Consider the following 66,505-nt stretch of genomic DNA (forward strand, 5'->3'; position numbering starts at 1 on the left):
GCATGTGCACCAATGAAGCCGTGCCATTCACACGGGGGCACAGTACTGGCTCTAAGCTGCACCTTCACTTTTTAAAACAGTATCCTGGGTGCATCTGGGAGGGCCCTTCCAGACAAGATTATCATTAGAATTCGTGGACTTAGTAAAGCAGATGCCCCCCACCCCAAAGTGGGTGCACATCACCGTATCTACTGTGGACCTGAGTAAAGAGAAAGGCAGAGGCAGACGCATTTGTCCCTTCTGTCAGAGCACTTGAGCAGGGCCAGCAGTCGCCCCTGCCCTGCGCCTGAGACTCGCCCCATCGCCCCCACCCACTCCAACCTGCAGCAGATGGTGGGACTTCTCAGCTGACTGGATTCCTCGTCACAGACGTATCCATGGACCTATGCTTATCGCGTTTGGGTTCTGTTTCTCTGGACAACCCTCACTAACACAAGCTCCCAGCACGCCCTTTGCTTCTAAGCCCCGTTCCTGGGGTGGCTGGGTTGGGCACAGGGTGGCAGTCTGGCAAGTGGCAGGAAGAAGAGGGGCTGGCTCCTGGGGAGGGCGCTTCCTAGGAAAAGCCCCAGGGCCACTGCCCTGGCTGGCTCCACCCCAGACTCCCCGCCTGCCCCTGTCCCCAGTCATCTGGGTGAGCGGGGCTATTTTAGGATGTCCCCCCATTTCCTTCCTTGCCACGTCGAGCCCACTTCCTGACTGGGTGTCACTCTCTCCCGTCAGGGTGGAGCAAACCAGACCCGCACACTGGGGTGTTTTTCCACCAACCCCGGGGCCCCAGGCCCCATGCTTGGGCCTCCCTATCCTTTCCCCAAGCCAGCAGGGGCAACATAATTTGCAGATCCCAGTTCAAAATAGAAAATACAAGATCCCTTGCTCAAAAATTATTACAGATCTCAAGGTAGCAGCCACAGAGCCGTAAGTCATGGGTGGGGCCCTTCTGAGCTCGGGGCCCTGAGCTGGGGCTGCCTTCTGAGGCTGTCTCCTCTACCTGTGGGCTCACAAGCTTTTCTTTCTTTACTCTATTGTGACAAAATATGCATAACATCAAATCCACCATTTCAACCATTTCTGAGCACACAGCAGGGGGCAGGAAGCACACTCACACGTTGTGCAGCCGTCCCCACCCTCCATCTCCAGAACTTTCTATCTTCCCAAACTGAAGCTCGGCCCCCATGGAACACTCCCTCCGCAGCCCCCGGCCCCACCACCCACTTGCAGTCTCTATGAATGTGGCTTCCCTAGGGACCTCCTGGGAGCGGGATCAGACAGGGTCTGCCCTTCTGTGTCTGGCTTATGTCCCTGAGCACCGTGTCCTCGAGGCCCCTCCATGTCATAGCAGGCGTCAGGGTGTGCTTCCTCATCGAGGCTGAGTGACATCCCCATGTGTGTGGATGGACTGCGTTGATGCACCCATCGGCGCGCCCAGCCTCTGGCAACGGTGAATCCTGCTGCTGTGACCGTTCCCGTACAAGTTACCTGCCTGAGTCCCTGCTTTAGCTTCTTACGGGTACACACGAGAAGCGCAGCCGCTCGCTTTTAACAGCCAGTCTTCTTTCAGCCCTCTAGTTTTGTTTCAGTTTCTGCCTGATCATAACAGTGGGCACCCAGCAAAACCAAAAAAACTTCAGAAGCCACATCAAAGTGTGAAGAAGAGAAAAAAGTCCCCTGTAATCGCACCCTCACACCTCCCGTTCTCACTGGGGCATGTTTTTCTCAGAGGCTGTGCCATGATCGCTTTGTTTCCTAGACGCAGTTGTGGGGACCTTCTCGTTAGAATCCTCAGCTCACAGAATCTTCCCCTCAGGTCGCTGCCCCTGAGTGTGAAATGCCCCCCTGTGCTGGTGTAGTTCTGGCCACAGCCAGAAACAACCTCATGTCCATCAAGACGGGACTGCGTGGTCAGCAGTGGGCCAGCCCTGGGGTTCGGGTGAAAGGACCGCTGATGGCACAAGGCAGAGGACGTGCCCACCGGTGCAGTGTTTGTTGGGTGTTACTGGGTGCTAAAAAAAAAGGTTTTAAAGATGGAAGCATCTTTTCACACCTGTTCACAGGTGCATGGGTTTCTCAGCACAGAAGCAGGAACAACTGGGAATAGTGAGTACCTTGGGATGGGGCTGTGTTTCCTGGGGAACAGGAATGGCAGAGAGATGCATTATGCACAGCCTTTTAGACTGTTTGGATTTTGAATGGTGCAAATATAATTCCTGTGGAAACATAAATAAAAGTAAAATTAAAAAAAAAAAACTTGAAACCACCAGTAGTCTTGTACTGGTCTCTGTGGATAAAATGAGTTCCTGTGGCCAGGATTGTCACCTGGCCCTGGCTGACGAGCTCACTGCACACCTGTGGACAGTACATGGCTGTTGACTCTATATAAAGAGCTCCGCCCAGCGCTCTGGGCACAACACGGTGGCAGGGCTGCAAGGCTGCAGGAGAGCAGAGCAGAGGCTGGAGTGGTGGCAGCGCCGAGGACAGAGGCCCGGAGGACGGCTGTGCGGGACAACTGTGTGGACAGAGGGGCCCAGAGGATGGCTGTGCAGACAGAGGGACCCAGAGGCAGAGACCGCCTTGCTGCCTGCAGACTCTCTCTGAGTGAACGTGATTCTAGTGACTGACCTGCCACCTGGAAATAGACTTGGGCATAACCCTTTCACCCCAAAGAACATTCTGTCAATTTCTTTGGTCACATTGAATCCATAGCAAACTTGCCCATGGCTGAAACCCATTGGCAAGACAATTTCATATTTATTTAGATTTTTAGAAGCTTTCTTCTCTCCTTCCCTTCCTTCTTCCCTTCTCTCTTTCTATCAACATTTATTGAGCATCTACTGAATGCTAAGCCCCAAGCTGAACACTGGGTACACAACAGGGAACGAGCCAGACACAGATGCCTTTCTTCTTGGAGCTCACCAGCCAGACTACTGCTTCTAGAACCTTCCTGGTGAACAGGTTCTCCATCTGGACCTCTAATATGGGAGCCACCACTGCCACATGGCTCTTGAGCACTTGAAATAAGGCCTTTGCAACTAAAGAACTGATTTTTAAGTTTTATTTATTTTTAATCCATTCATTTACAGTTAAATAGCCTCACAGGGCTAATGGCTTCCAAAGTGCACAGTGCACGGCTAGAATTCCGGACTCCAGGTTTGGAAGCGTATTTAAGACCACTGATTCCTAAGTTATTTTGCTAAGTTATTTTGCAGATGTATCGAGAGGCTCAAGTCACGAGGAGAGAAGCATAGAGTCCAGACGGTCTGAGGTCAGTGGTATTCAAAGAGCATGCAGGGAAGCACCCTGCAGCCTTGCAAAGGCTGACCTATGGAGTGGGGAATTATCCTCATGCTGCTGGTGCAGGTCATCATCAGACAGCATGGGGGACAGCTGGGAACACCTGCCTCCTGGGCTCAGTCCGCCTTCCCCCTGTGTCTGCGACTGTGCCCTGGAGTCACACTGATGCGGGTGAAGCTGGGCTTTGGGCTTTCGGGTGCAACCCAGCGCTGGTCCTTCCCAGCCCTGGGGAAGAAGGCCTGGGAGACCCAGCCGGAGGAACGAGGCTGCTGATAGGCCTTTTTCCTGCTCCAAGAAGTCACAAGGAAACTGAGGAAATGGGCAGGAGCCGGGCCTAGTTGAGAACCTAAGCTGATGCTGGGAGTCTTGAGCAGGGCAGCGGAGGAAGAGCAACTCTGGTGCACCCCAGGGCAGCCGTCCCAGGGCTGGAGGAGGTGGCGGCTGAGCCCTGGGCAGGAGTCAGAGAAAAACGGCCGGAAACCACCCCTGGTCAGTCTCTATTTCTGAGCGGGGGGTGGGGGTTGGGAGTCCTGTCCTGGCAGCTGACGGAAGGAATGGGGCCTTGGGGAAGGGCTGGCGCAGCATGCAGAGCCTGGGCTTATCTCCTCTGTAAAGGAAGCTGCAGATTAAAGCATGGGTTGGAGACAGCTGGGGCTGCCTGCAGGGGTGGGGGTTTGGAGCTGGGAAAGGCCTTCAGGCGGGGGGAGGTACCATTGGCTACCAAGATTCACTACATTTTAAAGCAATACTTCAAAAACTGGGAGCGATGCCAAAGAATCCATGATGAACAAAATGTCTTTTAAAAGGCAGGATCCGATCCCGCACCCGCATGGCCTCGCCTTGCTCGTCTCACCCTAGTCCGGGACCTGGAACGGAAGAACGAACGACGGCGAGTCCGCGGAGAACCCAGGCTGGACCCCGCGCGGCCCCGCCCACCGCCAAGTCAGCTCCGCCCCCGGCCCAGGCCCCACCTCCGGGCGCGCGCCGCGTCGGCCCCTGCGCACGGTACGTCACATCCGGGGCGGTGGCGGGAGCGAGGCTCACTTCCGCCCGCGAGTAAATGGCAGCAGCGCAGGCGGCCGGGCCGGGGCGCTGAGGGATCCACGGGCGCGCGGGCGGGCGGCCAGGAGCCATGGAGCGCGGCCCCGGGGCCGGGGGGCGCGGGCCGCTGCGGTGAGTGTCGGGCAGGGGCGGCGGTTTGGAGGGCCGGGCCGGGCTGCGAGGCCGGGGCAGCCCGGGCGGACGCCCTCTGATCCCGCACTCCTGGGGCGGCCGCCCTCTGACCCCGCACTCCGGGGGCGGCCGCGGGCCCAGCCGGAGGACTCCGAGGCAGCGGGGACCGCGGGCCGGCGTCCCCCAGCCCGGAGAGCGCTGTCCCCCGTCCTTCCAGACGTCCGACTTGGGGCGGGCGCCCATCCTGCTGGGGACGCGCGGCCCCCGGCCGCCCAGCCAGCCCCCCGAGCCAGCCGCAGCAGCCCGCAGCCCAGTCGTGCTTCCTAAACGCCTCCCAGACGCCTCTGCCTTTTCCCAGGCGTCCTCTGGCCCGCTGGGACACCTGGGCGAGCTTCCCGGCCTCCGCTCCCGTCCGGTCTTCGGTGGCAGCCGGGGAACGGCCCGCAGCCCTTACCCCATGGTGACCGTACCGGACCAGGACTCCTCCAGGGCTCCCCGTTTCCCCCAGGATGAAGTGCATACTCTGCAGCAGGGCTCGCGGGCGGGGCCCGACGCGGCCCCGGGTCCCTCTGGGGACTCCTCTGCTCACCTCCTCCTGCCCGGTGCCCGCCCCAGCCGGGGACCCGCAGTTCCTGGAAGCTGCTGTCATCTCTAGGGTTTTGCCCATGCCCCCTCCTCTGCCCCGTTCCCTGTCTCCTGGCCACTCAGTCCGCACCTTCCAGCCAGCTTTCCCACCTTGACCGGCTGGGCGGAAGCGCCCTTTCCGCCGCCCGTATTTAGTACCGCAGTTGCCGGGTCTCCTGGTCCTCCCACCACCACCTGCCCGTTGGGGGCCCGGCGGCGGGGAGCCCAGTGTGTGCTTGTGGGTGGAATCGCTGGAGGTCTGGGTGCCAGGTTTGTTCCCTGTGATTGAAAGTGTGGCGTGCAGTGCCCGGCCTCAGCCCTGGCTCCCAGGGCACGCTAGGTGACACCCATAAATGACACGCCGAAGTCCCAGGTACATATGGCCCCAGAAGAGACTGTCCCCCTCCTTGTCCAACCTCGCTGACTGTAGCGTCCCCTGTCCTGTGTGCCTCTTGTCATTTGCCCGTAGTCCAGCCCGTGTTTATTGAGCAACAGCAGGTAGTAGCCCTGCCCTCAGGGAGTTTTACTTTGGTGGAGGGATGAGGAGATGTGGTTAAACCTGTAAATACCAGCTGCGCTAAGTACTGGGGAGACGGGCCTGGAAGCATGAGAGGGTGGGGGGTCTCGGTCCTGTTTGGGAGCCCCCCTGAGGGCACCAGAATGGAGGTCTGAAGGAGGGGAGGGCAGTGGGCAAGCTCCCTCTGGTGAGATTGGGGGGAGGGGGCGCAGAAGGGGACAGTGGACACACTATGGGTGAGGTGGGAGGGGCTGGCTGGGCACAGCCCGTGGAGAGGGGTTTGGTCTCTGTCCTGAAAATAGTAGAGGCTTCTGGGGCAGCCCAGGAGGTGGTGAGGTCAGATTTGTGTGGTGAGGAGGTCCTTTGCTGGAGAATGGCCTGGGGCAGGTGGTGGTGGCCAGGGGGCCTGCAAGGAAGGAGACTCCCTCAGTGGTCCAGGGGACAGGTGTTGTAGGTGTGGTCCAGGTGGTTAGAGAGGTGGTACCTGGTGGGAGGGGAGGAGTCCAGGGCAGGTGGCTCCTGGTTTCTGACTTGGTCGGTGGGGTGTGTCCACCTTGGTGTGCCCTTTCATCGTCAGGGCTGCGGAGGGCCACCCGCCCATCTGAGGCCTTCCTTTCTAACCCATCTGTCACTGTGCTGCCCAAATGCCAGCCCCTCCGAGCCCCTCCGCGCCAGTGGAGAGTTGCCTGTTTGGGCCTGGACCTCTGAGGGTGTGTTGAGGCAGCCTGGGCTTGGCTGACAAGGGGAGAGATCATTGTTTTTGGAGGAGGGCATCCCGGGCCTCCACCCACTCCAGGCCAGGAGCCGCCTTCCCCAGTTGTCAGAGTCAGAAGTGTCCCCAGAGGCTGGCAGGTGTCCCCAAGGGGAAAACTGTCCTGCATCTAAGAACTGGTACGAAAGCTATGGTAGACCCTCTCCTCTGAGAAATGCGTCTTGTAGGGGAGTTCAGGCACTCCTGGGGGCTGTCCACCTTCCCACCTGGGTGCCCCGAATCCTGCACCTGTGGATGTGGCCCATGCCCCTCACAGATCCGGGGGTGTTTCTGGGCCTTAGGCTGCTCTGAGGTGCTCTGAACTGCTTGTCTTTGGTCCAGTTGGTTTCAAACACTGTGGCCCCAAAACCGAACCCTCCAAGGTCCTCTGCTGCCACAGCTGAGCCGCCTGTCTCCCTCCCTCCCTCCCTCCCTCCCTCCAGTCTGCAGCGGGGACATAGTGCTGGGCAGATTTTTCTCAAACTTGTGTGCGCCCCTCTCCCGTTGGCAGCCCCGTATGATCGCGGCCGCTTTAGCGGTTTAGCTGTGGTGTGCTTAACACCGTTTACGGTGTGCCACGGGGAGGAGGGGCTTTTGGGTCTCTGCTCTGAGCTGTCCCCCAAGCCCCCCACTCAGCCCGTACCTCATTTACTCCGCGTGAGGTGAATGTTGTCTGCACTGATGGCTGAGGACATGGAGGCCCAGGGACGGTAAGCTACTTGCCCAAGGTCGCAGACCCCTGTGTTGGCAGAGCTGGGGAGGGGCCTCGGGGCCTCGGGGCCCTGCGAGCCTCTGCCCCATGCCCCCCGCCGCCTGGCCCCAAGCGCGGGGAGAGCCATGGTCCCAGCCCAATGGGCCTCCTGAGCCCTGGGACATATCCTGCTTTTGTTCCCAGAGACTTTGTTGCATTTCCTCTGCCCGGGCTCCTCTGCCTCCTGCCCAAGGCCTGGCCCCTGCAGGTCGCAGGCTCTTGGGTGCCCCTGGCTGCTGCCTGGCTGCTCTGTGTTGCTGAGGGTGGCAGACGAGTCCTTGAAGGACAGCGTGGAGGTGGGCAGGGGGGAGAGTCTGAGCCCGCCTTGTGGACAGAGGCAGGAGGGGGCAACAGGGCTGCCCCGGGCCCGGAGCAGGGCTGTGTGGGGGGAGCTGGGGTGGGCCAGGGGTCTTACGGCCCGGCACAGCCACTGGACAAGGTGGGGCTGAGAAATAGGCTCAAATGGCCAGAGCTGGTGACTGAACGCAGAGGAAGGGTTGTCAGCCCCGGGTCCCACACAGGTGGTGTCAGGAGGCGCTTTGTCCCTGGGAGGACGGCTGAGCCCGCAGGTCCATGGGGTGGAGGGTGGAGCAGTCTGGGCAAGAGAGGAGGCCTAGGTGGGCCCTGGGCAAGGCCCGGAGGTTCAGGATGAACGGGGTTGGGTCCACTCTGCCCCAGCTGGCCTGCTGTGGGGTCTCCACCTCCCCATCTTCCTGTTCCCCTGCAGGGTCTCCCTCTGCATGACCTGGAGATGGAAGGCCGCGAGGCTCCCGAGGGCTCGGCTTGGACCGCGGTGGGGCTGGGCCGCAGCCTCCTAACGGGACTTTCATCTGGGGTGGTGGCTGGGGGCCGCCCTGCCCCCTGCCCGAGTCGCCGAGCACGCCCACCCCGCCCCTGCCAAGCGAGGCCCGCCCCAGGGCCCGGAGCCCGCCATGAACGGCCTGTCGGTGACCGAGCTGTGCTGCCTCTTCTGCTGCCCTCCCTGCCCCGGCCGCATCGCCGCCAAGCTCGCCTTCTTGCCACCAGAGGCCACCTACTCGCTGGTGCCTGAGCCCGAGTCGGGGCCCTGTGGGACCGGGGCTGCCCCCTCGGGGACCCTGCGGGCTTCTGCTGGCACCCCTGGGCGCTGGAAGCTCCACCTGATGGAGCGCGCGGACTTCCAGTACAGCCAGCGTGAGCTGGACACCATCGAGGTCTTCCTGACCAAGAGTGGCCGCGGCAACCGCATCGCCTGCATGTACGTGCGCTGTGTGCCCAGTGCCAGGTGAGGCTCGTGGACCGAACCCAGGATGGGGAGAAGTGAGGCGGGCAGTGGGGACCCAGGACCCAGGACCCAGGAGGCTCCCGGACCAGAATGCCCTCTGTCCTTGGGGCTCGGATGTTAGCTGGCCGTAGCCCCCAGGGGGCCAGGGCCATGGTGAAATCAGGGTGTGGGTGCCCTGGGGATCCTTTTTGCCAAATGGGTGAATCGGATCCACCAAGAGGAGACCCCGTGGACTGCCCTAGGCCCTTGATGCCAGGTGCTTCTCCATGTGCAGCCCAGCCCTGCAGATGAGGACCTCGAGGCCCAGGGAGGTGGCTCTGCGGGGCCACGTCACCCTTGTGTTGGAGGGGGAGCTGCCTTCAGGGTCTCAGTGCTCACCTGCCCAGGAATGGTCAGTGGGGACCCCGAGGCCTGGCAGCTGGCTCGCCCAGTCTGCCTCCCATTAATAGGAGCCCTCTGGGTGTGGAAGCAGGGCTCTTCCTGGAGCCCCGTGGGAGTGCGGAGGCGGGACCGCCCAGGTGCCTTCACCTTCAGACCAGGTGCGGTTCTGGCTCTCGACCTGAGTCCAAAGGGCAAGCTCGTGCGTTTTGGCCTGGCAGGGCTGAGGCCTGGTGGTGCTGGAGGAAGGAGGCTCTGTGAGTCCACAGGCCAGCATGTAGCCAGGTGGCCTGCTCCTGGCATGAGCTGGGGCCAGGCCTGTTCTGCAGCAGCCTTGCAGGGCAGGGCCTAGAGCTGCGGTCATTTCCATATGGGGAGGGAGCTGCGCCGCTGTGAACAAGGGTGGGCTTTATTCCCCTGTGGGGACCAGCTGACAAGAGCAGGGGTCACAGCCCTGCTGATAGCTGGATGGTTCCTTCTTGAAGGCCCTGAGCAGCAGGTGTTGGTGCCTGCCATCCTTGGGTGGTCAGTGTCCATCCAAAAGTTCATGACCCAGAGGGGGTGGATGTGATGGTCACTGTGGCTTGCTGCGCTCCCCTTGCTGGACCACCCTGTGCTGAGAACATGACCGACAGCCTCAGTGGCCCCTTCTCACAGAGGGGAAGCCCGTGGTGCTGCTGGCTGTCTCCTGCCTCACATCAGACAGCAGGAGGGGGGCTGGGCCACTTACTCTGTGGCACAGGCGGCTTGTCACCCTCAGCATTCCTGTTCCATCCTAGGTGGGGGACACAAATAGTTCCCTTCCCTCTGACCGGTACTTTCGTCCCCCAGGTACACAGTTCTCTTCTCGCACGGCAACGCGGTGGACCTGGGCCAGATGAGCAGCTTCTACATTGGCCTGGGTACACGCATCAGCTGCAACATCTTTTCGTACGACTACTCGGGCTATGGCGTGAGCTCGGGCAAGCCCTCCGAGAAGAACCTGTACGCCGACATCGACGCCGCCTGGCAGGCCCTGCGCACCCGGTGAGCTGATGCTGGGGAGGGGCTGCTTACAGTGTCCCTGCAGAGGTGACCAGATCTGTGAAACTTAGTGGGGTCCCCTGGGGGTGGCCCTGCAGGAGAGGAGCCTGCCAGTGGTCACCTAGGGCAGAGGCTGAGGCCCGACCCGGGTGCCCTCAGCATAGTGGCAGGCATGCTCGGTGTACAGGGAGGCGGTGCGGGCAGTCCCCAAACTCTCTGGGGGTGGTCCTCCTCCCCTCCTGGGAGCCCCTGGCCTGGGCAGGGGAGGGGCTGGGGCTGGAGGGAGGGGGCTGCGGAGGGCACAGGCCCTGCGGGCTATGTGGGGCCTCTAGAAACACCAGAGCTAAGGGAGCACTTGGGGTTCAGGGTGGGACCAGGCCACTGCATCAGGGTCTGGGGACTAGCACCTGTGGCTGTGGGGCCCGGCCTCCTAGGGGTGGTGGGTAGGGCCTGGATGATGCTGTTGGGCAGCTGGGTGCACAGCACAGCCCTGATGGCCAAGGGCCAAGTCCTCCTCGGACATGAGCCCCCGGCACATACCCCATGCTTGGTCAGAACAGGGCCATGTGGTCCTGGACGTTGGGGCAGATCTAGGGCAGCCCCTGGCCTCACTCGCGCTCAGGCTTTGGGCCCAGCACTGCCCTAGAAGGAAGCCATCCCCACCCTGGCCCTCCTGGAGGCAGCACCCTGCCCGCAGCCTGTCGGAGCTGCCCCATCGGTCCTGCCTGGTCTACCAGCCCCACCCCCTCCCACAGGGACCAAGGGCAGCCTGCCCTGGGGATGTGGGTGCCCTGACACCACCCAGTACCCGGGCCAGTCCTGGGCGGCACGGTGCAGGCACATGCCCGTCCCTGCTGCCGCGGCCTTCCTGCTATTCGCTGGCAGACTCCGGCCCTGTTGTGGGGCGAGGGCCCTGAGCTCTGCCCTTCCAGCCATGCAGCCTACTGCCGGCTCTGTCCTCCAGAAACCTGGTCCCTCTCTCCCCACGGCTGGGAGACCACGGGTGGGCGGGAGCTCAGGCCTAAGCAGTGACCAGGGCTGGAGTCCTGGGGGAAGGGCTGCATGTGTCCAGGTGATGGGGACGGGCTGGCGCTCAGCCCAGCAGTAGCCACAACAGCCTGGGGAGCAGGCTGGGGAGGAGCGGCCAGGACGATAGGCACGAGGCCGATGGTATTCTTGTGCCAGAGGCCAGGTGGTAGTTAACCTGGATCGTTGCCAGGACAGGTGCATGTGGCTTCTAGGTGGACAGGGCGGTGCAGTCTGGTTGTCCGTGTGGGCTGCCCAGATGCGGCACCGACCTGCTTTGGCCCTTGGGATCTGGAAGGGTGGTGAGGGGGTTCCTGTGCAGATGGGACGGGTATGTGTGGGCATGGGGCTGGCCACTCTGTAGGGAGGGTGCCAGGAGGAGGTAGCACCCACTCCCCTCACAGCAGCTGCTGTCCCTGCTTACCTGTCTTGTGCTAAGCACCTGATTGGTGGGCTACCCAGGGGCCTCAAACTGGCTGACTTCAGGGGACACTGCTGCCACAAATTCTCATGGCCGAGGGGATAGGGGAGGAGTTCAGGGAGGAAGACAGGCCCCTTCTAGTGCCACCAGGAAGGGCTTTCTTATCGGCAGGGACTGGAAGGCTCTAAGCAGGTTCAGGATGTGGCCCCACTCGTGTGTTGTAGAGGTGGGTCCCCTGGGGAGCAGGAGAGGCCCCAGGGCTGCCCTGTCCCCAGGAGCCACAACTCCACCTTGGGGCCCTCCCCAGGCGACCTTGCCCAGGTCCCGACTGCCTGCTGAGGGACCCCCTCTTTGTTCTGGGGCAAGGGAGGGTCCAGGGGATCCGTGTGGACCCTGGGCTGGATCCTCTCCCTGGAGACTGCCCAGAGAACGGGGACTGCCCCAGGAGGGTGAGTGGTGGGAGGCGGTTGTGTGCATTGTCGCCCCCCTGACCCTGCCCCGCCCGCCAGGTACGGCATCAGCCCAGACAGCATCGTCCTGTACGGGCAGAGCATTGGCACAGTGCCCACCGTGGACCTGGCCTCGCGCTATGAGTGCGCCGCCGTGGTACTGCACTCCCCGCTGACCTCGGGCATGCGCGTCGCTTTCCCTGACACCAAGAAGACCTACTGCTTCGATGCATTCCCCAAGTGAGCCCGGGGTGGGGCCGGGCGCGGTGGGGCGCAGCATGGCGGGGCGGCGCTGGCACCTGACCAGCCCTTCTCTCTCCGCAGCATCGAGAAGGTGTCCAAGATCACATCACCGGTGCTCTTCATCCACGGCACGGAGGACGAGGTCATCGACTTCTCGCACGGGCTGGCGCTCTATGAGCGCTGCCCCAAGGCCGTGGAGCCACTGTGGGTAGAGGGCGCGGGGCACAACGACATCGAGCTCTACAGCCAGTACCTGGAGCGCCTACGCCGCTTCGTCTCCCAGGAGCTGCCCAGCCAGCGCCCCTAGCCTAGAGGCCCATGCCCAGAATCCGAGCCGCGCCGGGACCTCAGCAATAAGGTGGCTGCCTGGACCTCACCCAGCTGCGGCCCCGGCTCCGGGGGCTGCATGTGGACCCCCCGGGTGCCCCAGGTCTCGTGGCAGCTGTCGGGCAGGGGCTAGGACCTGCCCTGGCCCAGAGGCCGTGGACAATGGACAGGCAACAGAGCTACATTCTTATTTCCTTTTGGAAGCAAAAAGAGGGTAAACGTGAAAAAAAAATTAAAGATTTAAAATTTTAAGCGTGCCTCTCCTTCCTTTCGTGCCTCATGCATGCTCTTCCCAGGACTCAGTGAGTCTGAAGGGGCCGGCTTCGCCCCCAGACTCCCAGGATAGTTGAGCACAGGCGCAGCCATCACTGGCCCTGCAGAAGACCGGTGGGGTTGGGTCCCATCGGGAACGCCTCTTGAGGTTGCTGGTTGCTTGGGTAAGTGATGGAGGGACAACAGCATTCGAACCTGGGACCCTGCCTGCCAGATACACCTGTTAGAGTGCTGGGCCCCCGTCTCCAAGTCACCCGGGGGTGGCTGCGGTGGCAGGGTCCCTCGGCCTGCTCTGTGGCCCCAGCGATGCCCTCTTCTGCTTCCTTGTGGATAAGGGCGCTCGGGCTGCCCTTCCTGTTACGCCCATCCTCACCCCGCTGCACAGAGGCCCCGAGGGGTGTCCCCCGGAAAGGGGGCTGACCCCCGTGTTCCCAACGCGCCTCCGCAGCCCTCCTCGAGGCCTTTGAGCTGTGACCTCTGGCTGGGGTGTCCCTGAAGGTGGGCCACGTCCCCGTCTCCCTGGATCCCAGCCCCTGGAGTGCTCCTTGCGACCTCCAGGGGCAGCACGCTAGGGCGGGGAAAGCCTCGGAGACGGGTGGCCTGCAGTTCACCCCCGGGCGCCAGGCGTTGGCGAGGCCAGCACCGGGAGCTGCTTCCGCCTTCTCCCAGTCCCAGGGCCTTAAGGCTTCGCGGCCCCTTTAAGGGGGCGGATCTTCGGCCTCGGGGCGGGGACGACGCTGAGGGGCCGCAGCCGGGCCGGAAGCGGAAGTGGCTTAGCGCGGGAGCGGCGGCGGCTGCGGAGCGGGAGGCGGCATCCTGGGCGGTAAGTGGCGGCGGCGGGGTCCCTGACCGACTGGCGCGGCCCCGGCCCGGCTTCCACCCCAGCCGCAGGACGGGCTGCCGTGGGGCCGTCCCAGCTGACGCCCAGCGGGAAAAGGGGGCGGCGGGCCGCTCTGCGGAGCTCTGGGCCGGCCCCAGGTCGCCGCCCCGAGCTCGCTGCTCGCCGGAGACTCGGGACCCGGGTGCTCGGAGCTCGCTGCGTCAGGCTGGCGGGGACCCCGCGCTCCCACCCGCCGCCGAGTGCCTCGGTCCCGCGGGCACCTAGTCGGACGTCGAGAGTCACTCCCCATCCAACAGGGCGCTGGAAAGCGAACCCGAACGTGCGGCGCACGCTCGCTGGGCAGAGACCACCGTGGGCCCCGCTGTCCGCTCGCCACCGGGCCTTTGCGCGCAGCCGCTCCGCGCCGGCCTGGGGCGGGCGCCCCCAGCATGCCCGCTGTTTCTTTGCACGTCTGACGTCCTCTCGTTGTCTTGCTACAGTATTCCTTCCCTGACGCCCACCCCGACCTTGACCCCCTTCTCTGTGTTCCCGATGACCTCTGATGCTTAACCTGTCACAATGTGTTGTCTTTTGACCCCATCAGAATGTAAATTCCCTGAGAGCCGGGACTCTGCAGAGCAAGTTCAAAGCAACTGCTTAGAATTGAAGCAAAAAGGGTTTTCCATACGTTGAGTTAAAAATCCAGAGCATGAAAGGGTCTCGGGTAAAAATTCAGGGTCCTGCCCACCCCTGATGGCTGAGCAGCCTGGTTACCCGTTCTCCGGGAAGACATACAGCAGTTTCTTATGTGTCAACAGGGAAAGTCAGTGCACGGACGTCTGATACGTTTATACAAAACTTAGGGCACTTTACGTGTGATCCTTTTACTCCTCGTGGCTTAGAGGGCACTCTGCGTTCCCGCTTGCAGATTTTAATCATCGCGCCGTTTTATTGGTACTGTAATTTATCCTATTTCCCCGTTGGTAGAGATTTAGGTCTTTTCCTGTCTTTGTAACACGTAATGCTAGACTGTTTCTCCTACATTTGTACCCATGTAGGAATATTTCTGTAGGCTGACTTCCTTCGTGCAGAAGTGCTAGGTCAACGGGCTTTCCTACGAAAGTACAGAGGCGGCGGCCAGTACCCCCGTTGCTGACGCTCCATCTTGTACGTAGGTCTGGTAGGTGTGAATAGTGTTTCATTGTGGTTTTGTGTTTCTTACACGGATAATAAAATATCTCAGTTCCTTTTGTGAGATTTATTTTTATGTTGATCATTTCTCCCAGTAATATAATCGTTTTGAAACCGAAAAATCTATTTTTATTATAAACTTGTACATATTTGTATTGCATAATTCTTTGCCCAGTTTTCCTATTGGGTTGTGGGTGTTACTGTTTCCTAAGAACGCTCTACATATTAACGAAATTAGCCCGTTGTGTCAAAAGATTTTTTTTCCTCCAACCTGTCATTTGTCTTTGACTTGGATTGTATTCATAAAAATTTATTTATTTATGCCACACATTTAAAATCATTATTAGTCATTCAGTTTTTTCATTTATGGCTTCAGCATTCTGTGTCATGCTTAGAAATTTCTTCTGTACCAAGATTATCAAATATTTGAGGTTTTCTTCTGGAAATGTAATGGCTTCATTTTAAAATATATATTCACATTTTTGGTCTAATTCTAGGAAGTGCTTCTGGAAGGGACTGAGGTAGGAGCCCAAACTGCTTTTTTCCAAATTGTCCCAAATCTGTTTCCCAAAAAGCCATTCTTTCTTGGACTGAAGTGCTACCTCTGCCACATGCCAAGCCCCCCCCACCATTTGTGTGTGGCTCTGTGTCACCCTAGCACCCCAAACTCATCACCTTCCTCACTGAATGTCCATAGGCCTCCATCTCCCTCACTAAGAGAAAACAGTTATCTTAACAATAAATAGTTACCTTAATTGTATTTCGTGCAATACTAACTCCACAAGACACCGTGACAGGAAGGGTTCTGAAAACTCCAGTATTTGGGACTCCCCCACCCCTCTTGGATCTTCACGGGGCAGGGGTCACCCTGGTGGAGGTACGTGAGTGACCCTGCATCTTCAGGGGCCCTCACCCCTGTGGCCCCCGGGTTCCGCTGGGCCGTGGTTTCTCTGTCCACAGGCACTGGCCTCTCCATGTGGGGTGCCTCTGAGGGGCTCAGGCTCAGGCTGTGGTGTCTCTGGATGTGGGGCAACCACACAGGGCAGTGACGGGGGAGGCCAGTGCCACATTCCAGGATGCCCAGCCCCCGGCATGCGGTAATGGCCCGTGGGCCAGGCTGCCTGGGAGAAGGGCCAACTTTTCGTTCTCCATTTTGTGAATTTTCCAGGACATGCGTTCACGCCCGGCAGCACTCTCCTGCGTCCCAGCAGGCACTTGAGCACACGCTGCCAGGCAGCATGTCCAGGGTTCACGGGGTCCTTGGTCCTCCCCGTGACACCGCACCTGACACACCTCAGACCTGGTTCTCTGGGTCGCAGACGCAGGTTCCAGGCCCCGTGTGCTCCATGGCCTAGGCACGCCCGGGTACTGGACAGAGCCTGCCCGGGGCGTGTGGTTGTACCAACCAGGCATGGCTCGTGGTCTGACACGCGCCTGCCCCAGCCGGGCATGCGCCTCCCCTGAGGGTCAGGTCTGGGACAGCGTGGATGCCACCAGCGCCAGGGCTCCTGTGCTGGGGGCCCGATCACCATGGGGCCCAGACTGGGCCTCTGCAGGGTTCCCAGCACCCAAGGGCCGGCGTGTGCATCCTCCCCTCCCTTCCCCCGGGCGACCCTGCTTCACTGCCTCCTCCCGTAAGACTGAGCTGGAGAGACCCACCCGCTGGCCCTGCCCATCTCTGCGTGACCTGTGGGTCCCCAGAGGTTCCTGCAGAGGATGGGGGTTCTGTCCCCTGTGGTAGCGGCGGCCGTGTGAGGAGCCATCACCCGGGAGGGCTGGATCTGAGGTGGGGCCTCAGGTGGGGATCCCTCAGGTCCCCAAGCACCCTGACCTAGTGTAGGTGCCCCGGTGGGTGGGTGCAAGACCCACCTGCCAGCTGTGGGGTTTGATCACACTGGGGCACTTGGCCTGGCATCAGGGGTTCCCCTTCTCTACATTTTGGAGCTCCTGCCATGTGCCAAGTCGATCTTCATGACAGCCCTGGGTCACCGTCCCCACTACAGCTCTTCGTGGGGAACCAGCCCAGGCAAGGCCCCCCACGCCAGCAAGGCAGCCCTGGGACCTCCACCAGGCTCAGGCCCCAGGTTCCTGTGGTGCTCCCACTCCTGACACAGCCCTGGCCCACTGCATAGGGAGCTCTGTGCCATCAGAGCCTAGCACCGGGCAGGGCACAGATGGGGCCACGTGGGTGTCCACGTGCAGGGAGACTCCAAGAGACGGGGCCTGGCTGCAGCCCTGGGCAGAGCTGAGCAGGGCACCTGGCAGAGGAGCATGGGCCTGCCAGAGGTGGCTTGGAGGCCAGGCCACAGGTGTCCAGCTGATAAAACCCCTTTTGTGACTGGCCATCTGTGGGCCTCTATTCCAAGGGTCCCAGGCCAGCTGGGGAGTGCAAGAAGAAGGCACTCTGGGGATGGCATTCCCAGGGGCAAAGGGGCGAGAGAACACCTAGTTAGGGCAAACTGCTCCACCTGCCTCCTAGAGAAGAGATGGGCTCTGGACTCTCCCCAGCAGCTTCAGCCAGGGGGCTGCCACTTCCTGTGCAGTGCACTAGTGGTGGCCTTGGTGACCTCCAAGTGGAGGGTACAGCCATGTACCTACAGTCCGGCGAGGCCTGGCCTGGGGCCAACTGTGCTGGGCTGAGCCTGTGTCCCCTGTCCCACTCTGAGCTCTCAGCCACTCAACCTGTATGTGACTGACCCCCTGGACCACTGTAAATGGCTAACGTTGCATCCCAGAGGGAACAGGAGTGGATTAAAAAAATGCTCTTATCACCACAGTATAACATCCTGCCGGAACATGGGCTCCATGGGGGGCGGGGGCTTTGTAGTTTGCTTGAGAGCAGAGGTCAGGGGTTGCACAAGCAAATGCCCGGTGCTAGGCAGGTGGCACAAATGGGCAATGTGCTACCTGGAATAATTTGGGGTTCAGAGAAATTGCGGACACAGGACTCTTTGTCCATAGTCCTCGTGTCAGTATGTCAAAACCAGGAAGCTCACTTGTTCTCGCTGACCACACTCCCCTCTCCTGCATTTTCCCACCGTCCTGCCCTGCACAGGACCCCACTCAGTAGGTGTCTTTACTCTGTTAAAACCTGTGACAGTATTCCGTCTTTCCTTATTTTTCATGACCTTGACAGTTGTGGGTACTGGTCAGATATTTTGTGAAAGTCACTAATCTGGGTTTGCCTGAAGTTTTCTTATGACCAGATGGGTTGTGGGTTTTGAGTTGTGAGTTCAGATGCCCGTCTCATCACATCCCCATAGGACATCGCCCTGAGGTTGGCCTTGACCACCTGGGTAAGGAGAGGTTGGCTGCGCTTCTACTCCTGTTTCCCCGCAGTGACCTTTGGAAGCAAGTCCCTGAGTCTGGCCCGCACTAAAGTGGGGGAGATATAATTTTTCATACTGAAAAGCACAAAAAATAAAGGCTGGATGGCCCATAATTGCTGTGCTTAGATACTGTTGACCTTTACAGAAAAATAAATGCGTATTGTTAAAAAAAAAGTCAAATTGTACAAAAAGTACTATTTAAACATTTAAAAAGTAAAGGCTTCATTGTCTTGAAAAAAGGCCAATCCAGCGTGTACATACACCACACACACTCAAGTGCACAAGTACATGGACAGCCCAGGTTGCTTCACCTGTGAAATGGAGTGCCAGCTCCTGAAAGGTCACAGTGAGGACCATGTGACAAAACAAGGCAGAGGTGACCGTGGTCAGTGGGGCAGGTGTCTGTGGGTTACATGCATGCTGGTCACCCAGGCAACCCGGGGTGTGAAGCATGGTCCTGTGTATAGGCCCCTGCCTTTGGAGCAGCTGGCATGGCCCACAGGTGAGACCTTGATTATGGCTGGCATAGCTGTGTACCTGAGGCTCACAATGTGTTGCCTGGGGCCACTCGGCCTGCCAGGCACAACAGGTCAGCAGCCCCGACCCCTGCCTTGTCACATTCCCCCTGCTTCAGCCTGTGGGAAGACGACGTCACTCAGCCACTGCCCCGTGTCCCTGCAGCTGCCCAGAGCACCTGCTGGGGGTTCCTCCAACTTCAGGCTCCAGGAGGAGCTGCCTCCGGCTGCTGCCCCTCCACTTTCTCCACCAGTGCCAGGATGTGACTCCCAGCTGCTGGGTGCTAGACTGTGAGTCCCATGGGCAAGCTCTTCGGGGATCTCTGGGCCCAATAAACAGTAGAACCAAAACATGGGTCCAGGCCTTTCTTGTCCCGCTGCTTGCCAGCTTTGGCAGGTGTGACCTGGGGGCCGCGGGAGAGGGACAGGGTTTCCCGCCTCTTCTGAACTGGCAGAGGTCAGCATCTGCAGGTGGGGGGCGGTGTCAGGTGCCCGCAGGCCGAGATGGTGGGGCCTTCGCACATGGTTCACCTAGATCTTCAAAGACACGGGCCCACGCTGGCGGGAATGCTGACCACCAACACCCACCAAGTGACCACTTGAATAGTGGTTGTTCAGCGTGGGCTGTTCTGCAAGGGGAGCCGGTTGGGGCTGCACTTCACCTCAGCACCCTGAAGCATATGTGTGTGTGTGTGTGGCTGGGTGGCTGGGTCCCTAGAGGGGCTGCCACAAAGCTAACAGCACCGAAGACGGTGGGGCCTAGACGACCAGGAGACCCAGGGGACAGTGGCCAGGTGGAGGCAGACAGCTCAAGCCGGGTCAGGACAGTTAGCTGGTTGCAGGTGGGAAGGGGGATAGGGACCCGGAATGGGACCGGGGACGGGGTCATGGCCGCTGCCTGCACACAGCTCCTGGGAGGTCACTGAGCACCCGAAGCAGCTCCACCCCTGGAAGCCGCTAGGGCCGCTTACCGCCCCCGAGACCGGCCAACGGCAGGGGCGGGGGCGTGGTCCCAACCAAGGGGGTCACCCCGTGGCCACATTCCGCGCGCCCGTCGCCTTGGGCCTGTAGTCAGCACTGTTGAACAAGACGGCCGGGGCGTCCTCAGGGCTTCGACTCGCCCCACTGCCCGGATCCGAGTCCCAAAGAGGCGCCGGGGAAGGCCCGGGATGCCTCTGCCTCGCCGACGCTCTCCGAGCCGAGCCCTTTGCGATCCTTCCTGGCTCCTTTCCCGAACCCCCTACCCGGGCCCTCCCAACCCCAGTGAGGCGCGCACCAGTGACTCCCGAATGGGGCGCAGAAAGAGGAACGCTGGCTCCCTGGAGCCGGCGGGACGCGGAGCCCCACCCCTCCCGTGCCCAGCCGCGGGCGCCCGCTACCCAGACCGTGGAAGCCCTGCAAGCTGCGAGCGTAGCCCCACGGGGAGGGTTTGTGGGGCGTGGAGAGCGCGGCCCAGAAGGGCGCAGGCCCGGGAGAGGAGAGGGGGAAGGGTCGCGCACGTGGCCGGGGGGCGGGGCCGGCCGCTTCCGCACCCTCACCCGGCCACGTGGGGAACGAAGCCCTACCCCATCGAGAACGAGGGCGCGCCCGGGACCGCGGCGGAAACGTCCGGGGAAGGGGGAAGGCTGCCGCCGGCCGCGCGCCCGGGAACGGGGTGGGCGCGCCTGCGAGGGGGCGGGACGTGCGCCGAGGAGGGAGGGGTGCTCCGGAGGCGTGGCGGTCCGGGAGGGAGGAGCTGCCGGTACGGGGCGGGCCGCTCTCGGGGGAGGGCAGCGCAGGGGAGGGGCGGGTTTTCCCGGCGTGGGAAGGGGGTGCTCCGGGAAAGGGGGGACGCGCTCCCTGTCCCCGCGCCCAGTGCGGCGGGGAAGCGCGCGCACGCGGGTCTGGAGACCGGGAGCTTTCGGGGAAGGAGTGGGCGCGCCGGGGCGGCTTCTCCTGCTCGGGCCCCGCCCCCAGCGGCCGCGCGCGGCCCGCGGGGCGGTGGCGGAGGGCGCGCCGGGCGGGGGGCGTGGCTGGGCGCCCCGAGGGGGCGTCCTCCGGGCGGGGCGGGCCGCGGCCGCCCCCGCGGGCTCCGGTGCGTCAGGGCGCGTCAGGCGGGGCGGGGCGGGCCGAGCGCAGGCGGCGGCGGCGGCGGCGGCGCGCGCCGGCCTCCTCCTCCTCCTCCTCCTCCTCCTCCGCCTCCCGCACTCGAGCAGCCGCCGCCGGCCGGACGGGCGCCGCTCCCGCCGCCTCCGCTCAGCCCACTCGGCCCGCCCGCACGCCCCTGCCCGGTATGTCGGCGGCCGTGGCGTGCGTGGATTACTTCGCCGCCGACGTGCTCATGGCCATCTCCTCGGGCGCCGTGGTGCACCGCGGGCGGCCGGGCCCCGAGGGCGCGGGCCCCGCCGCCGGCCTGGATGTGCGCGCGCCGCGCCGTGAGGCCGCCCCGCCCGGGCCCCCGGGGCCGCCGCCGCTGCCCCCCGCCGCCCCCGGTCCGGGCCCCGGCGCCAACGCCGCCCCCGCGCCCCACCTGCTGGCCGCCAGCATCCTGGCCGACCTGCGCGGCGGGCCCGGCGCCGCGCCGGGGGGTGCCTCGCCCGCCTCCGGCTCCTCGGCCGCCTCGTCCCCGTCCTCCGGCCGCGCCCCCGGCGCCGCGCCTGCCGCCGCCAAGAGCCACCGCTGCCCCTTCCCGGGCTGCGCCAAGGCGTACTACAAGTCCTCGCACCTTAAGTCGCACCTGCGGACACACACAGGTGAGCCCGGCCGCCCCGGCCCTCGCTGCCTGCCCCCTGGACCCCCTCCCCCGCCGGGACCCCGAAACTGCGTGGCGCGTGGGGGGCGGGGAGGGGGGCGCGCCCGGGCAGCCGCCGCGCCGGCCGGGAGGGCGGGGCCTCGGTGGGTGGGGCGCGCGCAGGGGGCGTGGCGGCCACGCGGTCAGGCGGCGGGGTTGGCGGTGCGCGCGGCGCGGCGGGCGCCAAGGGCGCATCGGGGCTCCGGGGCGGTCCCCTCCCCCCTCGGCTTCGCTTCTGTTTCGTTTTCTGTTGCGTTTGCGTCTGGGTGGCGGGGCAGCGGTGGCTGCAGCGTCCGGTTCTTCCCTCGTCCCCTCGTGCCTCAGTTTCCCCAGCTGTGCAGGAAAGGAAAGGGCCGCGTCGACGCCTCCCGGTGCGCGCGTGGATTAATCCCGAAGGATGGCGGGCTGGGGTGCGGGGCTCGTATTTTTCCCTTTCTGTGTTTTCAGAAAGCGGGGACCCGGGCTGGAAGTGTGGGCTGGGGCCTGAGTGGAGGGGAGGGACTCGTCAGGAGGACCCTTAGGGAGCCTGGCCCTCGCCGCGCTTCCCAGCGTATGGCTCCCCCGCCTGCTTCGGGAGTCGGGAACGTGCGTGGGTTTGGGGGGAGGCTTCGGCGACATTGTCACCTCACAGCCGAGCTGGGGGTGGGAGGTGGGGCTACGGGAGCTGGGAGGCAGGGGGCGCTGGCCACCTTTTCGCTCTGTCAGTGGCTTTTCCTCCCCCTGCGGGTCCCCACTCGGGAGATCTCAACAGTCGACCCTGAGAATGCGCTCCACGCTGGGAGTTTGGACTGGGGGCGGGCAGGGTGGGCCTCGGTGGCCGTGGGGTGTGCGCACCGGAGGAGTTCGTCCTGTCCGGGAAGGGCAGGCTGTGAGGTTGCTCTTGGGTCAGGTGTCCTGGTTGTGACACTTTATAGCACGCGATTTACTTGTTTCCTGTCTTAGTTTTCCCATCTGTATAAAGGGCGCAGGAAACGCTTCCCTCGGGGGGTTTCTTTGGGGGGGCTCTCGTTGGACAGCAGGGCTCTGTGGACAGGCTGCTGTTGAGAGAACGTGGAGAAGGCGTAGGAAAGCAGGGTCGGGCCCTAGTGGTGTGGTGGAGACTTGGCGGGCAGCACCCCCCCTTTCTGTGCTGGCATCCTGTCTCACAGTCCCAACCCCAGGGGCCTGGAGGCTCTGTCCCCGTGTGAGCGCTGCCAGGACAGGACTTTGAGGGGGAAGCTTCATGCCCTTTGGGCAGCACTGTCGTCCCCTGAGTGGTCTGTCGATGTTACCTCCTTCCTCTTCAAGATAGGTCCAGATGTCTCTGGGAAGGATGTCTGGGCGGGGTGGTGGGGAGGGGTGTCTGTGCAAAGGGGGCACGTTTAGGGAAATCAGAAGGGGAGGTGCTTCTGCGGGCAGTGGGCTGAGGTCCGGGAGAGCCCTTTCTCTTTTGGGGTGAGTTTGCCCATCTGAACACAGACTTGAGAGAGAGAGAGAGACCCTGTCTCGCACCCATGGCTGTGGTCCCACCACATGGTGTGGCCCCTGAGAGCTTTTGGACCCCCACTGCACTGGTTATAGTTGTTTTTTTACTCCAGACACTGCCCAACTTACCCGGTTGGGTGAAGGGGGTGGCCAGGCCACCTCCCACCATGGCCACCCGGAGATACTTCCCTAGGGAGTTCTGGGGTCCTTCAAAGATGCATAGGCCCCCAGGCAGTGGTGACTCCCTTAGCCCTGGGGTAGGGATGGGGGGACGGAGAACTCACTGGGGCCAGGATGGTGCCCCTGCCTAGTGGTTTTTAATGAGAAACTGAGGCCCCTGAGGCCCTGTTGGTGTGTCAGAGTTCTGTGCAGGCAGCGGGAGGAGGAGGGAAGGGTGCCATCTCCACTGGACCCCGAGCCCCTACGGCAGCTGTGGTTCTGCAAATCCTGTTCCCAAATCCCCTTTATCATAATGGTATGGGGACCTGGGGGAATGGGGGGCAGCTCCTGGACCAATTGGTTGCCCCTGAGAGTGGAAATCCCAGACGCAGGCACCCTTGGGCCTGTTTGCTGAGGGGCTTGGACACCTTTGTGCCCAGTGACTGCGTGTTCAGGGTCTGTCTCGCCCTCAGGGTCACCAAACCTGGCCTGGGGTCTGGTGAATGGCCTTTTGGTCTTTCTGGCCTCCAGGGAAAGGGCGGCCGCTGCACGCCTGTTTTGGGGGTGGGAAGCCAAGCTTCTGGGTATCCCAAGGCTGGTTTGGTGTTACCCAGTGGCGGGGGCAGGCCTGGGGATGGATCTGAGGGGGAGCAGCTAATCAGACCTCAGCCATCTCTGGGGGCCTTTGGTAGAGTGTCCTTCTCCCCCCGATCCCCGTCTGAGGACCGCTCTCCACCTCTGTGTAAAGGGACCGCCAGTGCTGGCCTAGGTCCATTTTACAGGGGAGCAAACCGAGGCACCCCGCGCCAGCCCGCTGGAGCTGAATGTGGTTTGTGCGGGCTCCTCTGGGAATAGGTGGGTGGGGAAGCTAGAAGTGGCCGTGGGATCCTTCCACAGGGCCACCCCGCTGCTGTCGTGTGGTCCCCCTAGTCTGGCCCGCAGCCCTCGGCCCAGCTCCTCCCGCCTGGGGCAGGGAAGGACTTTGGAAGCTGCGGGAGATGTTGACGCCGTTGCCGTGGATACAGGGAGTGAGGCGGGAGATGGGGCGGGGGCGGGAGGAGAGGCTGCCTGCCTACCGGCTCTCCCACCTCCTCCATCTCCGTACTGTGCCCCCACTCCAAAGACCCCAGCGTGCACTGAGCCCACAGGCAGCCATGAGCCTTCTGGGGGTCTCGGCCCCCTCTCCGCCAGAGGCAGGTCAATCTGGAAGTGGGGCTTCTAGGCCAGGGCCTCCTCCCCTCCTCTGCAGTGCTGAAATGGGCAGGTTGCTTTCTGTGGGGGGCCCCTGCCCCCAGCCACTCCATGCCAGGAGTACCCCTAGTCTTGACAATGGCAGGTGTCCCCAGACATCGCCAGTGGCCCTTGGGGGGTTGCAGCATCACCCCCAGTTGACACTCCTGTTTTGACTGTAAAACCGAGTTCATTTAAGTCTGGAAACGTTAGTTGAGCATCTGCTGTGTGTGAGATGCTGCAGGGAAGGACCCAGTCCCTGTCCCCTGGGATCCTGGAAACTTTGGGTGGGGGAGACAGAGCAAAAGGCTTTTTGTAGGACCAGGCGTTTGAGCTGACCTTGTGGGGTGGGAGGGGTGTGTCCCAGGAGAGGGAGGCACCCTGGCTGCAGGGGTAGGGGTCAGGGCTGGGGCCATGGGTCGAGGTGAGTTGGGAAGGGGCAGAGCAGGTGAGGGTTCCCTTTAATGCCAAGGGCAGGATGTGGGGTGGGAAGGGAGGCAGGCCCAGCTTTGCAGAGGAAAATCCGGTTAGGAGAAGGGATTAGGATCCCAGAGGGGTTGGGGAGCGCTGGCGCCCTGTGGGAGGGAGAGAGGAGAGCGGACCCCTGAGCAGGGCTGGGGGAGAAGCCCCAGGATGTTGGGGGCAGGAGGGGGCTAGGGTATCCCCCAGGTTTCTGGTCGAGGAGCCCAAGGTGGGGGGGAAGGTGGTGGTGGGGGTGTTCTTTGCTGTAGAGGCCCCAGGTAAGAGGCAGGTGGGGACAGTGAGGCTTGGAGGGACCGTGACCACCGGCTCCTCTAGGGCTGTCTCAGTGACCAGCAGACCCCACCCCCTGCCTCAGGCAGAGCTGTGGGCTCCTTAGGTTCAGGCAGGGCTCCGGGAGACTGGTGGCTTATCTGGGGAGGGGGCAGGGTGGGGCACTGCCAGGCCCTAGAGGGTGGGGGCAGCCTGTGAGCCTCCAGCCGGTGCGCCGGACTGCCTCCCCCACCGAGCCGCCCTCTCCTGGTGGCAGGGCTTGGAGAGCAGCTGGAAGTGGCCGCAGGTGCCTGAGCCCCAGCTGAGGGCGGGGGGAGGGCCCTTAACGTTGTGGGGGGTGATAACCACCCCCCACCCAGGCTCCCTGATAAAGGTGGCCCAGATGGCCCAGGAGTTAGTAAATGATACCGGCACGCGGAGCTGGCCTGGGGTTGGGAAGGGAGGGAGGGCCGCGGGCGGGGGCGGGTACTGTCATCCAGTGCTGTTGCCTTAGTATACATGTGCCCCCTCATCCCCAGGCACTAAAATGCCAATCTGGGTGGGGAAGTAGGCCAGGCCGTGGGAGTCCTGGGGGGATGGGCGAGGGGGCTGCAGGTGGCTGGCCTTTTAAGTACACGGGGAAGGGATAGCTCCTCCGGGTGTGTGTGACTGTGTGTGTGCATGCGTGTGTGAGAATGACATGAACATGTTAGCTGCTGCTCCAGCCCAAGTCGGGCCTGTAGACTTCCCACAGATGTATTAAGCACCCAAGGCATGCCATGCCTGGTGCTCTCAGCCTTACCGTTGTGGGGATGGGGGCAGATATCACACCCAGGGGAGAGATGCTGGCACAAGGATAGAAAAGCCAAGAAAGGGGACCATTTGTGTGGGGTGGGGGTCCGGGTATCAGGGTAAGCAGAGATGGCTCTGAGGGACACTGAGGACAGAAGTGACAGGGAGACGTTGCAGGCAGAGGGAACCTGGCATGCAAGGAACAGTTCGCGGGGCTGCAGAGAAGCCGCAGGAGGGTGGGAGGACAAGGGGCCCAAGTAAAGCTTTGCCCCCTGCCCCCCGCGGTGAGGGGGTAGCACAAGGCTGCAGGGCGCAGCACAGACTGGGCAGCCCGGGTCGGAGCGGGGGGCTGGAACCCGGAGGCACCAGGGTGGGGTCCGAAGATATTTTGAAGAGAGGGCTGATGGGGATTGCTGCCATGTGGGGAGGTGCGAGGGACTGAGATGGCCAGAGAGACACCTGCCTGAGCTTTTGGATGGTACTAGAGTGGCTGAACGGGGAAGCCCTACAGGCAGAGTGGGGAGGGGGAGGGGGCGGGAGGTAAGCCTTGGGTCTGGCAGGCCAGGGCCCAGGAAGTATTTAAGATTGCGAAGCAGATGGCCCTTGCACAGGCTGGTCTTTGTAGAGCCATCAGGGTGGCCAAGCTGAAGGGGAGAGCCCTGCCCTGCTCCCCTGGACCTCTGAAATGCCTCTGGGCTCTTGCAGCCGGCTCAGGGGCCATCTCCTTCCGGAAAGCCCCCTGCGGCTTCTCTCCTCCCCCATTTGTTGCAGCCCCAAGCCTTCTGCAGTTTTGGAGGGATGCTCCCTTCCCTGCGTGCTCCCCCTGTGCTTTCCACCTGGTGGGTGGGCATGTGTGCACGGGCCAGATGCCGGCCACACCTCCTTCCCTACCCCTATGGGTGACCTCAGGAGGTCACCGTGAAGGTTAGTTGTCAGACTCACCGCCCTGGGTCCCTGCCCGCCAGCCCGAGGAGGTGGAGCGCTCGCTCCCTTTGTGGTGGCCAGGGAGGCCTGGCGCGTGGTGCCACCTCCAGGCTCGCCTCTGACAGGTGTCTAGGACCTCCTAGCCTCCATTTTTCTGAGCCTGCATGTCACTTTGGTGGCTCGGGCTGTCCTGAGCTCACCCCGACTAAGCCCTAGTTAAGAAAGTGAAGTCCACCGAGGCCCCGCCCACCATACCCATCTCCAGTGCCCGTGCCATCCTGAGAGCCTGGAGCAACCAGGTGGCCGCACCTGGAGCGCCTCGCCGGCCCTGAGTCCCCTCCTGGCCAGGGGACTGTGGGAAAGTGGCACGACCTGGCGTCTTGCCGGCATTCGCCCAGAGTTGTGGGGGCGGGAAACGCGCACCCGGGTACCGCCACCCACGTGTGCACGTGCGCTGCGCAGCAACCGGGCTAGGGGCGGGGCTGGCAGGTGTCCAAGCTGCTCGGAGACCCCCACCACCCCCGGCGAGAGCGGGACCACGTGAGTGGGGCCGGCTGGCTGCGGATGCCCCAGCCGCCCAGCTACGTGCGGCAGCTGTGTTCCCGGCGGCGGCGTGCGTCCTGCCCGGGCGGCGCTGGCACTGCTCTTGCAACCTGCTCTTCGCGAAATGGAACTGCGGGGTGGAGGGGAGGTGGGAAGCGGGGACCAGCCCCGCCGCCCTAAATGGGGAAGTGAGCCGACTGCGGGCGCGCCAGCCGCGGATGGGCCCCCCCCACCCTTCCCGCCGGCGCCCTGCAAGATGGCGACGGGGCTGCGTGCCCCTCGGAGGCGCGTCGCTGCCCCACGCCTGGCGCTTGGTCCAAGGCCAGCAGCCCCGATCCCATAACCGGGCCCCTGCCCCAGCCTGCGGTCTTCGCGAGCTGTCACAGCCGAGTGGTCACCATCGGGGTGGGGCGGGGGGTGGGCTTTGGGATTGTTTTGAGCCCCCTGGTCCTGCAGAGCGGCGTCCTGCTGGGACTCCTCCCTCAGCTCCTACTGACCCTGCCTTCTGGGTTGTTCCAGGGACGGCTTGGGGTTTGGAGGGGGCAGTCCCCGGGATTGGGGGTCGCGTGCGGTCTTGGGGATTGTCGCTCCCCAAGTGACAGAGTTACGGGGAGGTGGGACCGGCGCACCTGGATTCACAGCCTCCTGGGGCCCGCCCTCCCCCAGCTGTGAGCGTGACCAACTGACACCGCACCAGAAACGGGGCGGGGGGCAGGGCTGTTGAGTTGACCCCCTTCTGTAGTGTTGGGGGTGTCCCGGAGGAAGGGGGATGGGGAAGGAGAGGTCCGAGCTTCCCTGGGGCACGGCTGGGGGCCCGGAGCTCTCTGAGCTATGCCAGTGCCCCTTCTCCCTCCCCCGGGCAGGCCGTGGGTTCTCAGGGCAGAGAAGTGGCTGGGTCACCATGAGAATCCAGGCCCTGCTCCCCCCAGGCTGCGGGTCAACCCCATGGTACCCCCCCGTTGTCTCCTGGTCTCCTCTGCACTCCCCCCACCAATCCTGCTTTGGGGGCCTTCCTCTGGCGCCTTGCCGCGGATCCCCCTTCTGTTTCCCCCATCTGTGGGCTCGGGAACAGGGTCAGCCCGGGTCACCGCAGTGCCCAGCGCAGGCCTCCCGGTGCGTAACCCATGAGGTGACCCCGAGCCGCTCTGGCGCCCCACACCCGGTCCGGCCCGCTCGCTTCTACGCGGTGCTCCGTCCAGTGTCACGAGGGCGTCGCACAGGCCCGCGTGTCCACGCTCTGTGCAGACCCCCGGCGCACACTTTCCAAAACTCCAGGGCATCGGGCGAAATGACACCCGGAGATTCCAGAGTCCCAGGTACCCGGCGCGGGGCCGGAAGGGCGCAGGCTCCGGATGCGAACACCCTTGGCCTGGGGCGGAGCCCTGGGCGGCCTGGGGTTCTCTGGGGAGGCGTTGACAGCACACGGTGATGGTCGTACGGCACCGTTCTGGGACAGAGCCCCCCCACCCCATCCCCGATGTGACGGGTGGGAGGGGACCCGTGGGCCGGGATGGCGGCGGTAGGTCGCGGGCAGGATGGGCGAGGCCCGGCTGGGCGGTGGGAGGGGTCTGCGAAGGAAGTTGCCGGTGCTGGCCCGCCCCTCCCAGCGCCGCCGGTCCCGCGGGGGCGGGGTGAGTCCGGCGGCCGCGGGCCTCTGGGCCTGCCCCTTCCCGGCGCCGCGCGGTGACCCGCCCGTGGCCAGTCCTCTCCGCGGCCTTCCGCATTCTCCGAGCGCGCAGGGCCAGTCTGCAGGGCTGCAGGTGGCCCGGGGGGCGTCCACGAGGGTCCTTGGAGGGGTCGGCGCGGGAAACTGCCTGGACCGCGATCCCACTTTGTGCCCCGGTGGTCATTTCCAAAAAGTGGTCGCGAACGCCTGGGAGGTCGCGGAATACCCCACGTGGGAGGTGGAAAGGAGTTGTGCGGGGGTAGGGGCAGCAGGACCCGGCCAAGCACACTAGGAGACCCTCGGCACCGAGGTGGGGACGCTGGGGGTGGGCTGACAGAGCTCAGTCTCTGTACATTCTACTTTTAACCCAGGAAATTGTTCACAGGCGGTAATTACCAGTTTGCAGGAAATAAGAGCGAGAATATTCATTAGGGGGTTGTGGGGTGAGCGAGGGTCGTTTTCTTTGCACATCCACACCTTTTAATTTTGCACGCAGAGTTGAGTGGCGAGGGAGACAAGTGACGTTTCCCTTTGGGATCCGACGGGACGTCCCCCTCACTGACCACTGCCTGTTTGTTCTCTGACCCTCCCACCCAGGTGAGCGCCCCTTTGCCTGTGACTGGCCGGGCTGCGACAAGAAGTTCGCGCGCTCCGACGAGCTGGCCCGTCACCACCGGACGCACACCGGCGAGAAGCGCTTCCCCTGCCCGCTCTGCTCCAAGCGCTTTACCCGCAGCGACCACCTGACCAAGCATGCGCGCCGCCACCCTGGTTTCCGCCCGGAGCTGCTCCGGCGCCCGGGCGCCCGCAGCACCTCGCCCAGCGACTCGCTGCCCTGTAGCCAGGCAGGCAGCCCCGCACCCAGCCCGGCCCCCAGCCCTGCCCCTGCCGGCCTGTAGAGCCCTCGTCCACCCGCCCTGCGCGCCCCCGCTGGGCCTGGGCACGAGCACCAGCGAGACGCCTGCTGTCCAGGGCCCCGGGGCTGGCGGCAGACTGATGGCCCGCCCGGCCACTCACAGCGTTTCCCTGAGGGCCCCCGGGATGCCCTTTTCCCTCCTCAAGAAAGCAAGGAGGGGCTTGAGATGGGACCCGGAGGTGGTCCTCAGGAGGGGCACCTGGGGTCTGCCTGCGACTGTAAATAGCCAGGATGGATGACTCTCTTCCCGTGTGTTAATGAGCAGGGACCCCATGTGGGTGGCCGGCAGGCGTTCCCCTCCCCCCACAGCCACCTCCCTGCTTGGGGGTGGGGGGCCTGGAGGGGCCAGGAAAGGCACGCCGCTAACCAGTGCTCGGACTTGGCCCCCATGCCCCTCTCTCCAGGTTGGGATGGTGTGTGCAAAGAGCCATAAATGAACCAGGGGCTACTAAGAGCCCTGGCCTGTCCCCAGCCCCCACCCCGCCCCGGGGCCCCTCACCCCACTGAAAGCCATTGGAGACGTTCAGGGAACTGGGGTGCGGCCCGCCGCCCCCATTCGGGTACTCAATCTCAGGTGTCCACAGCTTCTGACCATGGGAAGGGCTGCCCGGCTCCCCAGCAGCAGGGGCTGTGTAGGGAGGGAGGCGGTAGGGTTTCCGTAGGGGCCTGCGTTTTGCCTCTGAGACCTGGGATATAGGGAGGGGGAGGAACTGGGGTACTTCCAAAGAGCATTTTGACTCACTTTGTGGGGAGGCAGAGATCTTGAGATGGGAGTAAATGCTGACTTATTTTCTGGATCTCGGCTGGTGTGGGGGGGGTGGAGCCACCCGTCTGTGGGCGCATGTGGGAGTGAGTGAGAAACATTTCTGGGGAGGCTGGTGCCAGCCAGGGTCCCTGACTTTGGCCTTTCCCAGCATCACGTGACAATCAATCCCTCCTGTTTGGGACCACGACAGCCATTGGGCACAATGCTGGCCCTTATGCCTGGCAGGTCCCCCTGGGTACGTGGCCCCGGACCAGCTTGAGGTCCCACCCACGCAGGCAGGAAGCAGGAGGGCTGACCCCTGAGCCCCCTGGGATAGCTCGTTTTTTTCGGAGCGGGTAGAATATTTTTTCAGGCGCCAGTCCCTTTCTTGATCCGGGCCGTGGGTGGTCCGTCGTCCTCAGGGGGTGTGGGTGTGTGTGCGGGTCCGCATGACGGGAGCGTCGGTAGGGAGTGGTGAATGCTGGTGCACTCGGCCGGTGTCCTGCTGTGGCTTCAGTTGGCTTTCGTTTTGGATAGAGGACCCCCGCCCTGGACTGAGACCTTGGAAGGGCCCGTCCCCCTCCTGCCGTTGGCTCGGGCGAGGGAGCAGGGTTTGGGTGGCTGTGGTGTGGACCCCACCCGGCCTGGCAGGATCCAGGGAGGGTGCTTAGGGTCCTGGGGAGGGGGACGGGCCGGGGAAGCCCTTTTGGAGCCGGGCTGGGGAGTGTCTTCCAGGCAGGTCCTTTAGGAGCCAGACTGTGTGTGCCCTCTGACCCTGTCCAGCAGTGTCGGTGAGATGCCTTGGTCCGTGGGGGGTGGGCCGGGCCCCGTTTTCCTTCTGTCTGGATTGTCCCAGCCCTGCCCGGTGCCTGTCTGCAGGAGGCGGAATGCCGGTCAGAGGCCTAGGGAGCTGCGGACTCATCCTTGGCCCCTCTCCAGGGTCCAGGGGTCTGGGGAGACCCGTGCCCCTCCTCCCCCAAGGGGCTAGTGGTCATTGGGACCTGATGCCAGCCGCTTAGATGTGGCCTTTCAAGCGGGGGAGGGCCCCAAGGGACTTGTGCTTTCGGGTGGCGCTCCCTACCCCTCCCCTGCCCGGCCTCTTCCTTGTATTTAATTAAATAAGCCCTTTTTTAAACCCAACACAGGTGCCTGTGTGGTTTTTTCCCATCGCCGGCCCCCAGCCGGGGGACTCCCGGCCCTTCGGTATCAGTCAATAATGTGACCTCCAGGGTCAGCAACCTCCTCCAGAGGAAACAAGCAGTGGACTTAGCGAACCTAGGGGTCCGGTGGCGGACTTCGAAAGGCCCCACTGGTGGGGACTCGAAGCGATGCCCCCAACCCCAAGGCTCGTGAGGGGCTTCTCGCAGCAGCGCATGTTGTCGTCCGGTGTCACCCACGCCTGGCACAGCTGCGCCCCCCGCCCCCGTTCCCGCCGTTACCCGGCAACAAGGCGCAGGGACACAGCTCCCGGGGGCGTCCACCGCCCACCGCCTTCCGGCGCTGGGGGCCTGGGAGAGCCCGCGCCCCTGGGGGCGGCGAGGCAGGGCTCCTTCCCCGGGGACCCTGGCTGCCTGCGTGCCCAGCCGTCGGGCCGCTCGCCTGCTGTACGCCTCCGGTGTGCCAGCTCCCAATTGGGAAGGGGTCGGGGGGTCGGGACCTTTGCGCCCCGGGAAAATTGACAAGCTGGTGAGACCTTTGAAACCCTTCTAGGGAAAATGACCCCGAGGGCGAGAGGGGCTGCTGTAGTGGGGGCGCAGACCCTCCCCTCGCGCTCCCCTGCTCACCCCAGGGAAGGCGGGGCCCCGCCATCTGGCGGCCGCCCTGGGAACTGTGCCTCCGCCCCTCCGCAGGGATCGCCGCGGCCGGGACCACCGTGGTGCAGCCCCCTTGTGCTTCCTTCACCCATGCTGCCTTTCTGTCCCGCACGCCCGCATACCTCGTCGCCTGGCCCCGAGGGCCCCCAGCTCGGGCCGGCCTCTCTGCCCCCTTGCGGCAGACTTCTTGGAATACGGGGTCCGAGTGCGCAGCCTCCCCGCAGTCTTTCGGGGACACACTCCCACGTGCCCCTTAGAGCTCAATCATGTCGCCTCCCGCCTGCTGGACACTTCCTGGTCATGTGGCGTCGGGAAGGCCTGCCCCTCGCGATCCCCCGCACCTCGTCCCCAAGCTCAGGTCCCCTCTCGCCATGCTCCTTGCACACTCACGCCACACTGTGTGCCGACGACACCCCCATTCCAGCGCCAGCGTGAGTGTCCCCCCCACCTCCAGCCTGCCCTGTCTGGCAGCTCCATCGTACCTGTGCTCAGGCCAAAACTCTTGGGGTCACCCTTGACTCCCCTCTTTGTCTCACCACCCACATCCAATCCATCTGGAAATCCTGGAGTTCTACCTTCAAAACCTGTCCAGAATCACACGCTTCTCCCCTCCCCCTGCCTTCCCCAGGTCCAGCCCATCACTGTCGCCCTGGTCCCCGGTCTCCAGTTCTCGCTCTCACCCCCAGCCTGTCCTCCCAGAAGCAGCCACCAGAGGGCGCGCGTGGGCACCTGAGTCAGTCCCCGGTTCACAGGGGGCTCCTGGCAATCGCCAGCTGGTGGCCCCGGAGAGGCCAATTATTCAGAGAGGCTGGGAATTGCAGTTTTTATGTAACATCTCCCCAAGACTTAAACAGGGGCAACACATTTCTGTCATATGAAAAACTGGTACTCAAACATACATATCCACGTGTTCACAGCAGCACCATTCCCAATGGCCAAAGTGTAGGACAGCATGTGTGCAAACATGGATGAACAGACACACACAATGTGGTCCATCTGCGTGGAGGAATATTATTCGGCAGTGAAAAGGAGCTCTGACACGCACGTGGATGGACCCTGGATGTACCGTGCTCAGTGAGTCACTGGACACACAGGCACCATGGCATGTGACCCCATTTCTGTGACATGTCCACAATAGACAAAGCCAGAGACAGAACATGGGCTTGTGGGCCCAGGGGCTGGGGAGGGGTGGGGGTAACAGCCAGGGGGATAGGATTTCTTTTAGTTGTGAGGGAATGTTCTGGAATTAGACATGCTAGTTGCACAACATAGTGAATGTACCAAATGCCACTGAATTGTTCACTTTAAAATAGTTAATTTTATATTAATCTGTGTTTCCCCTCAGATAAAAAACACTGAGTGGAACAAAACAGAAGGTCTGTCTGGGTGCCCCATTTGAGATCCCTCCCGTCTCCTGTGTACTTCTGTGCTCAGTCATCAGTGCGTCACCCTAGTTAGCACACATTTAATGAAGTTTTCTGACCCCCTTAGAATTGAGGACCACTTCATTCCATCAACAGCTGCTGTGAATGTGAGTACCAGTTTTTCAAATGGTGTAAAATGGACATCCAGGGTCCATCCACGTGTGTGTCAGAGCTCCGCTCCTTTTCACTGCTGAATAATATTCCTCCATGCAGATGGACCACATTGTGTGTGTGTCCGTTCATCCATGTTTGCACACATGCTGTCCCACACTTTGGCCATTGGGAATGGTGCCTCTGTGAACACATGCATATGTATGTTTGAGTACCTTTTTACGGATATGTGTGGTGGGGTCTGAGTGGGTGCTGGTCCTCGGGCCACAGGGTCCTCACTCTCAGACCCCCGTCTGGTGAGGGGTGGGCAGCAGGCCAGTGTGAATGGAATTCCTGACTGTTGGAGAATGAGAAGCATTGTGACTGCACCCAGTGGGAAGTCCCCAGGGAGAAACGTGGTTGAGTAGAGAAATCCCACCAAGTCCTTCCAGGCTTCCAGCCCTCCCTGGCTCCCCACTGCCCTCCTGGTTTGGACAACAAGGTCCCTCACATGTCCACAACCTCAGGCTCTCCTCAAGAGAGACACCCTCTTGCAACCCTCTGAGCATCCTTCTCTCTTCAGTGCTTACAGGTGCCACTGGTGACACAGCCATGGAGGCAGGGGAACCCTGCCCACAGGACCCACTGATTAGCCAAGAGACAGACTGGGCAAAAAATAAAATCGAGTCCTCTGTAGAGTCATCTTTAACACTCCCCAGCCACCTGCCCCTATCACTGAACCCAGTCTCTTATTATATATTCATAATTGCTGCAAAAAACACAACTTTGCCATATAAACCATGTCTAAGTGCACAACAGGGGGCATGGGCACATTCACACGTTGTGCAGCCGTCCCCACCCGCCTCCATCTCCGGACTTTCTATCTTCCTAGACTGAACCTCTGTCCCCATGAAACTGTCCCCACCCTGGTCCCACCGTCCACTTTCTGTCTGGATGTGACTCCTCTAGGGACCTCCGGCAAGTGGGATCAGACGGGATCTGTCCTTTGTGTCTGACTTATTTCATTGCACACGATGTTCTTCAGGTCCGTCCACGTTGTACCAGCTGTCAGGATGTCCTTTCTTTTCACACTGAGTAATATTCCAGTAGACAGACCCCACTGTGTTGATACAGTCTGTCAGTGGACACTTGGGTTGTTTGTATCTTTTGTGAATAATGCTATCACTGCAGGTGTGCAAATATCTCTTTCCAGACCTTGTTTTTCATTCTCTTAGGTATACACCCAGAAGTGGGGTTGCTGGATAATATGGTAGTTCTCTTTTTAATTTTTTGCGTAGCCGCCACACTGTTTTCCACAGAAGTTGTGTCATTTTGCAGTCCCGCCAACATTCAATGGGCCACTCATTGCTTTATGCCAAGGCCTTCAGGCTTTGAGCCTCCCCACCAGCCTCCATTCTCCTTTGTCTGGATAGCAGAGCATCTAGGGCAGGGCCTGTGCAGTATAATGAGTCATAAGAAATACATATTTGGTCGTTCATATGACCAAATGCGTATTTCCCAGGTATATTTGGTCTTCATCCACAGTTATAGAGTCTTAAAGATGAAACGGGCGTCTTGTCATGTTAATGAGAAATTTTTGGACCTCCACCCAAGGGTAGGGGCTGGAGGTTGAATCAGCCGATGGCCAGTAATTTAGTCAGTTATGACTGTGCGATGGAAGCCCTCACAAAACCCCTGAGAAGGGCTTTTCATTCTCCTGGATCCTGCTTCTTTTTCGGAGAGAGCTCTACGCTTGGGGAGCCAGAACGCCTCCACGTGCCCAGAGCCAGGCCCCCAGCTCCACGAAGACAGAAGCTCCTTTATTTGGAACCTCGCCCTGTGTCTCTCTTCATCTGGCTGTTAACTTGTATCCTTTGTGTTGTCCCTTATTAAATGGGTAAATGTAAGTGTTTTCGTGAGTTCTGGGAGCCACGCTAGCAAATTAATCAAACCTAAGGGGGAGGTCGTGGGAACCTCCAATCTGTAGCCGGTGGGTCAGAAGCACAAGGAACTAACTGCCTGGGGCTTGCGACCCGCATGTGGAGTTGGGGGTGGAGGGCAGTCCTGTAGGACGGAGCCCTTCACCTGGGGATCTGGCGCTGTCTCCGGGCAGAGAGCGTCAGAATTGAGTTCTCGGACACCCTGCTGGTGTTCGAGAATTGCTTGGTGGTGTGTGTGGGAAGACCCCCTCCCACGTATTTATGCACAGTGGAACCGGTCCCTGAATGAAGTTATACTATTACTGCTCTGTGTAATACTGCTATTGTTACACCTATATGTAGGAGGGTAAAAACACACTGGCAGCCTGGTGTGCAGCAGGTGCTCGGAGTTTGGTGAGAACAGGACTCTTGTGGACCTGGGAATTAGAGGCTGCCGACAGGGGTACAGGTAGGTGGGTGAGGGGGTAAGTTAGGACTCGCCTTGTCCGACAGGGGGCACTTTAGAGTAATATGCTAATGACGTGCAAATTAAATGCAAATAAGCCACGGCCGGGCCCTGCGGGGCGTTTCTTAATCAGGCGCGCCGCGGTCAGCCCAGGCGCCGCAGGGGCCTGGGGCTCAAAATGGCGCTGCTGCCTCCGCTGAGGGCCGAATGGCGGCACAGGCGAAGTCCCCGGAGGCTGCAGTCAGGGAATTCCATGCCCTCCGCCCCTCCTCCCGCGGCAGCCTGTCCCGGCCCATGGGTTCGCGACACGCCTTGATCCCACGGGAGCCGGGGTTTCTGATCAGGCGCGCTACGGGCAGCCGTTCCCGGGGTCCCTTGCGGCGGCGTCCCGGGGGCCTGAGGGGGCCTCGGAGCAAGATGGCGGCGGCGGGGTCTGTAAGGCGCGGGCGGCGGCGCCCGCGGCGCCAGTGAGGGGCCCGGGAGCCCGGGCGGCTCCGGGCCGGGGCCCCGCCGCGGGACGGACCATGCTACGCTCCACCGGCTTCTTCCGGGCCATAGACTGCCCCTATTGGGCTGGGGCGCCCGGGGGACCCTGCCGGCGGCCCTACTGCCACTTCCGGCACCGTGGAGCCCGGTGCCCGGGTGTGCCCGGCGGCGGCGGAGCGGCGCCCTCCGCAGCAGGTAATGCCCGCCAGCCCTCCCCCGCGGGCTCGGCTCCCGGGTCCGGACTCCACCGTCGGGGCTTCCCCGGCCCCCCTCCCCCCCGGTCTCTGCCCAGCCCCTTCCCCACGCGTTCCGGGACGGCGTCCTCCGAGCCGGGACCACCCACCCCGGGGTCCGGTGCAAGTCGGGGGACCTATGTGAGCCTCGGATTCCACGAGCGTAAAATGTAAACAGTGAAAGGACATGCCTTCCTGGAGCTGTCGCGAGGGTGGAGTGAGAGAACGCGGGCCAGGCGCCGAGTAAAGGGCTCGGGAGCGAGCGCGTCTGTCACCGGTGGGCAGGCCCAGGATCCCTTCCTCTGCCCTTATTCCTGGCGAGGTCTTGGCGGGGAGCCATTCCCCCTGCCCCGCCAGTCTCAAGTGCTGGTGGTGGCAGCCCGGTTTCCGCGCTGCTTGCGCCGGCCGCACCTCTGGAACCGGCCGCCGCTGTCTCTTGTAGTGGGAGTCAAAGAGGGCGTTACTTAGGGCACCTATTGTGTGTCAAGCCGGGTGCCAGACTCGACTGGACAGGGAGTGATTCAAACCCACTTAGGTGGGATGGGAGGGCGGGTAGGCTTCCAAGGAATGACTTGCTTTTGGTTAGTGGGCTGCACATCACATTCTCGTGGTGATTATCGATATCAGGGCAGAATTGGGGGAAAGCTGCAATGGGTCAGGCAGGGCTTCTAGTGGGGGGGTGCGGGATTCGTGCTGAGAACCGTTAAGAACAGGGAAAAAAGAGGGACATTACAAGGAGAGGCTTGGAGGGAGAGGTAGACATGGTGTCATTCCTTGCAAGGGAGGTTCAGGCCCCCACCGGCGACCTCTCAGTCTTCAGCACGGGCTCCCCCTTTCCACCGGACCCAGACGTCCCTATTCGGTCTCAGCTTCGAGTGTTCCCTCTTTCCCCGTAGAAGAGTGATTGTCATCTCAGAACCTTTTTTCCAAAGAGGAGAGAACCCTTACTAGAATTATTAAGTAATAGGCCTGTTTCCGCATTCTGCCAGAAAGAAAAGTAAGGTAGAATTTTCTCATCGTTTCCTCCACAAATTTGCTTGGAACCCCTGGCACCTGCAGCCGGCCGACAGCAGTGTTCACTGTCTGGCTCCACACCTGCGCCAGGCACGGGGCCCTCAGAGCTGCGCCGGTGCGTTCCTGGCTGTCGGGGACCTGCGTTGAGGCGGGCAGACAGACGTGCCGACAGGCCCCTCCGGTGGGGTCCGGAGTGTTGTGGGAGTCTCCTCTGAGAGGGTTTGTGTTGGTTTTGTTGAAGCCTAGTGTCTTGACTCTGTTTTCTTCTCGGCATGGTGTGTGGTGGTGTGCAGAGCCATCCCCTGAAACCACTGACCTGCCTTGTCTCTGGTCCGTGTTGCCTTCCAGGCTCCCGAACCCGCCGGGCGTTGGTTTCTCTCCTCGTGGGTTCCTCCCATGCCAAGTCAGTCGTTTGATTTCTTTCTGCATCGCAGATGGCCAGTTAGCTTCCCACAGGACCATTCCCAAAGGACCCCCATTTGGTGATGTAGTCCTGTCTGCCCCACTTCCCTACAGGAAAGAATGCACTGCCTACTCCTCTCCCCAGCACATCTGTGCTCACCTTTTGCAGGTGAGTATAAGCAGTCTTCTCCCCTCTCGGGTGGGAGTGGTAGGCCTCTGCTTACCTTCTGGCGGAATGCCGCCCCCCCCGCGGAAGGACGCGGTCAGATCCCAGCCCGGCCTCTTTCTCGCTGTGGGGCCTCTGGGAGCGTGTCTCCCCTCCGTGGCGCGCTCACAGGGCCGCCCTCTGAGGGGCCGGAGGAGAGCAGGTGCTCGGACCTCCGCGCTAACTGCCCCTCCTGCTCCTGAGCGGACACCTTTCCCATCTTGGTGATGTAGTCCTGTCTGCCCCAGGGGACTGCAGCCGGCCAGCCTTTGGCAGGGCCCACTTGTGGCCAGGGTTGCCTGGGCTCGTTTTTAAGCAGCTGTCAGAGGGGCCACTTGAAGAGGGTACATGGGTTCCTGTGTGCCCACTACCTCTGGCCTTGGGCCATTTCAGCTGAGACTCAGGCCTGTGAGGGGCCTGGCAGGGACCCTGTTCCTTCCAGCCCTAGGACGCGCCCCACCTCGTGTGGGCTCCAGGGTCCCTACCCCCAATGATGGGCGTGGGAATGCTCAGTTAATGCAGCATACACTAGGGCAGGCTCTGTCTGGGACCCTTAAAAATGATTGGGGTGATTGTCCCCATTTTGCAGATGAAATGGGCCCAAAGATGGGGAGCCACTCGCCTGTGTATGCATGGCTGGTAAGTGGGGGACCTATGGTTGAATCTGGGTGGCCTGGCCCCGGCCTGCTCGCTACCTCCTGCCGATTCTGGCTGCCTAGCACCCGCGGCTCCCACACACACCAGGCTGCCGATGTGTGCAGGACCAGCGCTCTGCCCTGCGGCAGGCAGGTAACAGCAGTAGCCTAGAGGACAACTGCAAGACTGAGCCCGGGTACAGTGGGAGGCAGGGCGCCTCCCTGATGAGGCCCTTGGTGGCATTTGTGGCCTGATCTTAGGAGCAAGCCCTGCTTCCGCAGGGAGGCTGTGAGGTGGGAAAGGCAGGCAGGGATTGGAGAAACAGGTGCCTCCCAGCAGAGGGTGGGTTTTGTTTCCCTGTGGCATGGTGGTGCAGCCGCCGGAGCCGGGCAGCCCCCGGGTGTTACCAGGCTGAGCAGGCCACCGGCTGTGCTGCTTGGCTGCTTCCCTGTGGGCCGGGCGCCAGCAGAGTTTCCCGCGGGCCTGTGATGGGACAGACGGGGGCTCTGCTCGGTCTGGCCCCTCCCCTTCCTGGGAGAGAGCTGGCACCAAGGGGACGCCCAGCAGAGAGCAGCATGGCCTGCTGTGCCCAGGGCCTGCCCGGGGCGCTAGAGGACCTGGGGATGTGCTGGCGCTCTGCGTGCCTCCGGTCGGGCCATCGTGGGCCTACGCCTTTGTCTGGGTGGGAGTGTGAAGGCGGTCGGAGGAATAGAAACTGCACATTGGAGCTAGGTCCTTCTCTGCGGGCATGTCCTGGCTGCAGTAGCGGGTGAGTAGCACCCCTGGGCCCCACCCACTCGATGCCAGGAGCACCCCCAGTGTGACCACCACAGGTGCCCAGGGCCCTTGGGGGCAGAACCGCCCCAGGTGAGCCTAAGGTCACAGGCTGTGTTTTGCTGAGGCCACCTCACATTTTAAGCATCCTGTCCCTCACAGGGACTGCGCATCCCAGGGTGGCTCTGCCCCAGGACCTGGCGCCAGGCCCAGGGGATCGAGGCCTGCGGGCTCCCAGAGGAGAACCCTCCCCTGCCCTTGACTGGGTGGCTCTGTTGTTCTCTTGTTGTGGGTTTTTCTGTAAAGATGGGATTTGAGGAAAGGGGCTCTGGGTTTTCAAAGCAGCCCTCTCGTAAATGTCACCAGCACGGCAGTCGCCTCCCGCCCGGAGCCTTCCGTTCTCCCTGCACAGAGGCAGCCCCTCTCTCCAGGGGCGGCGCCCCAGCAGGGAAGCCCAGGCCTCGCCTCTGCTCACAGCGCTTTTCTCCTGAAGACTCAGAGCAATGCTTAATTTAAAAATGTTGGTGAATACTAAAAAGTTAAAAGGAAAACATTCTGCAAATTGCCCCCAAGTCCCCATTGGCCAGCTTGGCAGGCTCCCTTCTGGTCTTGAAAACAAAAGGCTTTGTGTCTTTTTCCTGAGTTGTGATCCTGCCCCACCAGTTACTCTGGGCTCTGTTTTCTAAGGCTCCACAATGCCCGGTGAGGTAAGGGGCCGTCCCCTGCCCGTGTCTCAGGTCAGTGGTTCCCACACCTGGTGGCCCCCCAATGGCCCGAAGAGCTTTAAAAAGCCTGCCTTCTTGCCCAGATCCAGGCTTGCACCATTTGCATAAGGCTGCATTTCCCCATAAAGCTGTTTTTGATACTTTAGGATTCTTTGCTTAGTGTCTCTTCCCCTACATGTACATGTCTATCCAGCTCACTGGTGCCAGGTGAGACCGGGAAACCTGATTGGCTCCCCAGACTTGGCCAGTTTTTTGGGAACAGGATGGGAAAGCTGGGCAAAACCCTGCAAAGCACAGCCTCCCCTCAGCTCCTAAGGCCTGGGGGAGAGAGGCAGGATAGTCCAAGCACCAGGGATGGGGTCGACGGGGGCGGCCCAGCAGGTGGGGAGGAGCTGCGTGCCCCACCCCAAGCTTTCCGGAGGCCCCAGAGAAGAGGGCAGGTGCCGCAGCCAGTGTTCAGCCCTGTGGCAGAGTGCAGCCCCAAAGAAGGGCCTCAGCTCTGTGTTCTGTGCGTGCAGAGAGCCGGCCTGGGAGGGGGCGGCCTGGCCTCAGCTATTTTTCTGCAAAATGGGTGATGATGGGAGCCCTCAACCAGCAGGACAGCCCCTCCTGCCTCGCGTGGCCGCACTGCACAAACAGCGTCCTGCTCTGCTGTCCTCCCCTCCTCCCACAGATGCCCTTTACAGCTCCCCTCCCGTGGCGAGCATATGGTTTGGAGGCCGGGTGGTGGGCGCACAGGCATTGGGCGTGTTACCCACATACGGAAGGTGGACCGTTTGACCCAGTGAGATTCGTGTCCAGAAGTGCAGGCCTGAACGAGAGACGGGGTGCAGGATGTCAGGGAGCTGGCAGCCGGCCAGGGCAGGCTGGGGTCGCGGAGACGTCTCCTGGCCTCTGTCGTCCATGTCCATCCTGCAGTGGCCAGCAGCATCTCTGGAGGGTCCAGGCGTGTGTGCTGCCAGTTGCAGGGCCATGGGTCTGGCGGCTTCTCTAGGCACCGGTGTTTCCCTGGAAATGGCTCTGTGGAGCGCCCACAGGTGCCTGGGCTTCATGGGGCGGCAGGACAGAGAGGAGAGCTGAGGGGCCTTCTGGGGAGGCTGCCCCCCTCCTGGCTGCCTCTGCGTGCTGGGGAGCAGGAGGGAGGTGGATGGGGCCCCAGGCCTGTGCGCTCCGGGTGGGACTCAGCTGTGCCACATGCTGTGGCCTTGAGCTGGGCACGCACTCACACTCACACTCAGGCCTGGTGTCATCTAAGGTCGGGAGCTGGCCCCGGGACCTCGAGCGGCTCTTCCAGGTCTGTCCAAACTCAGTGCATATTGGTGGACCAGGCAGAGGCCCCCGGGGGTAGAGGTGGGGTGTCCAGCAGCTCACATACGAGCCAGGGTCCAGGAGAAAAAGCAGTTGGTACCTGGGGTTGCAGGGGCATCGGGTGAGCGTCCTCAAGCAAGCAGTTACTGAGCTGGGCTTTGAAGGATGAATAGGAGTTTGCCTGCTGTCTGCAGGGGGACATTGCGGTGAAGGGCCTCGACTGCTCTCCTGCTCTGTGCTTTGGGTGGACCCTGGAGGGGGAAGGAGAGGCTGCTCCCGGCCTTGCCGCCGCCCCCAGCAGGCCTTGGCTGGAGGTTCCTGTTGTCACACTGACTTGTAACTTGTCCTTCCCTAGCACAGGCCTGGGGACGCCGCTGACGTCCAGCTACCCCGCCCCAAAGATGGGGAGCTGGGTGGACTCAGCCGGGTAATGTTGCCGAGTGGCTGCTGGGAGCCGCCTGCCTGGCAGGTCCTCTCTCCTGACCACAGAGACTGGCGGTGTCCGCAGGAACGGACGTGCCCCAGGCACCAAGGCCTGGGACTCTTGGTTGCGTCATTTCATTCTGTCATTCACTCGTTCAGCCCACAGACCTTCGTAGACACTTGGCCAGGCAGCTGGCCAGGAGCCGGGGGGTCAGCATGCTAAGCTTCTGGGCGGCAGGGGACAGCAGGAGGCAGGCCCCGAAGGTGAGGGGGTGGGGTGTGTCCAGGGGCACCGGGGCCCCATTCAATGCAGGCGCATCCTGGTGATGCTTGTCTGTGTGTCCTAGAGGCCAGGTCCGCCCCTGCCCAGGTGACGGTCACATGTCACAGTCTCTTGTCCAGAGAGGCTGTGTCCCTTTATCTGGCAGAGTGGCCCCAAGGGCCCTGAGAGCAGAGTGCAGGCACTTTCAGCAGCCAGGACACGGAAGCCCCGGGGCCTAGCCAGCCGCCTCCACCCGCATGCCTGAGTCCCAGCTCTGTGCCGGCCACCTTGGGGAGAGCACAGGCCTGCCCAGGCGGCCCAGTCCCACTGGGTCTGCAGGGATCCCAGAGGGCTTCCTGGAGGAGTTGCTGAGACAGAGGCCCTCTGGCTCTAGGCAGGAAGCTAGCCCTGCCTGAAGGAGAGGAGGGCCTGGCCTACCGGGAGAGCCTGCCCTCTGCCACGCGTCCCCAGTCCTGCCTGAGGGGCCGCATACTGAATGCCGCGAATGCCCACCTGCGGCCTTAGTGTGCAGGCCCGTAGGGGATGCCCCATGTCCAGACAGGCTCTGGAGGAAGGTGGCGGAAGAAACTGGTGATCCTGTTTGGGGACCTGGACGTGCTCTGGCCAGAGAGGGGAGAGCTCTCTCTTGAACTTTGCCTTATTGGGACCGTGGAAGTGATTGGGGCCGTCATACCCTCTGAGGGTGGGGCAGGGCTGTGGAGAGAAGGCCGCCTACAGTCCTGGGCATGCCCGTTGCTGCCCCTGCTACCCATCCATCCTGGTGCTCTCCCCGAGTGTGTGCACAATCATGTGCATTTCCAGTGCCCTTCACGTTTTCCTGCTCTGTGTGTGTATGTGTGTGTCCCTGTATTTTTGAAGCGTGGCTGAGGTCCCGTGGTGGTTTCGGTCTTGGCTGCTCTGCACAGGCTGTGCATGGTCCAGGGCACGCTCACTGCCCTGGCTTTCCCGGGACCAGAAGGGGCAGCCCAGCAGCTCTGTGGTCAGTGGCGCCCGGGGTGGCCCTTGGCACGGAGAGCTGGGCTGGTGGTGGCCACAGGCCTGGACGGCACCCTCTTTCTTCTTCCCCTCCCCTGGGGCTCAGGGGGTGCTGTCTGTGGGTCTGAGCTTCGAGTCAGTGTCCCAGGCCCTGGAGACGGGGGGACCCCCTGAAAGCATGTGGACGTGTCTGGGGAGCCCCGGGTGGCTGCAGGACTCTCCTTCCATCCAGAGCAAGAGATTGGCCAGTACTTTCTCCCAGGGCTTCAGCTCCCAGCCTGCCCAGTAGGGTGTGAGGATGTCCTGCCTGGGAGTGGGGGTCTCCCAGGAACAGAGGCTCCGGAGGGAGGTGGTGACGGCCAGTCCCTCCAAGGACCTGGGAGGCTGCTCTGTCTTCCCTTTGGGAGGTGGTCTCAGGGGCACAGTCTGCCAGATGCCACCCCCCAGAAAAGCCCAAAGCGGGGGCGGAGGCCTTCTGGCTGGGCATAGCTGGCCCTCACTGGCATCTTTCCTGGAACTGAGGCCTTTTGGACTGTCCCCCCTCATTCCCCACCTTCAAGGTCTTTGCCACCTAGGCAGCCCCTGGGCCTGGGGGTGGGTCGAGTCTGTCCACTGTGACGAGCCTTGTGTCCCCACTTATCTCCAGTACGGCAGGGACCGTCCCCTCATGTTCCTGCCGCCCCCGCTGGGAGTCTGTAGGCTGGGCCGCCTCCTGGGGTGGAGGAGTGAGTCCCACAGGCACCTCATCAGAGCACGGAGGGGGTGGGCTTCTGGGCAGGCTGTGCTTGTCGTCTTTGGACCTTGGGTGCGGCAGGAAGGGAAGGGCTGAGGTGGGGTGGGCCTGCAGAAGCCGAAGATGATTGGGCATCACTGGGACCCCATCTGAGTGGGAAGGGACCCAGGTTTGGGTCACTAGCTACGTGGGTCTTAGGGAGCAGCTAGACCTGATGAGACTCAGTGTCCTCATCTGGGAGATGGGCTGGCCTAGGCAGGCGACTATGAGGGTGAAGCGAGGAGGGCCTGGGGGCGCCTCCTGAAGCTCATGCTGGGGCCGCACGCCCCCAGCAGGGGCTGCTATCTGCGGGCTTCTGGAGCCGGGGCTGTGGCAGAGGTGGGATGTTCTGTCAGCAGTGCCACCCTGCAGCGGTCTCCCCCAGGCTTGGGCCCAGCCGGGTGGGTGTTTCTGCTCGGTGTCCCACAGCCCTGGAAGCTGGGGTTCAGCCTTCCCTTGTGCGGTGGGGAAGCCAGCCTGGTCTCCACGGTGCGGGACGACGGTCCCAGAAACTCATAGCATGTCGGGATGGGGTCGCCAGGAAGGCCACCCAGGGGCCTGAACTGGGAAGGGCTGGCAGCTCCTGGCGGTTGTGTGGCCCCTGCGTCTCCGCGTGCGGAGCCGTCTGCGGCCTGGGAAGAGGCATGGGCTCTCTGTCCCCCAGTGGTTCGGGCTTCCCGAGAGATGTCCCTTAGGCCCTTCTCCTCTGGAGCTGGGCAGCACCTGGCCCTTTCCTTGCCCTGGCGCCGGGGGCAGGCGGCATGGAGAGAGCAACTCCACGGCTGGGCCGTGGGGGGCTTCTCCAGCCAACCAGTGGCCTTCTCCTTTCTCCAAAAACAGCCTAATTAATCTTGTTTACCAGCTGTGTGCTTAACCTGGTGCAAACCCCCACGGGGACACGTGTTTGCTCCCATCCAAGTTAATTCCCAGATAATTGGAAGTGCCTTCCGTGGTGCCCTGGGTGCCGCCCTTCCCTACCTTCCAGCCTTCTGATGCGCCCCACAGGTGGGCGGGCGTGGCCCTGGGGCACCTGGCAGCCTGCAAACCACTTTCTTGGGGACCTCCTGCAGCTGTCACAAGTCCTGCAAGGGCCCTGGTCTGCTGAGGCAGGGCGGCGCAGGGGCTAGGTGACGTAACAGGTGCTTTCTGCATTTGCTGTCCCCACCCCCAGGAGCCACAGGCAGCCCCGGCTCAGGGGAGCCCACTGCAGGAGCTGAGTGCTGGGCCCCGACTGCCCCCCATGGAGCCTCAGGGCGTCTCTGGCATCTGTGTCTGAAGCTTCTGGGCCTGTGTGGGGCCCCCAGGCTGGTGACGTAGCCTTACAGGACCAGTGGGGAAACTGAGGCCCAGAACTGGGGTCTCTGACCTTGGCTTTTTTTTTTTGCTTTTTGGTGCAGGGGTGGGTTCAAGGAGGCATCCTCCAATTGGAACTTGGCCCAGCTTGGCGGGGGTCCTGGGTGCTCAAGTCAGGGCCTGGGTGCCGGGGCTGGGCCTGGCCAGGAGCTGCGGCCTCTCTAGAGTCTGAGCAGCTGGGCCCCCCAAGTGCGCCCACCTGAAGAAACCAGGCCACCTGGAGGCGGCAGGGTGGGGGCAGGTGTAATGGCCCCTAGAAAACAAGCAGATGCTGCCTGAGGCTCCAGGGTAGACGGCCAGACCACCCCTTTCTACCTGCAGCGTGCTTGGCCTCCCCCTCGGCCCACAGGCAGCCTCAGGGCCTTTGCAAGGCCTGTTTCCTTCCTGCGTGGAACCAGCCCCAAGGCACAGTTCCCTTCACCTCACTTCCACAGCAGAGACTGATTTAGGGGCAGTACCTCCTTTCAAAATCCCAGGTGGCCAGAGGTCTGGCCTCTGACCTCAATACTTTGAGGAGGGCCAGGGAGTGGGGCTGATTTGCATATCGCTTGCGGCCCTTTGCGGGCCTGGCCTGGTAAAGGGTGGGGAAAGAGCCCCCTCCATTCGTCCCTGACCCACCTCTCGGGGCTGTCTCACCCCTGCCCACCTCTCCCAGGGGAAGGGCATCCCCACTGGGTGGGCCCTTGCTCTGCTCCGCGACCTGGGGAGGCGGGGTGAGCCAGGGCGGGGTGGGCGGCATCCTTGCTGAAAGGGAAAAGTTGGGAGGGCTGGGCTGGAGGCCCCTTTGAGACCACTGCCCACCCCGCGGAAGATGTGCCCAGTGAGGCACGCGGCCTAGGTGTGGGCCCCCCCACTCTGCTCGTATCGGGGACTGCCCGAGGGGGGGGAGGGCGTCGTCTCCTGTCCACCCAGGCGGTGGTGGGCTGGGGGTGGGTCTCCGACTGATGTCTTTGGACCAAAGCCGGGTCAGGGGTCAGTCACTGCTGGGGTCTCTTGCCCTCCCTCTGGGTGGCTCCTCCCTGTACCTCACCAGGGCCTGACCCCGGAATCCTCTGCTGTGAGGCGGGGGCATGAAATGACTGCTCTCAACCCCCGACCTGGTGCCAGCACCCAGCGCTGTCGTGTGTGTTTTGGTGTTCCATTTCCGTCCCCACACAGCCCCACAGTCCCGGTGTGCTGGGTGGCCTGAAGCACAGACCGGCTTCCTCTCTCCTCCGGGGGGAGAGGACAAGCCGCACCTGCAGGGACCCCTCCTGGCCCAGCCCCCGGCCCCTGTGGGGCTGCCCCCCGAGCTGCCTGAGGGTCCTGGCGGTGGTTCACAAGCAGGGCACCTTAAAGGAACATAGACCGACTCTAGACCTAGGTTCTGGGGTCAGAGGCCGGAATGGACCTCACTGGGCTAAGTCAGGGCGTGGGCGGGGCGGCTTCCTGGGGAGGCTCGGAGAACTGGCCCTTCTCTGCCAGCCCTGGGGCGTCCGGCCTGGAGACTAAAGAAACTGCCACGGAATTGAGACCTGTAGACTTGCTGGTGGTGAACTCACACGGTTTGGGAACGCTTGAGCAAGGTGTGTGTGAATGCGATATACTAGTCCTTTGTCCAAACACTGGGCTTTATTTGCTCGTGTTTTATTTAGGATTTCTGTACCTCTGAACGTGAGAGGCCCCTGTGAGGGTCATGCCACGTTGGTGTGTTGTGGCCGTGCTTGTCACGTGGAAAATGCCGCCTCCCCAGTGAACAGCACACAGCTTCTCTGTCCCCAAACACCTTTGGGAACACTGTTTGGATTGATAAAACATTAAAAGGGGAGTCTCAGCTTCGGGCCGCCGTGCTTGGGACTGGCAGTGCCGGGCGCGGGGCGCTCTGCAGCCACCTCGCCGGGCCGGGGCAACGGCCTGAGACGAGGCTGGGGGCCGCGGCGAACGGAGCTCAACAGAAGAACCGTGAAGGCTCTGTGGAATCTGCAAATCCCCCAAATCAAGTCTACAGAAAATCAGTGAAGAGAGGGTTTGAATTCACACTATGGTTGTGAATCTGGACTGGGAAAGTCAACATTAATCAACTCGTTATTCCTCACAGATTTGTATTCTCCAGGGTATCCAGGTCCTTCTCATAGAATAAAAAAGACTGTACAGGTGGAACAATCCAAAGTTTTAATCAAAGAAGGTGGTGTTCAGTTGCTGCTCACAATAGTTGACACCCCAGGACTTGGAGATGCAGTGGATAATAGTCATTGCCGGCAGCCTGTTACTGACCACATTGATAGTACATTTGAGGACTACCCAAATGCAGAATCTCGAGTGGACAGACGGCAGATGCCTGATAACAGGGTGCAGTGGTGTTTATACTTCATTGCTCCTTCAGGACATGGACTTAAAACCATTGGATACTGAGTTTATGAAGTGTTTGCATAAAAAAGTGAATATCATTCCACCTACTGCCAAAGCAGACCTCCTCACACCAGAGGAATGCCAGCAGTTTAAAAAACAGATAATGAAAGAAATCCAAGAACATAAAATTAAAATATATGAGTTTCCAGAGACAGATGATGAAGAAGAAAACAAGCTTGTTAAAAAGATAAAGGACCGTTTCCCTCTTGGTGTGGTAGGTAGTGATGCTATCATTGAATTTAATGGCAAACGGGTCAGAGGAAGACAGTAGTGTCCTTGGGGTGCTGCTGAAGCTGAAAATGGTGAACATTGTGATTTTACAATTCTAAGAAATATGTTGATAAGAACACATATGCAGGACTTGAAAGATGTCACTAATAATGTACACTATGAAAACTACCGGAGCAGAAAACTGGCAGCTGTGACTTGAAGTGGAGCTGATAATAACAAGCCTAAAGGGCAGCTCACTAAGAGCTCACTTGCACAAATGGAAGAAGAAAGAAGGGCACATGTAGCTAAGATGAAGAAAATGGAGATGGAGCAGGCGTTTGAGATGAAGGTCAAAGAAAAAGTTCAAAAACTGAGGGACTGTGAAGCTCAGCTCCAAAGGCGCCATGAGCAAACAAAAAAGAATCTGGAAGCCCAGCCCAAAGAAATAGAGGGAAAACGTCATCAGTTTGAAGTTGACAAAGCAAACTGGGAAGCCCAGCAACGTATTTTAGAACAACAGAGCTCTTCAAGGACCTTGGAAAAGAGCAAGAAGAAGGGGGAGATCTTTTACACCCTCAGTTAACCACCAGGTACGTATTAGTTGCCAGTATGCCAGCTTAGACATCAGCGTTGGTTGGATCCATTCGACCAGTCTGCACCGGTTTTAATCCTTAATGGCGGATTTAACAGCATGAAAAATTATTATTCTTTGTTCTTGATGGAGATTAAGATGCCTTGAATTGTCTAGGGTGTTGTGTACTTAGAAACTAACAGCTCTAAGTACCTTTCCTACATTCTCTTTTCTTTTTTATTAAACAGATGTCTTCAATTTAATGCAAGAAAACATTTTACTGTTGTACAGTCGTGTTCTGGTGGTTTGATTGTTTACAGGATAGTCCGAAATAAAAGGAGTCTGGAAAGTTCTCATTGAGGATAAATCGCCATAATGTGATGCAAACTGTTCTTCTCTATAATAAATAAAATACAAAGGTCCCACTCAGTGCAGCGTGTACAATAATGTGATTCAGTCTAACACAGTCGACCCTATTTTTTGACACTTCCATTGTTTAAAAATGCACATGGAAAAAAACCCTATATGCTTGCAATGCACCTAGAGCTTTTTTATAACAAACTTTTGTTTGTGTGTTTGTTTTGGATTCTTTACATATATATTCTCACTTAGTGCCCTCTTTAGTCAGAATCTCATTACTGCTTCATTTTTGTAATAACATTTAATTTAGGTATTTTCCATATATTGGTCCTGCTAAAATAGAATATAGCATCTTTCATATGTTAGGAACCAAAAAGAAAACTTTCCTTTAATTCCCTTTTTACACTTCATGGTAAGTAGCAGGGGGAGGAAATCATTTATAGTTCATTTCTAGGCAAAATTGTGCAGCTAATGAGCAACCTATTTCTACCTATGTGCAGTCTATTTTACTAGAATTGGGAATCATGACCTCTTGAAAAGGAAAAAAAAAAGTCACCATTCTGCATTTAGCTGTATTCATATATGCATTTCTGTATTTTTTTCGTTTGTATTGTAAAAAATTCACATGATAAATAATGTTGTGATGTAAAAAAAAAAAACATTAGAAGGTTGCGCACTCTGCCTCCACCCTGCTTCCTGGTGTTTTCCGGATACCGTGTGTCTGAGCAGGCGATGCCGATTCTCAGGCCCGCAGGGCCCTCCCCTGGGTGGCGTGCAGCCCCCTGTTTCCCCTTGGGTGTGTCGTGTGGGGGTTCTTTGTCCACCCAGTACCACTTGGTGGGCATTTCAGTGGCGTCTGTTTTGCTGGCGTACTTCGGTGGGAAAGCTGGTGGACAGCCTGGTGGGTGCCATTCTGTGGTGGGGCCGCTCCCGCATCAGCCCTGCCAGGTGGGCTGCGTCGGGCCCAGCCTTCCACCTCCCTCCACCTGGGGAAGCTTGCATCCCGTTCAGTGTCTCCGCCAGCCTGGGGGTCTGGTCGTCCGTGTACCTGCTCCTGGTTCCCCAGCTGCAGGCAGCAGCGTGTGCTGTGGCTTTAGTGCGGGTGGGCTTGGTGGGCACCCCACTGCCATTGCCTGGTCCCCAGGATCTCAGCGGCCCTGTGGGTACAGTTTCCAATCCCTTTGGTGGCCCTGCAGATTCCACAAGCCAGGCCAGGAAGTCCCCAGACCAAGTCACCTTCACTCTGCCTGTGAGCCTCTGCGGGGCGCCCCAGAAACCCCTACGAGCTTGTGGGCCCTGCTCCGTAGGTGCCAGCAGGCTGGGCCTCTGCTTGGTGCGGGGCTTGAGGCCTGCGGTGAGGCTCCAGCTGCTCTTTGGGCCCCTGGCTGCCTCCTCCGCCGGCCTGCTGATTGCCGCTTCTCCCTCTCCTGTTTCAGGGTTGGGCTACGACCCGTGCAGCCCCGAGCTGCCCAAGCCCCCTGTGCAGAGGGAGAATGGTGCCCCACCCAGAGAGGGTGATCCCCGCTCGGGCATCCTGGAGCTAGAGCTGGTCAGCCGGGCCATCGAGGCCGTGCGCTCTGAGGTGGAGCTTGAGCAGCGGCGGTACCAGGAGCTGCTGGAGACGGCCCGCGGGTGCAGCGCAGCTGAGGCCCCCGCCCTGGCGCCCCGCGGCCCTGCCGCCGGCCTGGACGATGACACCTTCCCGCTGTCCTTCGATTACAACCCTGGTGGCTGCAGCCTGCTGAGCCCCAACCCCAGCTACCAGCCCACCCCGCTGGCCGCGCCTGCCGAGCTGGGCAGCAAGTACTCGTTGGACCAGGCTCAGGGCCACGGCGGAGGGGGCGGCGGCACCCTGGAGTATGTCCCCAAGGCCGTGGGCCAGTCCCGGAGGTATGGGCGCCCTGTCCCCAGCAGCAAGTATGTGCTGGACGACTCCAAGCCATCCACGGACCTGGAGTACGACCCGCTGTCCAACTTCTCTGCCCGGCTGCTCAGCAGGGCCAGCTGCAGGGACGAAAGGGCCCCCAAGCGGCCCTGCGGCCCCCGTGGCAGCGAGCCCTACACACCTGTGCTTAAGAAGCCCTATGACCCCTTCGGTGGCTGTGACGCCAGGTTCTCCGACTCGGATGACGACGCCACAGCACCGGGTGACAGGCCTGCTACCGCCAGCCCCCCGCAAACCCCTGTGGGCACGGAGGACAAGGCCCCAGAGAAGCCAGGCCCTGGAGAGGGCCGGGAGCCCGAAGAGGGCAGCCTGCGGGAGACCAAGGAGATGGCCGTGCAGTGCGATGTGGGGGACCTTGGGCAGCCTCCCCAGGCCCCTCAGCCGGCGCCACGAGCCACGCCCAGCTGCCCCACCAGCGCGCAGGAGCCCAGTGGTACCAAGGAGGGGAGACCCAAGAGGAGGAACAGTGCGGAAGGGGCCCGGAGGAAAGATGGGGGTAAGGAAGGTGAGCGCGGGAGGCCGGCTGAGAAGCCGTGTGTGGACAAGAGGGGCCCGCAGGGCAGCAGCCCCCGGCACGGGGCAGAGCGGCCCGAAGGGACCAAGAAAAAGCCATCTCCTGCCACCCCAGTGGCCAGCTCAGGGAAAGGCCGGCCTGGCCGGCCAGGGCCACGGCCCAACCCCACAAGCGGGGGTGCCCTCCAGCCACCGAACAGGAAGGGCGGGAAGGCCCCATCAGGGAAGCTGGCAGAGCGGAAGGCCCGCTCGCTGGACGAGGGCGCCTCCCGGGGTGCCCCCAAGCTGCAGAAGCGGGCCCTGAGCCACGCTGACCTTTTTGGGGATGAGAGTGAAGACGAGGGCCCGGGGCCCATGGCGCCTGCACCCCAGCCCCCCACCCTCGCCTGCCTCGGCTCCAGCTCGGACTCGGACTCGGACTCCAGCCTGGGCCTGCCTGCCGCGCGGGGGCCGCACAAGCGCCTCAAGGCCTTCCTGCCCCCCTTGCCCGCCCCGGCCTCCCCCTCCTCCTCTGCGTCCTCGGGGGCGGGCATGGACGTGGACTACTTGGCCCTGGAGAAGGAGGTGGATTTCGACTCGGACCCCATGGAGGAGTGCCTACGCATTTTCAACGAGTCCACCAGTGTCAAGACGGAGGACAGGGGCCGCCTGGCCCGGCAGGTGAGGGTCCGTGCTGGGTGGGGGGGCCGGCCCCCGGCTCGGTTCCCAGGGCTTGTGTGCCAGGATGGGGCGCTGCCTCAGTGTCGGCCTCTTAACTCGTTCAGAATTCAGGAGGCGTCGGTGGCTGCCTGCTGCCCCCTGCACCCCGTCCAGAAAGAGGACGCTGGCTTACAGCCAGCCTGGCCGGGTTCCTGTGGCAGTGTCCGAGCGTGCTCCAGCAGAGGGGTATCAGGCGCCGGCCGCCCCCCAGGCCCTCCCCGCTCCCTCTCCTCCCCGCAAGGCCAGTCCCCGCCCGTCTGGGCACCCTTGTCCGGTGTCCCCACATAGGCCGGCAGAGGGAGCCCAGCCTGCAGACCAAGCAGGACGCGCTGTCCCTCCCAGCGGCCTCTGCAGTTCACAGAGCTGGCCCGGCTCACAGCTTTTTGAGGCCTCGCTGCTCCAGTTTTGTGCCCTTGTGCCCCCAGTTCTGAGCCCCACCCACCCTGTGTGGGCAGTGGTCGGGGGCACTGCAGGCCGTCCGTCCAGGGTGGGATTGCTTCAGCTGAGGCCTGTGGTGACCTGGGGGCTGGGGCATGTCTGCAGAACTCGGCCTTGGCAGGGCCTGGAAGGTGGGAGGTGGGCCTGGGATGAGGCCGGCGCAGGGCCCTGGCTGTGGGGTCTAATCTGCCCCCCGGCCCTCAGGGCGTATGCCTGGGCGCACCTGCCGGCTGGAGGCAAGACCCCGAGTGGCGCCTCAGGCCATGGCAGCTCCTCCCAGAGCACGTGACTGGCCCCCACCCCTAAGCCAGCCGGCCTGGGAGTGGGTGCTCCCACGTTCAGGGTGCAGCAGGAGCCCCCTGTGTCAGCAGAGTAGGGAAGCCCTGGCGGGGAGCCTTGCTGAGGGCTGGGCCTTGTTTCAGCCCCTCAAGGAGGAGAAGACCGAGGACAAGGGGCCCTTGGGCCTGACCACTCTGTTCCCTGGGCAGAAGCGGAGAATCTCTCATCTCTCCAAGCAAGGCACAGAGGTGAGGGTCTGCTCCTGGGTCCAGGCAGAGGCCGGCCCGAGGGCCCTGCGTTCCTCTCTGATGGCTGCCCTGGCAGACGGTGTCCCGTCAGAGGGTGCCTGCAGCCCACGGGCAGTCCTGAGGTGCCCAGAGCTGGGGAGCAGGGCCCCAAGGAAGGCGAGATGAGGGTTGGTGCGAGTGGCAGCCCTCCAGGGCTCTGTCCACCCCGGTCCCAGCTGTGAGGCGTGCGGTATGGCCCGGAGATGAGGACAGTGCTGTGGGCCGAGTGGGCACAGGGAAGCCTGGGGCAGAGGACAGGCTCCAGGCCAAGCCCTCGGAGCTCTTGTTGACTGAGTCACCAGACCCTTCCATGCAGCCCTCGTCCAGAGAGGATCAGGGAGTGGGATTGGATTGGCACCAATCTGATTGGGCCTTCAGAACCAGAGCCGTGAGAGCGGGGCGGCGCAGGCTGCATGGGACAGCCCAGTGACCGGAGTGTGCCGGCCAGCACGTGGAGGTGGTTGGTTCCCACCAGGCTCTCCGCAGGAGCTGAAGGAGAAGCAGTGTGGGCCTGCCCAGCCCCACCCCCGGAGCCCTGGCCACCCACCCCAGGCCCTCCTGTCAGCCTGCCCCTCTGGGTAGCATGCTCTGGGTGCCCCTGATGTACAGCCAGGCCCTGAAATTTGTCATCACCCAGGCAGAGCCTGCGAGGAGAGGCCCAGTGCCCCCTGCCCGCCCCCCAACCGCCCAGGAGGTGTGCTACCGCCGGGCCCAGCAGGCGCAGAGGGAGTCCGCCAGCTGGCTGCAGGCTGCCCAGCGGCCTGCCGAGAAGCCGTCCTCCATCCACATCTCCGCTCCCGGGGAGAAGAGGAGAGTGGCCCACGTCCCCAGCCCCCGCCTGGCCGCAGGTGAGTCCCAGGGCCCAGGGTCTGGGGGCTATTTCTCCTCGTCAGGCAAGAGCCCAGGCCAGGCTCCCCTTCCGCCAGTGGCAGTGTCCTTGAGCAGGGCCCACAGGCCTCGGCGTGCTTGTCTGCAAAACAGGGAAAACAGCTTCTGCGACTGTTAGCAGGGGGTGGCTCAGCGGGTGAGCTGCTTGTGGTGGGGCTGGCTCCTCCCCGTCCCGTCTGTCCGCAGGACCTGGAGCGCCAGGCCTCGACCCAGAGGCCCCCCGTGACTCCCACCCCGTCCGGGCCTCCCCCGGGGCCCTGGGCTGTCAGGCGCCGGCGGGGCTGCCTTAGGGTGGTGTGACCTGGGAGGCCGACTGGCCCTGATCGTGCTGTACCAGCCGTCTGTGTGTGGGGGTCGCTGGGTTCCGTATCTCGTCTTCTGGCTCTGAGGGCACTTTCTCCATTTGGCCTTGATTGAAAGTTGCAGCGTCTTGGCCTTGTGACGGGCTAGCAGCCTTCAGTGGGTGCGCGGGGGGGCCCCTGCAGCTGGGGACGTGGGACAGAGCACCAGGGCTACCCAGAGGGCGTGTTCACCAGCAGACTAGGCTCCCCTTGCGGTGGGGTGGCCTCCATCCGATCGGTGCCCAGGGCCCCCTCTCTGCTTGTTCAGATGCCCTTGGATCGCAGAGCCTCCCCTGGCACTGTGAACCTTCTTCAGGAGAAGCTCTCCAGGTCCTGACCCTCCCTCCCCTCCCAGAGCACCTGGGCTGCAGCCTGGCAGCTGGTGGGGTCTGTGCTGCTTTGGGTGCTGCTTTGGGTGCTGGCTTGGCTCTGGGAGGAGCTAACCCTGACCTGTGCAGGCCTTGAGACCCACACTCAGGCCGGCCCGCGCACACAGTCCCACAGTCACGGCAGGCTCGGGACGGGTTGCCACGGTGGTCACCACAGGACAGGACAGCAGGCAGCTTCCCTGGGAGCAGGGGGCTCACCTGAAGTTTTAGGGGTTCTATCTGATGCTTCGTGCTCACTCCCCTTTCCACACACACCCCCAGCACGGTGGGGAATGTCTGTGTCTAAGCGGGCCCAGAGCTTCCCTGCGTCAGAGGAAGGAGGGCATCCTGCCCAGCCAGCAGCTCCCTGCCTTCCTGCATTGCCCTCGAGGGCCGCCCTGGTGGGGATGGGTGGCAGCTTTAGCCCCCGGCCCCAGTCCTTTCCCAAGGAGTCAGGGACCTGGGCCCTTGGCTCTGAGCCTCCGTCTCCTTATCTGCTCCTCTGCCTTCCTCAGGGCGGAACCCAGAGGAGGTTGGTCAGAAGTGTCCACGCACACACACGCACCCTTACCCTGGCCCTCTGCCACTGCCCGGACCCCTCGGAAACAGCCCTGCAGGCGGGCGCCCTCCTCTCTGGGGGCAGGAGACTGGCTTGTGACCTCATCAAAGGAGAGGCAGGACGCAGAGGCTGAGGCGGGCGGGCCTCTGGTCACGGTGGCCAGGCTGGGATATCCCCATGCCCTCTGGTCCTCAGCCCAGGAGCCGGGGCTCTTCCTCCTTTAGACGCCTGTGCCTCAGAGTCACGGGCCCGAACACGTGGCAGAGCCCTCCCAAGCCCCCTGCCACTTGCCGGACCGCCCTGGCGGCAACACTGCCTGAGTTGGCCCCTGGAGCCCCACTTGTGTTTCCCCCTCTCCGTGGACCTGCCCAAAAGCGGATAGAGCCTAATGTCCTTGCGCAGCCCATGCTCCAGACCCCGGCCCTTCCCCCTGTGCTCCGAAATGTGCGTCCTGCTGCTGCTCAACCCCCAGGGCTGCCGGGTGCTTTGCAGCTCGGTGACAGGCGTGCGCGCCCCCTGCACTCACACCCCCTACCCCCCGCCAGCCCCCACAGGTGCCGGCAGCAGCCAGCCTCCCAATGGCCCTGAGCCAGGCAGCCAGCCCCTGAAGACCCGCACATTGTCGGGCATGGCATCCAAGACCACCACCACGGTCATCCCCAGGCGTGTGGCGCACAGCCCGTCTTTGCAGGTACCCCCACCCCGGGTGTCCCGTAGGTTCTAAGAGGTACATCTGAGTCCCAGGCAGGGGCCTCCACCTCTGGGGGTTCTGTCTCCTCTAGAGTTTAAAGAAGCCCATTATCCCAAAAGAGTTTGGGGGCAAAGTCCCCACTGTCATCCGCCAGCGGTATCTCAACCTGTTCATCGAGGAGTGCCTCAAATTTTGTCCCTCCAACCAAGAAGCCATAGAGAGGGTACGTGACCCTGGGTCGTGGCCTCTGGCTGGGCTGAGGGTCTGGCATGGGCCACTGGGACGTCTTCCCTGGGCTGCTGGGAGGGACACGCAGGGCTGAGTGGTGTCTCTCTGCAGGCACTGACTGAGGAGAAGGTGGCTTATGACCGCAGCCCCAGCAAGAACATCTACCTGAGCGTCGCCGTGAACGCCCTGAAGAGGCTGCGGGGCCTGGCCCCCGGCCCCGTGCCCGGCGTCAGCAGTAAGCCAGGGCTGGGGTGGCTGGGCAGGGGCTGGGCCCTTGGGCCCTTTCTGCAGCTCTGAGCCGGTGGGCCTCAGGCAGGCTGAGAGCCGTGTGACGCCCCTGCTCGCTGGCTTGTCTCCGTGGCCGGACGGGGCCCTCCATGCAGCCTCTCCCTGCCCTCCACCGCCCTCCTCAGATCTCTGGGTCTTGAGCCGAGGGGCCGCCCGCTATTGGGGCAGCCTCTTCAAAGGCAGGCTCGGTGGACCTGCTCTGTGCATGAGGCTCCGAGGATGGGCCAGGAGGGTGTCGGCAGCTGTGGGCACGGCCCCCTCTCCTGCTTACTGCGTTCTCCGCAGAGCCCGAAGGCGTCAGCTGTGTGTTGGAGTCTTTCCTTTCTGGGGGGAGGGCGGAGAGGGAGGCCTGTAGGCAGCAAGACCTGCTGGTCCCTAGTTGGGGGGGTGCATGGAGACTGTACCCACATCCCCTGAGCCAGGCCTTTCCTGATGAGAGGCCCCGAGGGAGGGACGCACGGGGAGGGATGCGGGAGTCTGAGGCTAGTTCATCCTCCCCTCTTCTAGAAGCCAGCAGCCGGAAGGTGGTGTCCCATGAGGTGATGCTGGGGGGCAAGTTAGCCGCCAAGACGAGCTTCTCACTCAGCCGCCCAAGCAGCCCCCGGGTGGAGGACCTGAAAGGTGAGCCTGGCTCCCTCGGGTGCAGCTTGCCGCCTGGGGCGTAGCAGCAGCCCCCACACGGCTGCCCCACCTGGCCCAGCTGTGGGCTGACTGCCCCCCGCCACCCCCAGGGGCCGCCCTGTACGGCCGCCTCAAGGAGTACCTGCTCACCGAGGACCAGCTCAAGGAGAACGGTTACCCGTTCCCGCACCCTGGGCGGCCAGGCGGCGCCCTCGTCTTCACGGCTGAGGAGAAGAAGCCCAAGGACTGTGAGTCGCGGCCGCGTGGGGCTGGGCTGCGCGTCGGGGGCCAGCATGGGTGCGGTGCGCGCGGAGGGGCGGCCCCCTGATGCCGGCCGTCCCGGCCCCCACAGCCTCCTGCAGGATCTGCTGCCGCTGTGGCGCCGAGTACCTCGTGTCGCCCTCGGGCCGCTGCGTGCGGGACGAGGAGTGTTCCTACCACTGGGGGCGGCTCCGACGGAACCGAGGTGAGACCCGGGCCCCTCCCTCTGACCCCAGTTTAGTCTCTGCCATTTGTTTTTTGTGCCAAAGGCAGTATGAATGGCTTCCCGTGACCGGCTTCCCGGGCCCGGTGCCCAGGGGGCCACCTGCCTGCACGGGGAGGCCCGTCCTGGCCCGTGGCTGTGTCCAGTCGCCCGGCTCGCGCTCTGGGGACACTCGTGTTCTCAAGCTGCCTGCCAGCCTCCTGCACACCCATCTCTGCCGGGCATGTGGGGTATCATCCCCACCTTCCTGTGGGGACCCGTGTCTGGGCGTGAACCCACTGCGAAACCAGGGAGGGCCCTCCTGTCCCAAATCCTCTCCCCTTCGTGGAGCCTGCTACCTCCCAGGACAGGGGGCTCCCACTCCCTTGGTCCAGGGCGGGGTCCTGTCTGGGAAGCCCCTGCCCCACTCAGGCAGCCGGTACCAGAGCCACCTGCGGGAGGTGGGATGGGGCCTGGTGGCTGGACGGGCCCTGACCGCGTCTCACTCTCAGTGGCCGGTGGCTGGGAGACCCAGTACCTGTGCTGCTCAGCCGCCGTTGGCTCCACCGGCTGCCAGGTCGCCAAGGTAGGTCTACTGGGCCCTGCTTGGAGCGCCCCCCAACCTTGAGGGGCTGAGGTACGGCCCAGGCTGGAGCCCTGAGCGCCCCTCCTCCTGCCTTGGGTCCGCCCGGTTGTTGGCTTTTCCTGAGGCCCCTCCTGCCGCAGCCCCCGAGCCTGCACCCTCACCTCCGCCCCCCGCCCCCGCTCCCAGCAACACGTGCAGGATGGCCGGAAGGAAAACCTCGAAGGCTTCGTGAAGACCTTCGATAAAGAGCTTTCAGAAGATGCCCACCCAGGAATATTTGCCCTCGACTGTGAAATGGTGAGTCACCCAGCAGCCACTACGGGCGCCCACCAGGCCCTCCCTGCTGCTCAGGACCACAGGCATCCTGGCCGCCGCGTGCCGTCCCTGCCCCTCCGCCCGAGCCCTAAGGCAGTGCAGGTCTTGGGGTAAAGAGCAGGTGACAGCGGGACAGCAGACAGGTCCCAGCCCCGGCGTGCATGGAGCCGTGTCTGGCACCTTCGGGCCTTGCCAGCGCCTGCCCGCCCGTGCCTGGATCCCTGCCTGCACCCGTCACACGCTGTGCAGGGTCTGTGTGGGCTCTGGGAAGGGGCGCCTCAGGTCCACTCGCTCCAGTGGCCACAGGAGCCCAAAGGTCTCTGGCCCAGTTGGCGAATCTGTCTGAAAGGGGCCCGGGCACGTGGTAGGCGGGGCCTGGGTGGCAGGGGAGGTGGAGTTGAGGGTGAATCCCTGGCCCTGCAGTCCTACACCACCTACGGCCTGGAGCTGACGCGCGTCACAGTGGTGGACACGGACATGCACGTCGTTTACGACACCTTCGTCAAGCCGGACAATGAGATCGTGGACTACAACACCAGGTAGGGCCCTAGCCCTGCCCACATGCACTCAAGCCGTGCTCAGCCCACCCAGCTGCCAGGTGGGGCCCTGGTGCCCTCCCAGCTGCCCTCAGGACCCTGTACCTCCCACTCCAGGTTTTCAGGGGTGACTGAGGCTGACCTTGCCGATACGAGCATCTCTCTCCGGGACGTCCAGGCTGTCCTGCTGAGCATGTTCAGCGCTGACACCATCCTCATCGGACACAGCCTGGAGAGCGACCTGCTGGCCTTGAAGGTGCCCAACTGCCCTGGCCCTGCTCACAGCAGGCCCCATGCCCGCGGGTAGGGGGTAGGGTCCGTGTCTGCAGCCTGCCTCTCTCCGTGGCCACACTACCCCGGAGCCCCTGGGCCCTGGGCGCCGAGTCCCACCTGGCCATGCGTCCCTAGGTCATCCACAGCACCGTGGTGGACACGGCTTTGCTCTTCCCACACCGCCTGGGCCTGCCGTACAAGCGCTCCCTGAGGACCCTCATGGCCGACTACCTCAGACAGATCATCCAGGACAACGGTGAGGGCCCGGCAGGGGCCGGGGGACAGGGCGGGGGGCCCAGCAGCCAGGCCGGCCCCTCCTGACACGGCGCTGTTCCGCAGTGGACGGGCACAGCTCCAGTGAGGATGCCAGCGCCTGCATGCACCTGGTGATCTGGAAGATCCGAGAAGACGCCAAGACCAAGCGGTGACCGGCGCCCACTTCCCCCGCTGCCCCGGCCCACCCTCTGCCCCAGGCCTCTTCCAAACAGTGCAATAAACCTCGGGAGCTGACCGTGTCCCCGTCGCTGAGACTGAAGACCGAGAGTGGGCAAGCAGCAGCACGAGAGCCACCGGAGTCCCCGCGGCCCCGCTCAGCCCCGTCCCCTCCACCCTGGACCCCTCCCTTCAGGCTGCTGCTGCCGCGAGGGCCGCCGCGTCCCCCACCCCTTAAGACCACCCGCCCCCGCCCCCACCTCCAGGGCCGTGCAGGTTTGAGACGGGGTCGTCCTTTTTTATTTTGTATTTTTATTATCTTTAATTTAAGCCTGATGACTTGCACAGTTGTCTTTCCCACCTGGAGCAGCAGGACCCTGGTGCTGCCTGCCTTCCTGGGCCGGGGTTGGCCAGCCGGCTGGGCACAGGAGCCCCCTTCCCTGGCGCAGCCTACCTGGACTGCAGGACCTCTGGGAACCAAGCCAGTCCCCCCACCCTCCCCCCAGGCCTCACCGGAGCCCCTGCCCTTCTCACGAGGCTGTGTGTAAAGGCCCACAGCCCAGTGCCCTGACCCCCTCCCCCAGCCCCAACAGGGACAGAATAAATGTTTGTATGGATTTTAGACCTGGCATCTGGTCCTGTTCTTGGTGAGGCCGCTGCTGGGGAGCAGGGTGGGAACCTGGCTCACCTCCCTGAGAACCAGCTTCTGTCCCAACCCACGTCGGGCCGCCAGCCTGCCCGGGGAAGCAGGCCCTGAGCCCTGTGGCCTTGCCTCGGGGACCACAGTGCAGCCGGTGGCCAAGGCCTGCACGTGCAGCCGTGTTTGCTTGCTGCCCTGTCTGCCTGTGGGGGGCAGGGGGTGGGGGAGGAGACCTGGACAGCCACTGCCTTGCATCTGGGAAGCTACCATGGGAAGGGCGGTGGCCACTGGCCCCCTGTGCACCTGTCCCACTCCCAGAAAAGCCAGGATGCCCACAAGGCTCACAGCACATCCTCATCTGCCTGGGCTCCAGCTCTGATCCGTGACTCTGCCTTGGCACAGGGCACCGGGGGCACAGCTGGATGACCCTCCCTTGTGACCCGCAGGAGCTGTACAGCAGGACTGAATACTACACTGCAAGGCCTACACTGCAGGCACTGAGCTCCTGGCTCCAGTCATGCCTGTGGTCATCAGGCAATTTGATGCCAGGCCCGGGGCTTAGGCGGGTCCTTCTGGCAGTCCTGTCCACGCAGCGCAGCTCCTGGGGTGAGGGGAGACTCTCAGGAGGGGTGCTGGTTCGGTGCTGAGAGGTCTGGGCTCACTGGGGCCTCTCTCCTCCCCAAAGCTCACTCTCCTGCCCCCTCCAGGCCCTTATGTTTAACTCTCTTTTTAGTGCTATAGGAACTATCTTTTCGTATTTGTTGAGTGGATAAATGAATGCACATGCATGTGGGCGTGTGTTTTTCCCATCTGGTACTCAGTTTCCCCAAGAAGAAAATGGGCAGGTGACTTCTCAGTGGGCCTCCTGTTCTGGGAGGAGCCCACTGTACCCATGCCCTTGGAAGAGGGTGTGGACGGTGCTCAGATGGCGTGGGGGTGGGGGCAGTCCAGTGTCCTGGGGCCCAGAAGGATCCGATTTGCACGAAGAGCTCTGTGGGAGGGGAGCTGAGCTGCCTGTGCGACCTTCAGCAGGCTATGCCCTCTCTGCGCTCTTCCTCGGCATGGCCTCCGTGAATCGGGAATAGGGGGACCACTTCCTAAGGAAGGAAGTGATGTGCACTCAGCTGATGGGCCCCCTCGAACTTCTTCCCCCCACTTAGCCCCCTGTCCTGTCTCTGGCCCCGATGGGCTGTTTTCTTGTTTTCCCCTCTGAAGGTTTTAGTCTGATGGTGGAGACAGACTCATTTGCGATTCTAAGGGGCAGAGCCACAGGAGCCTCCAGCTTCGCCCACGTCCTCATTTGCTCCTTCGACTCCCAGCACTTACCCCGGCCACGCCCCCTCCCTGACATGACGGCTGCGGGTTCCAGTTTGAGCCCCACGTCCTGGCGTCAGCGCCCCGGGGCAGCTCCCAGCCTGTGGCGGCTGCCGTGGGCTTCATCCTCCAACCGAAAGAATCGGCACTATTTTCAGCCCCATTTCACAGATGGGGAAACTGAGGTACGATCGCTCTAGGCCACCCGGACTGAGACCCAGATTTGTTGGGCTGAAGAGCTCACACTTCTAACTCATCGCTTCAGCCGGACTCTGCTGTTTAAATGTCTCAAGTGTTGACTCACAGCGTGCTTGCGAACACCATCTCGTTGAATTTCCCCTGCTCAGTTCTTCCTTCCAGAAATGAGGCATGGAAGCTCAGAATCCAGAAATTATTTACCAGCTGCAACCGTGGGCGAGCTCCTTAACCTCTGAGCCTCAATTTTCTTGTTTTTGCAAAATAGCCTCATTGTATACTTGTGAGCTAATCCATGAGGGATCCTTAGAACAGCACCTACATGGGCTGGGTAAGAAATGTTAGCTATTGGTACAATCTTTCTAATTCACTTGTTTACCTTTTGCATGTTGTATTTTTAATTTTAATAACTACCATTACCGTTCATATTATAACATGGCATATATAATGCTATAATGAATATACAGTGTATTGAATAAATACCTATCTCTACAATACCTACTGTGGGCCAGGCACTATTAACATCCTGCAAGGATCCACACCCCCATTTCATAGATGACGAAACTGAGGCTCGGAGAGGTGAATTCATGCAGGGAGATGTTAGGACTGACACACAACTCTCAGCATCACTCCGGGAGTCTGGGTGAAGGCGTCTCAGCCTCATGCTCCCCGGGGTCCCGGGGCGTCCCCAGCCCTAGAAACTCACTCCTGTCCTGCCACTGTCTCATCTGGCAGATTCGGGTGTCCGTGGATTCTGACTCGGCCCCTGTGAGCCCCCTTGACCGCCGCGTCATCTGTGATTGGAATCCGGACCTGAGCACCACCTTCTGAATAAGGAAGGGCATGAATCGTTCAGCGCCCGAGGGTGGACTGCGATGTGCAGCTTCTAAGATGGCCGCCGGCGACCCCCGTCTCCTGGAACGTGCACCTTTGTATAACTTCCTCCTGTAAGTGTGGAACGGACTTGCTGGGCGCTTCTAATGGCTAGAATGTGGCAGAAGGGATGCCATGTGTCTTCTGATGTTAAATTATGAAAGCACTGTGGTTTCCCTCTCACACACTCTCTGTCTCTACTCACCCTGGGCAAGCCAGCTGCCGAGTCTTGAGGGAGTCCTGTGGAGAAGCCCATGTGGTGGGGGACAAAAGCCTGACAGTGATTATGTGAGTAAGGTTGTAAGATGTCTCCCGACACACGTACACACACAGGCCGACCCTTCAGATGGAACCTCCGGCCAAGCCAGTGCCTTGATTGCAACCTCGTGGAAAACCTTGAGCCCACTAGCCCATGACCGGATCCCGACCTGCAAACATTCGGATGTGATCAAGGCTTTAAACACAAAAAGAGGAGAAAGACAAAGAGGAGTGGGGAGGAAAAAGGGAACAAGAAAGGGCATTTGGCTTAAGAGTCGGAAGATGCTGACGAACTGCTCAACCTTGGTCTCCTAGCCTTCTCCCAGGTCGCCGAAGTGGATGCTGTTGGTCTCCGCCCCAAACCCTTCCACCAGGACGGGTGGACCCATTTCCCGGCTGCTGTAGGCAGTTGCTAAAGGCTCACCACCGCCCCCCACCCCATCTCCAGACTGCTGTCCTCGGCCAGCTGAAGCGAGTTCACTCTTGCCCCTTCCCTGCAGACAGGGTTTATGTTTTTGAGCACCTTGTGATGCTAGGTTCTACCTGAGGCTGTGTCCCTGTTTGGCTCTTTTTTGCTTCCCTCCCTCAACTAGCCCCAGGCTCTGCTTCTAGGGAACCGAGGTAAGACAGCCCCTGAATTCCCTTGAAACTCAAATACCCCAATGGCTGGGCTTCATTGGGTTGCCCCAAAGGTTAAAAGGCATATGTATACGTTTTAAAATACAATATTAAAGTAATTACCACCACCCTTGGTTTGTTTTACAAGATTCTCATTGGACGGTCATAATCACATTTTCTACTTAATTCAGTGTGCATATATTTTAGGTTTCACTATGAGCCGCTGTGCCTGTAAATAAGCTTCTAGTAAAATTATTAGAATATGACAAACTTCTATCTGGTCTGATAAATTTTGTCAAGAAATTTTTTAAGCATTAAGCATAGTCAGGACTCAGTGGTACTAAAGTTTTCTGTGTGTTTTTAAATTCCTCTAACCCATCTCATATAATTTATGATTTAGAAACATATACATATATATATATGTACATTCAATGTAATAATCACCAGGAAAGAGCACATACTTAATCCTCTCTAGTAAAATAGGCTGTTTTCAACTTTCTGTGAATTCAGATGATCAGATGATGGAAGTTGTTTTAGGAAACAGTGACTTGATTCAGGCTCAGGATATTACCATAGTTTACCCCGTGAGGCAGGCAAACCCCTGTGGTGGTTCCCTGTATGACTTCAGGACCAAAACGGGAGGCTACACAAAATTATTTTACTGTTGTGAGTAATACTACTGAATCTCTCACATTTTTGTGGCTCTTGCTAACACATCTGAGTGTTCCTATATTTGGGGGGATTCCAAGGAAGGGTGGAGAGGGTAGAATGGTGATTCCTCTCTGCTCCATGGGTAAATTCACCAGGGCTTCTTAGCTAGAAAGTCCGTCCTAATACATGGGGTCCGTCGATGAAGCCCAGGAGGGAGTTCCCGTGCTTGACCAGCAGGGCGGTCCTGCTCTCTTACGTCTTGGCAAAGATTCAAGACAGGGGAGATGTCCGGGAGCTGCGTAGGAACGCGTGTGTTTGCAGGAGGGGGGCGCAGAAGACAGCTCAGCTTTTCAAGAGCGTCAGCGTCAACCCAGAAAAAAGAACCCAGAGGGCCAGGGACTGTGAATGAGGCGCTCCTCCTTGGAAGCCTATCAGTAGCAGAGTCACAGATGAAAGCCCAGGAGGAAGAAAAGGGTGGCGGGGGTGGCGGGGAAGGGGACAGAGAAGACGCGTGTTCCCAGCGGAACAAGGCGGTGCGGGAAGATCCATGTGAACCTTCCGCTGGTCACGGGGAACGGACTGAAGGGAATGTTCGTGACCAGTGCTTTGCGTGGGGGAGACTATTCGCCAGAGTGTTCAGACAGGACAGATGCACACTGCATCGTGGGCAGTCACCCCACACGACCCTCTCTTCCCTCGGTCCCAAGCCTCAGATGAGCAGAGCGACGTGGCCTCATAGAATGACTTCGGGAGGATTCCCCCCCCTGCTCTTTGGGAAACTCTAGGGAGGGCGGGTATTAGGTCTCCTCTGAATGTCTGATACAATTCAGGGTGAATCCATCTGGCCTGGGGGTTTTGTTCTTGGGTAGTTTTTGATTATCGAACTAATTTCTTTGCCGGTAATTGTTGTGTTCAGATTTTCTGTATCCTCCTGGGTCGGTCTTGGAAGGTTGTATTTTTCTAGAAAGTTGTCCATTTCTTGTAGGTTTTCCAGTTTGTTAGTGTATAATTTGTCATGGTATTCTCTAATAATTCTTTGCATTTCTGTTGTGTCCGTCGTGATTTTTCCTCTCTCGTTTCTGATTCTGTTTCTGTGTGTAGATTCTCTTTTTTTCTTGATAAGTCTGGCTAGGGGTTTATCTATTTTGTTTATTTTCTCAAAGAACCAGCTCTTGGTTTCATTGATTTTTTCTATTGTTTTATACTTCTCAACTTTATTTATTTCTTCTCTGATCTTTATTATGTCCTTCCTTTTGCTGACTTTAGGCCTCATTTGTTCTTCTTTTTCCAATTTTGATAATTGTGATGTTAGACTATTCATTTGGGATTGTTCTTCCTTCTTTAAATATGCCTGGATTGCTATATACTTTCCCCTTAAGACTGCTTTCGCTGCGTCCCACAGAAGTTGGGGCTTTGTGCTGTTGTTGTCATTTTTTTCCATATATTGCTTGGTCTCTATTTTAATTTGGTCATTGATCCATTGATTATTAGCAGCATGTTGTTAAGCCTCCATGTGTTTGTGAGCCTTTTTGTTTTGTTTGTACAATTCATTTCTAGTTTTATACCTTTGTGGTCTGAGAAGTTAGTTGGTAGAATTTCAGTCTTTTTGAATTTACTGCGGCTCTTTTTGTGGCCTAGTATGTGGTCTATTCTGGAGAATGTTCCATGTGCACTTGAGAAGAATGTGAGTCCTGCTGCTTTTGGGTGGAGAGTTCTATAGATGTCTATTAGGTCCATCTGTTCTAGTGTGTTGTTCAGGGCCTCTGTGTCCTTACTTATTTTCTGTCTGGTTGATCTGTCCTTTGGAGCCAGGGGTGTGTTGAAGTCTCCTAGAATGAATGCATTGCATTCTATTTCCCCGTTTAATTCTGTTAGTATTTGTTTCACACATGTAGGTAGGTGCTCCTGTGTTGGGGGCATAGATATTTATAATGGTCATATCCTCTTGTTGGACTGACCCCTTTATCGTTATGTAATGTCCTTCTTTCTCTCTTGTGACTTTCTTTCTTTTGAAGTCTGTTTTGTCTGATACAAGTACTGCAACTCCTGCTGTTTTCTCCCTATTGTTTGC

The 66,505-nt window shown here is 61.1% G+C and overlaps 3 protein-coding genes, 1 long non-coding RNA gene and 1 pseudogene across 12 annotated transcripts; 4 read left to right on the forward strand and 1 right to left on the reverse strand.

Moving 5' to 3' along the window:
* Nucleotides 1-4,317: 4,317 nt before the first annotated feature.
* Nucleotides 4,318-12,487, forward strand: ABHD17A (abhydrolase domain containing 17A, depalmitoylase). Of its 3 annotated transcripts, none has more exons than XM_037018310.2 (5): nucleotides 4,318-4,461; nucleotides 7,832-8,368; nucleotides 9,578-9,772; nucleotides 11,726-11,905; nucleotides 11,990-12,487. In XM_037018310.2, exons 2-5 carry the CDS (start codon nucleotides 8,037-8,039, stop codon nucleotides 12,213-12,215), a joined length of 933 nt encoding a protein of 310 aa, XP_036874205.2. In that variant the 5' UTR covers nucleotides 4,318-4,461; nucleotides 7,832-8,036; the 3' UTR covers nucleotides 12,216-12,487. The 3 variants fall into 3 exon arrangements, with proteins under 3 accessions (XP_036874205.2, XP_073076766.1, XP_017524546.2); XM_073220665.1 differs by lacking the exon at nucleotides 4,318-4,461 and adding an exon at nucleotides 5,854-7,063; XM_017669057.3 differs by lacking the exon at nucleotides 4,318-4,461 and adding an exon at nucleotides 7,118-7,400.
* Nucleotides 12,488-20,440: 7,953 nt separating this feature from the next.
* KLF16 (KLF transcription factor 16) lies at nucleotides 20,441-31,444 on the forward strand. 2 transcript variants are annotated; one of them, XM_037018420.2, is made up of 2 exons: nucleotides 20,441-21,095; nucleotides 29,241-31,444. In XM_037018420.2, the coding sequence occupies exons 1-2, from the start codon at nucleotides 20,636-20,638 to the stop codon at nucleotides 29,540-29,542; spliced, it is 762 nt and encodes a 253-aa protein (XP_036874315.1). In that variant the 5' UTR covers nucleotides 20,441-20,635; the 3' UTR covers nucleotides 29,543-31,444. The 2 variants fall into 2 exon arrangements, with proteins under 2 accessions (XP_036874315.1, XP_017524554.2); XM_017669065.3 differs by lacking the exon at nucleotides 20,441-21,095 and adding an exon at nucleotides 27,088-28,293.
* On the reverse strand, nucleotides 31,038-32,772 carry LOC118972393 (uncharacterized). The gene is made up of 3 exons (XR_005061347.2): nucleotides 32,601-32,772; nucleotides 32,241-32,398; nucleotides 31,038-31,177 (listed from the first exon to the last, which is right to left on the reverse strand). It is a non-coding gene; the product is annotated as an uncharacterized lncRNA (long non-coding RNA).
* Nucleotides 32,773-36,235: 3,463 nt separating this feature from the next.
* REXO1 (RNA exonuclease 1 homolog) lies at nucleotides 36,236-60,507 on the forward strand. 6 transcript variants are annotated; one of them, XM_073220669.1, is made up of 19 exons: nucleotides 36,628-36,698; nucleotides 38,267-38,321; nucleotides 38,947-38,996; nucleotides 50,572-52,253; nucleotides 52,358-52,478; nucleotides 53,153-53,257; nucleotides 53,938-54,144; nucleotides 55,998-56,143; nucleotides 56,235-56,366; nucleotides 56,483-56,606; nucleotides 57,167-57,280; nucleotides 57,391-57,528; nucleotides 57,633-57,746; nucleotides 58,256-58,329; nucleotides 58,516-58,626; nucleotides 59,068-59,183; nucleotides 59,298-59,436; nucleotides 59,589-59,709; nucleotides 59,793-60,507. In XM_073220669.1, the coding sequence occupies exons 3-19, from the start codon at nucleotides 38,990-38,992 to the stop codon at nucleotides 59,879-59,881; spliced, it is 3,540 nt and encodes a 1,179-aa protein (XP_073076770.1). In that variant the 5' UTR covers nucleotides 36,628-36,698; nucleotides 38,267-38,321; nucleotides 38,947-38,989; the 3' UTR covers nucleotides 59,882-60,507. The 6 variants fall into 6 exon arrangements, with proteins under 6 accessions (XP_073076768.1, XP_036874121.2, XP_073076771.1 ...); XM_073220667.1 differs by lacking the exon at nucleotides 38,947-38,996 and having other exon boundaries at nucleotides 36,236-36,698; XM_073220668.1 differs by lacking the exon at nucleotides 38,947-38,996 and having other exon boundaries at nucleotides 36,569-36,698; nucleotides 38,099-38,321.
* On the forward strand, nucleotides 41,640-50,564 carry LOC108402477 (septin-7-like; annotated as a pseudogene).
* Nucleotides 60,508-66,505: the final 5,998 nt, after the last annotated feature.

Source organism: Manis javanica, chromosome 13 (assembly GCF_040802235.1).
Source record: "Manis javanica isolate MJ-LG chromosome 13, MJ_LKY, whole genome shotgun sequence".
Lineage (NCBI taxonomy): Eukaryota > Metazoa > Chordata > Mammalia > Pholidota > Manidae > Manis > Manis javanica.

Coding starts and splice junctions, on each gene's coding strand:
- KLF16 (XM_017669065.3), top strand. CDS start 27,747: ATGGGGAAGGAGAGGTCCGAGCTTCCCTGGGGCACGGCTGGGGGCCCG. Junction 28,294..29,240: donor CGGAGATTCCAGAGTCCCAG/GTACCCGGCGCG, acceptor CCTCCCACCCAG/GTGAGCGCCCCTTTGCCTGT.
- REXO1 (XM_073220670.1), top strand. CDS start 36,542: ATGCTACGCTCCACCGGCTTCTTCCGGGCCATAGACTGCCCCTATTGG. Junction 36,699..50,571: donor AGCGGCGCCCTCCGCAGCAG/GTAATGCCCGCC, acceptor CTCCTGTTTCAG/GGTTGGGCTACGACCCGTGC. Junction 57,747..58,255: donor GCGGCTCCGACGGAACCGAG/GTGAGACCCGGG, acceptor TCTCACTCTCAG/TGGCCGGTGGCTGGGAGACC.
- ABHD17A (XM_037018310.2), top strand. CDS start 8,037: ATGAACGGCCTGTCGGTGACCGAGCTGTGCTGCCTCTTCTGCTGCCCT. Junction 8,369..9,577: donor CGCTGTGTGCCCAGTGCCAG/GTGAGGCTCGTG, acceptor TTCGTCCCCCAG/GTACACAGTTCTCTTCTCGC. Junction 9,773..11,725: donor TGGCAGGCCCTGCGCACCCG/GTGAGCTGATGC, acceptor CCCGCCCGCCAG/GTACGGCATCAGCCCAGACA.